General features: G+C 41.5%; 1 protein-coding gene across 1 annotated transcript; it reads right to left on the bottom strand.

Moving 5' to 3' along the window:
• Positions 1-22,223: 22,223 nt before the first annotated feature.
• CTLA4 (cytotoxic T-lymphocyte associated protein 4) lies at positions 22,224-28,707 on the bottom strand. The gene is made up of 4 exons (XM_081095957.1): positions 28,526-28,707; positions 25,264-25,611; positions 24,702-24,811; positions 22,224-23,355 (listed from the first exon to the last, which is right to left on the bottom strand). The coding sequence occupies exons 1-4, from the start codon at positions 28,632-28,634 to the stop codon at positions 23,251-23,253; spliced, it is 672 nt and encodes a 223-aa protein (XP_080952083.1). The 5' UTR covers positions 28,635-28,707; the 3' UTR covers positions 22,224-23,250.
• Between the last annotated feature and the right edge of the window lie 32,648 nt (positions 28,708-61,355).

The raw sequence follows: 61,355 nt of genomic DNA, 5'->3' as shown, positions 1-61,355 counted from the left end.
CTAGGAACATGCCGGACATTTTGTAAATAATAACATTTAATATGCATAAGTGTAAGCAATCTAGTGCTAATGATATCCTACATTTTTAAACAATCCCTAAAATAACTGCTTATCTATCAAGTTCTCTTTTTTTCAGGGTCAAAAGTATAGAGAAAATACAGCTACAGCTTCCTTTTGCTTTACTAATAAATGTGATCCATGAAAGATGACTTTAAAGGAACTATCGCTCCCACATCCCATTGGTCTTGATGATAGCCAGCGAGAAAGGAAGTGTGGGAGAAGCTGAGTCCATAACCCTTAGCAGGAAAGGCATTATGTGCTGCCTCTGCAGTCTTAGGCCGGTTGGTCTCAGTCCAGTGTGTTCAGCGCCTGAGCCAGCACCAATTCTCCAAGGGACAAGTTGAGGTGTCTGATTCTTGGCCAGCAAGGTGCAGATGGTGGGCTGGGAGTAGGGTCCTCTTCCAGAAAGACCAGCTAGTCTCACTGACAATGGATGACCAACTAGATCTTGGGGTATTTGGAGGGATAGGCGAAGGCTGTTCAGGAAAGGGCCCTGAATTAAGTCATTCTCTGTTTGTGTACGTGGGAGACAAGGACTGGCACTTGACACACTCAAGTCCCCATGTTTTGTGCTTCAGAACATGAAGCATTTGAGGTGGAAGAATATAACCATTATACTCTGCTTCCTCCTCTTGGCAGATCACTCCCATCTAAAGGATCTTGCTTACACTAAAAGGATGGAGGCCTTCTGACCACATTCCTCAGAAATGGTGTGAAAGAGGCTGATCACAGCCTCAGCTCAGCTGGAGCCCTAGTCAGAAAAGAGGTGGTTCCTCCTGTAGAGAAACAAGAACTTAGAGTCCATGTCCTCAGTGACCCAGAACAAAGAACAGGGAACTTAGCTGTGCCATCCCTGATGTTGCTGAGTAATCTTCAAGCTCCGGAGTCTCCCTTCCTCACTCGCAGGCATCAGCCTTTCCTAACCAATACATTTCCTTTTTTGCCGGTGTCCTCTAAGCCATGCCTTAGCTCTCAGCATCCCTCTTTTGGACTGGACCTATTTATCAAGCCTAATAAACCAGAGCTGCAATGCCTCATTTGACCAGATCATATCATAATAGATGACGTAAGGAATTCCTTATGTTCAACATTTCTGGTGCTGAAAAATGAAATTATCTTTTTCTTCACTTCTCCAAATCCACATTTTAATTATTTTCCCTATCAAGCAAGATCTTGACCTTTTCATTTATTTCATTCGTTACGAATTTATTTCATTTCTCACATTGTGGAATGCTTTGGATATTCCAAAACACTTTCCCATCTCACATATATTTGATCATTACAATAACCTTTTATGGATGGGGAACCCAAGGCTCATGGCTAGCATGAGGTCCCTCGAGCAAAGCTTCTGACTCTGAATCCAGGGCTTGTTCTTTCCTTTATTTCTTTTCTGGACTAGAAACCGATAATTTCAAAGTAGGTTTCTTCCCTTTCCTTGTCCTTCCTTCCCCTTGCCCCATATCTGTGTGGGACTAGATCTTGGACTTGAGTGTGGATAAACCTGGGTTGGATCTGATTCTCTCGGTGTGAACCCTCAGGCACATCCTGCAACCTTCCTAGTCTCCAGTTCTGTGACCATAAAGTGGGGATGACGATGCCTATTTTGCTGAGCTGGGTTCTCAAAGCGTGGTGTCTGAAATAGCAGCAGCAGCAGCAGCACCTTTAGCTTTTCAAAATCCAAGCCCACATTTTTAAATGAATTACTCTAAGTAGGAGTCTGGGAACATGAGGAGGAAACACAGAAGCATTACCCTTCCAGTTTTATTCCACAGTTGTCCATGACAATAAAGGTTCAATTGTACATAAGAACGTGTTCTGACTGAGCACTTTATCTTGGTTCCCAACCCTGGCTACACATCAGAATCACCTGGGGAGCTTTTAAAAACTAGGACCTGTGTGTCAGTCCTGGTGGTTCTGATTCCAATTGGTCTGAGTTGGAACCCAAGCAACCACAGTTTCTGAAAGATCCCCCAGGTGGCCGTAATGAACAGCTCTGAGAACCACTGCTAACTCCTGAACAGTGCCTCACTGAATCCATTTTTATCAGTCAGAATTCTATGTTCATCTCTGAGGAAAGTGCCTCAGAGAAGATATTTCCTTGATTCATGGGCTGCTCTTGCCTGTCACGTACGTGTTCTTCATAATTGACTTAGATTAGTACTATGACTCATTTCTCAAAAGTCAAAAAAAGCCCAAATTCCATTTTAGGTAGATCTGAACGACTACAACCATTTTCATTATCTTGCTTTTGAAAAGTGCATTGTACTTTACAGCTCATGTTCCTGATGCTCTCATTCAATCCCAACCTAATCCTGAGGTAAACAAGTCAACTATTATGCTCCCATTTTAAAGATGAGGAAATCAGTGCCTAAAGACAGGGAGTGATTTCCCCAGGGTTGCACTGAGGGGAAGTGGCAGAAATGGGTCTGAACCAGGTCTCATATCTCAGTCTGGTCCTTACATCCCCCTCTACTGCCCCCACCTTCTGCCAAATTTGCTCTCTAATCCCACTGACCCAGTCATGCAACCTGATTTTGTTTACCTTTCACCATGCTTCTCAGCCCTAAGGTGCATGTGAATCACCTGGGCATCTCGGTGAAAATGCAGAATCTGAGTCACTGGGTTTGGGGTGCAGCCCGAGACTCTGCATCTCTAACCTGCTCCAAGTGACGCTGAGAATGCTGGTCCATGAACCATACTTTGAATAAGAAAGTCATAACAAAATCACAAAATTTGTCCCTTCACACTGAAGAAAAGAAGTAAATTGAGCTTCACCCATTTTCTGATGGCTCATGAGACAATGCACACTTTACTGAAGCAACTCATCAGATGCTTGAGAGTTCTCCCTCTGGCTAGAACATGTGTTATATTTTTGGCAGCCAAATCATTATCGTGCTCATGTCTGGAATCAGATCAACAGCTGGGGTTGCAGCAGCCACTAGCCATAATTTCTCTCTCTCTCTCTCTCTGCTCTGCTCTAGTTCTCAGGCCAACAAGATAGTCCCAGTGGGGCCACCGGGCCATCTGGCCATGCAGCTGGCCTGGGCTTCTGAGTCTGAGAACACAGTGGTGATTCACCACATGAAATCCAAGTCCTTAGATGACATCTTCAGTTCCTGGAAATAAACTCCAAGGAAGAGTTATATTGACAAAGGGTTTTATCTTGAAACCTGTGAAAATAGTATTGTATTGACATTGATAATGTTCTTTTTCAGCTTGTTCTTATCCTTAAAATTATAGCCCAATTATTAAATACCTTTACAATATACAAGAATGTCCTAGGGAGCACAAAAATAGAAGGAAAAGGACCCAAAGATGTGGGTTTAGTTCCATTTTTGCCATGGACTAGACAACCTGGGTAAACGCTATGAACTTTGCCTACTTCAGATAATTAAATGGTGAAACTATAGGCTCTCCAATAATCTTTTTAGTACTGATATCGTATGATTCAGTGGTTCTATCTTCACAAAGTAAACGGAGATATAATTTTAATAACATTTTATCTTTCTTCCTTCTACTTAACTCATCCCCCCGCAAATGTATCCTACATTCCAATTGCCCCACAGGCCATTTGACCATTGCTCAGATGTCCCCCATTTTCCCCACAGTCGCCCCTCTCCACCCAGCCCCCCCCCCCCCAGTCTTCCCCACTATTGTCCATGTTCATGGACTATGGATATACGGATAGACATTCTTTAGTTAATCTCTTCCTCCCCTCCGTGATCTCTCATTCTGTTACATGCATCCATGCCGTGGACCTATTTTGTTCATCCGTTTATTTTGTTCATTAGTTTTCGCATGTAAGTGAGATTTGGCTTTCTCTAACTGGCTGATTTTGCTTAGCACGATAGTCTCCAGGTCCATTCATGCTATCTCAAAGGGTAAGAGCTCCTTAATTTTTACAACTGTGCAGTATTCCATTGTATGCATGTACCACAACTTTTTATCCACTCATCTACTGATGGGCATTTGGACTGTTTCCAAATCTTAGCTATTGTAAATAATGCTGCTATGAACATAGGGGTGCATATATTCTTTCTGATAAGCGTGTCAAGTTTCTTAGGATATATTCCCAGAAGTGGATTAGTGGGTCAAAGGGCAGTTCCTTTTTTAAATTTTTGAGGAAATTCCATATTATCTTCCATAGTGGCTGCCCCAGTCATTTTTAAGAGCTGCCCATCTTATGTCATCCAACTTTTAAAAGCAGCACTGAGGATGCGCTGAGAAGCTATGTCTGAACACACCAGAGATCCTCTCAGTTCTGTTTGAGTTGGATTCTCCTTTCCTCCTAGTCCCCCAGCCCCTCCCTGTGCAGGCTTTTTGATGAGCATGTACATTCACTTCCATGGGGTTGTTAAAGGATAATATTTTGATATAATAGTTTACTTTCCCTCCCAGCATTATTCCCTTTCACTTCTCTCTACCCACTTTGCAGGTTCCCATAACTTGCTCTTCTTTGCCTCAGGGAAAGAATGTGCCAGAGGAAAAGGCAGAACTACTTCCATTAGTCTTTCTGCCTTTTGTTTAACTAAAATCCTCGAGGTAAGGAAGTCTCTCAAAGAAATCTGAACAGAGAAGGCTGCTCCTCAGCCCCTAAAGAGACTTTCCCAGTGGTAAGGGGGAGAGAACGTAGGTCAGGAAGCAGAGGGTACCTATATACTTCACACCTGGGTGCAGCCACCTGAAAGGCAAAAAGACCTCAGAGAAAAAAAGGAATGACTGTAGGCTGTACAAATGGACTAGAGACGGCCTCACCCAAGATACCCCAAACTTAGTGGGTGGGAGTCACTATTCCTGAAGGGTGAAGAAGACAGCAGCAATGGAACTGGGCAGGTGTGAGAGGACCTACTGACAACCTACCCCAGTTCTCTTAACATTGCGCAAGATCCAGAAGTGTGACACAGTCCTGGGGAGCGATGGGGAAACCCCAGAAAAGGGCTGAGGTTAAAGTTTCTTTCCACTAGCCTAGCAAAATGAAGCATATAGTCAGAAATCAAAATTTGAAATTGAGCTATGAACATGAACTGAAATATACAGATCCCTTTCTTTAATTCATACTTGCCCTACATCCATAGGGTGTTGTATTGCCTTGCCTTGCAAAAGCAAATCCAGTTGGAACCTACTCTTCGAACTCCCGGGAAATCCAATGATTAGTCATTCATAGTCATTCAGTATTCCTTGCGAGCCAGGTGTCCTTGAAGCACAGCAATGCATGGTGTACAGCAGCTTCCATGAGTATTGCTTGCTGGCTGAAAAGACCAGCATGCTTAATGAAGCACTGAAATGACTCCTTTATTTTATTGTGCTAGTTTAAATAGGGAAAGATAGAAAACTATTTGAATCAGTAAAATGTGAGCTAAGAGTGGACCCTTAATAATAACTTTTTCCAGATCCATTTCCTCAGATTACTCCAAAGATCTAGCCTGCAAAAATGCCATCATTTTCACCAGAGAACTAGCCCTGGATGGCAAACAGCTACTATATGTGGTTTCACAAGGACTGTCAGGGCATTCACAGTTTTGAACAGCCCTATGCCCTCATTATTTTTAACATTATAGTTGCTGAAAATATTCCCAGGTCTCTTCCTTTAGATAATTAGGAAGGGGAGGTATTGAGTTGGGAAATAGCTGAATAATAACCAATAAACCCCAGTGAAGGCTCAGATGCCCTCTGAGTGGCAGCCATCCTGGATTCTGTCTGTGGCTGCAGAGGTCTCTCTCCTCCTGGCCAAGATACACTTCAAACAAGAGCTTCTACATCTCTTCTCGTCTGAAAGTGACATGATTTTTCATACTTCAGATTTCTAACAGTCACTACTTCAAAGTAATAACTCACCACCCACAAATCCTGTTTTGTTGCTTCCTTCCTCTTGACAAATATTGCTTTTATTGGGGCTTGGAATTTAAAGTGTAAGCAAAAAAACAGGGAAGGGATATGATTTCCATCCTCAACCACAAATGTCAGGGTTTTGATACTGGGTCTTATTTCCATGTGAATCCCGATGCCTCATAAGAAAGCCTTCCTTACTGAAGTTTCAAACTTAGCTATATTTAGCTCCCTGGACAGATGATGTTACTGGTTGCGGTATACATTAAACCCAAAGTAAAAAGAATGAAAGAAAGAGAGCAATGTTTACTCTCCACTTCTGGCTCCACAGGTACTAAATGGCTGACAAAAACCTCCTGTCTATGTTTCAAAGGGGCAACTCAGAAAGAAGGAGCCACAGACCCAAGGATTTCTAACAAGTCAGAAACCTGAAGATTGGTTATGGGATAAGGATAGGAATGCTCTCAGCATACCTCGCCGAGATGCTCTTCCACAGCTTAGTTAGGTCATTTGAAATTAGTTGTCCTGCTCTGATGCCCAACATAGTCACACAGCCCTTTACTCTATGTGTGATGCCCACCACAACCCCCAATCTGATATTACAAGTTTCTACTTCATTTTATAAAGATCAACTAATAATGCAGTTTTATAGGTTGAAAACAGGTTTTGGTGCAGAGCTATACTAAATATTTGTAATTATTATCCCTGAAAGATTTTTCTTAAACACACTCAGATACAAAGATACCACTTGCCAACATTACAGAAATGCCATTTTCAATAGATATATCATGACTATTTCAGAACCTGTAGGTTAATTACAAGTTCTTCATCAGGGACTTGTCTTAGTGTGGTGAGTCCACCATCATTTTCCAGGAAGTTTCTTGGACAGGGCAGCCTTTGTGATCACCCACCTTGTTTCTTTTTTTTAAAATATATTTTTATTGATTCCAGAGAGGAAGGGAGAGGGAGAGAGAGATAGAAACACCAATGATGAGAGAGAATCATTGATCGGCTGTCACCTGCACACCCCACACTAGGAATCGAGCCCGCAACCCAGGCATATGACCTGACCAGGAATCAAACCATGATCTCCTGATTCATAGGTCGAAGCTCAATCACTGAGCCACGCCAGCCAGGAGTCACTTATTGTTTCTTTATCAAACAGTCAATAAGAAATTCACAGGTGTCACAATTGAATCTAAGCTTAGCCCCATTGACCCAGAAGCCATCCCTCTATTCTCAGTCTGAGAATACGCTCTCTTGTCAACCAACCAGCAACAATGGAAAATGCTGACTCTGCACCTGGACAGAGACAATTCAGGGCTCTTCAACTACATGCGTCATCAGTGAGGAGGTGGCTAACAGATTTTTCAGGTGCGCCTTTACAGGTAGAAGCTGTCCCAAGGACTCTCAAAGCATGGCTGCATCTCAACACAAGTGTTTGTCTCCTCTTCTCTTAAACTAGGACGTGGAGCCAAACAGACTACCAAGAGTTATAACAGCAGTAGATTTCTACGGCAGGGAGGCTATAATTCCCACGTCAAAGTGGTTGTTAAAATAAACAGAAAATGTATAGAGTTGGGACAGATATCACACCTCCAAGGTGATTACAAAAATTGAGCTTGTTCCTACTCAAAAAATGACTGCTAGCACATTGAGTAGACCCCATATGTTCCCAGTCCAACTTTTTGCAAGTTTCCAAGGGTTCGAGACAATAGGCAGCCCGATTCATTTCTGACAAACAAAAAATACATTTGATAGTATTTTTTCAGTGTGGCCTATCTCTCAGCTCATTCTGATCCTGAAATCAGAGCATTTCACCTTATGCCTCCAGATGTGGACCAAATACAATAGTTTAGGCAAGCAGCCACAAATTACCAAATGATCTCTTCTTGCTCACTCCCCTCAACATTCCTCATCCATTAGCCCCATCTCAGTTCTTCTCATCTTTCTACAAGATCGCACGCCTTTGCTTTTTCTCCATCCTTCCCAGTCCCAAAGTTGTCTTAACTTAATGGTGTTGTGGAGGTAGATGATCAGATTGTGTATAAGCTGCTCAACAGAGAGAAGTTACCAACAATATGTTTGTTCAACATGTTTTTTATTAAGCATTATTCAGTACTTATTCTGTTAGCGCTATGCTAGGTATTATAGGAAATACAGCAGAAATATAAGGCACGAGCTTGACCTTAGGAAATTTATAATTATTATTAATCTTCTCTAATCCACAACACCTTCCACTTTCCTATGTTCTAAGAAAATGGTTAGTAAATTCCATGTGTATGGAATGATATTATGGCATAATATGCTGGCAATAAGTAGATGCTAAATAAATTCCCCACTTCCCCAACCCCAGCCCAGCAAAAGCATTAAGGATCTCCAATAATAAGTGGATCTTTGAATGAGAAAGGCCATAAAATCACATGATGGGGCTGTCAAATGCATATGTATACACAAATGAATTAGAGGCCTTTCTTTAAATTATGAATTTGAAGTCATTTTGCTAATTCATGGCAAATGGGCCAAGTTCAGGGTATGTGTCCTTTAAAAAAACTCACATCTGTTTCTTATAATTTATTAAGTGGCAAAATGCCACTTGACTGGTTCTATATATCTATTGTTTAACTTGGCTCTGTTTTCATCAGTCTGAATGGAGTTCCCTCAGATGGACAATGTGTTTATTCATGTAGCTGTAGCTATTCTCTTATTAGAAACAGAATTATAATGTCTGGAAGGAAGGAAAATGCCTAGAAGAAAAAAAAAGCAGATACCATTTTTTCTTAATGGTCTTTTCCCCCTACACAAATATTAAACAACCATACTCCTTAGAACATCTGTATAAAAGGTGTAGTTACAAAAAGAATAGAAGACTATCCCAAGATTGAGTCTAGGTGGACAGGATTCTAGTCCTTATTGCTCTAACATTGCTATACTTTCACCTGATGCCTCTGCCCTTACGGAAGACAGAATAATGCTTCTGCTCATCTTATAATGCTAAAAATGGCTAAACAAACCCTCCAGCTCAAAGAAAATAGATAGTTTTGTTATCATAATTTTTAATACAATATCTTTACATTCAAGGCATCATTCTGTAGTGAAGGGAGTCAAAGATTTTGAATGGCAGTATGGAAAGAAATTAGAGCACTTCCTGATGGAATATTTTAACAGTAATAAAGAGAAGGATTGTTGGGTCTACCTGATAAGGGTTCAAGATGGGAAAACTGAATGACTACTCTTGGGAGAAGGGACTTTAGCTATGATTTCTTGAGCCCCCCTTCAAGCTCTTGTGTTGAATGATTCCATAATAATAACGTGACTGTGTTTCTCTCTTAAAAAATACTGTGGTGACCAGATTTGCTAAGGAGATAACACAAAGGAAAAATTGAGTAATGAGTGAAGCTGCCTGTCAATCATAAAGGAATTCAATAGGTGAAACAGAAAGAGGTATCTTGAGAAATGGTTGGCCACAGGGTACGACACCTCATCAAATTTCTGGTTGTCGAAACCCTCTTGCTTTGCTGAGAAGGGCTCATTTGCTGAGCTTTCACAGATGTAGAAATATGGACTCAGCAGGTTGTAAAGCCAATTGGTGGTTTCAGTCAAGTCACTTACAAGAAGAATTTGATAACCAATTCAGAAATGAATTGTGCTCCTTTCCTTCCTTGATTAGCACACCTCACCAACCCCATTCTGACTGTTCCAAGTGTGCGGTCTTGAGTCTAATTTGTTGTGGAGCTTATATGTTGAGTTCTTTCCAGAAAGCAAAACTCTGAGGTTTGGGGGTTGGAGAGGGGGGAGGAGAGAAGAGCATCTATTAAAAATCACATGACTTTCCTTTCATTCAATAATAAAAACTAACATTCTACAAGAAGGAACTAGGGCCCTAGCCAGTTTGGCTCAGTGGATAGAGCATTGGCCTGCGAACTGACGAATTCTGGGTTCAATTCTGGTCAAGGGCACAAGCCTGGGTTGTGGTTTGATCCTCAGTGGCGGGGGGGGGGGGGGGGGCGGTGCAGATGTCAGCCGATCTATGATTCTTTCTCATCATTGATGTTTCTATCTCTTTCTCCCTCTCTCTTACTCTCTGAAATCAATAAAAAATATTTTAAAAAGAAAGAAAGAACTAGGAATACAGCCTGTGTTGCATACATTTTACTTGACTGTTTTAAAACCTACAGGACAATAATCATATTAACATTTATGTTCTTTATCAAATACGTCATAGAAATAGTACCACAATAATAAAGCTGAGAACAGATTGAACAATTAAAAGCATCCTATAAAAAGGATTCTTAGTTTCTAAATAAGTTAATTAACTTCCCTAAACCTTGACCTTCTTGTCTATACATCATGACCAACCTGGCACTACCAACTTCTTAGGTCAGTTATGATGGTCAAAGGAACTACCAATTCCTTTGATTACTGCCTTTCAGCAATATACATGAAAACGCTTTTAAAATAGAAAGGTGTTCCTCAAATGCAAAGTATTGAAAAAATTCAGGCCCAGAGATTAAATGACTGGAATGAAACTAGCAGCTAATTACTGATGGGTCTAGGACTCCAGTCTTCGTTATCCAGCTGTATTTCCTCACTAGGCTCTATTACCTTTCCAGTTTCTCCTTTGAACCAATTGTATTACCAAGATAGCAATTTTAAGACTTGCTTTAAAAATAAGCACTATACCCAAGCCTTTATCACCTGAAAGGAATTGAAAGAGTTTAACATCAAAATGTGGAACAGATCTATTTGAATGATCCTCTTCTTAATAAAATGACTGAATATCTGCTTTGAAACCAAAGTTTGTGTTACAGAACAGAAAGAGTGTGTCCAACCCGGCACTAGCAGAGCCAACACTAAACACTGAGAATTGCAGTAGAGAAATAGTGACTCTTTTATTATTAATGGCATCATCCAGGAGAAGAGGAGGTTAATGCTCAAAAGCCCTAACAGATTATATAAGGTAAAATCACAAGACACGGTCGGCTAGGGGTTTGGGGTGGTGCTGGGAGCTGATTCTTTGGAAGTGAGGTAAGGGTAACGAATCATGTCTTCAGGTCTTGAGGACAGCTTTTCCATCATCCCTCTGTCAGTTTCCTGGGATGGGGAGTGGGGAATTTGGAGTGGGTGAGGGTCATGGGAGGGGGTCCCACTTTAGGGCTCAGGAGAAAGGCTAGGTCTCTAAGGAGTATCAACAGAGAGACATACAATTTCTAGAGCTAGGATTTAAAACTTATTTCCTCAAAGTCATAAGGACCCTTGGTTTTAATTGGTGAACACATAGACACAGCCCTAGGTTGTCCTTCTGTGAGTGATATATTCTCCTCCCTAAATCATTCACCAGGGAGGCATGTGAATTTCTGCCCGCTCCCCTCTCTACCTAATCCCTTGTCTGGAATAGACCACAGGCCAGGTCTGCGTCCAGCCACTTGAGGGATGTTATTGATGGAATTTTGTAGATGATATTTGTTCTGAAAATATGCAGAATTCAGAATACAGCTTATTCATTTCCTGAGAAGTGGGTTGTGGGTTCATATCTAGTAAGTACATACTCTATAACCCTTTGAGGTTTGCTCCTTATATTGATCTTTAGTTCATTCAGTGGTGTTTTTAGCCCCTATTTTCATGTTTACTAAGGAACTTTTTCTATCAGAGATATTCATTGGAAACTTACTCTGTGCCTGCCTGCTCAGTAGTGCCTAAGTGGTTACAGTAGGAAAAAAAATTGGCAGAGTGAAAAGAATATGTTTTCAAGACCCTAACACCACCAGTGAGAAACCCATTAACAACATACAAATCCCTAACCATTGTAATTTCTGTCCAGGATTACACTCATAATTAGCCAAAAATGCAACTTGACCAACGTATAGTTTATTTCCAGGACACTGGCTTTAATTTGGGCCCTATTAAAGCCACAGCTACACTTCTTCCTTGGCATGACCGAGGGAAATGGCACCTTGGAAACTCGGGGATTTAATTCCATGCAAATAAAAGTCACTCATTCTCCCAGCACAAGTCTCAGAAAATCATTTTCTTCAGGATATCACAAGAATTTCGCTCGCATGAGCAACAGCTGGGATGAGGACCCCTCCCTCTGGTAACACAGGATGGGAGGTGTATCAGTTAGAACCTCAACTCCAAACAATCTATTGCAGGTGCTTCAACTGAAGAAACTTAAATAAAGGAACTGCTTACAGAGGTGTGGACAGAGTTAAGGGACAAGAGTGGAAGCTGGGATCCCCAGCGACCAGCAACAATAGCAGTGCTATCCTTTTTCTGAAGATAATAGAGAAGGGCAAAATATAGTGACAGAGGTCAGTGAGAACAGGAAATGAGAGGAAGACACCCAACCAGAGCTGTAGTCAGGGAAGGACACCACTGCCCTAGATTCTGTGTCAAAACAGGGATAACTGGAAGAAATACCCCAATTACCTTCTCATATTATTTTTCAGACATTTATTCTTTTCTTCTTTGTTACTATTTATAAGTACAATGCAATATTTGTGAAAATTCTTGGTGAAGGGATTAAGAAATACAAATTGGAAGTTACAGAATAGTCACAGGAATGTAAATTACAGCATAGGGAATCACTCATTCCTTATATAGTTAATAATCCTATATAATAAAAGCATAGTATGGAAATTGTCCCCTTGAGCAGGAGGTCGTCCGGAAGTTTGACCAGGGGGCAGGGTTGGCTGGGGAAGGGAGGGAGGCCACAGCTGGTAGCCAGCAGCCACTAAGGACCCTTCCAGTGCATGAGTTTCGTGCACTGGGCCTCTAGTATTATAATAACTATGTATGGTGTAAGGTGAATGCTGGAAATATCAGGGGCACGTAAAATACCCAAATCACCTTCTCATCACTCCCACTTTCTGCTGGTGCCTTCCATTGGTGGATTGCCAGAGGGCAAGAAAGGCAGGTGATGTGGTCCATTCAGGTGAGCTTCTCCAGCACAGAGGGGAGCAGCAGAGACGAGATAATAGATATGGAGAATAATCAGCCGATACAGTGAATTCAATTACCCCGCTTTAATGTGCATCTCCATTTTAGCCTGTGTTTGTCTTACTACAAAAGTCCTATTTACCTAATGAAGAATTGATGAAGAGGAAATGAAAAATAAAAGGTGAAAAAAAGTAAGGCAAGCAGAAAAAAAAGGTAGAACTGTATCCAGGGTCTGTATGAGGGCTCACAAAGAAATCAGGTATAAATGTGTTCTGTAGTAAATACAGTACTTACTATATATACATATATATCACAACATAATACAGTGTTTTCCCCATGCCAGGCCATTTAAAGCACTTTGTATACACTAGCTCGCTTAATCTGCAACCTCATTCTACAGATGAGGAAACAGAGACATAGGATGACTCAATCCCCTTGCTGCAGATGTCATGCTTTAACCACTATTCCACACTGCTTCTGGAAAGCAAAAGAAGTCCCTCGCAGAATCTAGTAGGTCCTGGGGAGATAGTAATAGTAATGCATGAGAACTTAATTATGATGGTTAAACAATAGCAAATTACATCTTTACAAGACAACATAGAAATGAGTCCAGGAGCTCAGCCTGGCCTGGAGCAACCAGCCAAGAGACCCAGTGACCATAAAACAGTGTCTAAACCAGAAATGGCTTCAGGCAACTGCAAACCTGCTAGGGCAGGGCCAAGGGCAGAACCGGCTCTCATGAATGAGGATTACTAGTCCTCTTGCCTTTGAATAGTCACTTTCTGAGCTCTATAGAAGTTTCCTCTGGGACAAGGTTCCAAAGTTCAGACCTGGTACCTCACCCCACAAATCTCAGGTGTCATCTTGGCCAGAATCCTACCCTCCAGCCAGGATATATTGATATGCCCTTGTGCCAAAGGAAGCAATTTTTATGCATCATTTTATAGTCTGTGAAAAAGGCAGGGATCAATGTTTTTAAGGAACTGAACATAGACTTATAAATCTATGAACAGGAAAACATTCAAACAATAGCATATAAGCAAACAAAGACTAACCTTGTACACATTACACAATTGTCTCTATTATCATCACTTTTGCGTACAATTTAGATTCTTGGAGTGAACAATTACAATTACTTTCTTCTCTATCTGTCTCTTAGAAACATGCAATCCTATATAATAAAAGGCTAATATGCAAATTGACCAAACGGTGGAACGACCAATCACTATGATGCGCACTGACCACCAGGGGGCAGACGCTCAACATAGGAGCTGCCCCCTGGCAGTCAGTGTGCTCCCACGGGGGGAGCGCCACTCAGCCAGAAGCCAGGCTCACAGGCTGGTGAGCACAACAGCAGTGGCGGGAGCCTCTCCCGCCTCCACAGCAGCGCTAAGGATGTCTGACTAAGGGACCAGACCTAAGCTGTCAGCTGGACATCTGGAGGGCTCCCAACTGTGAGAGGGAGCAGACCAGGCTGAGGGAGTACCCCTGCCCCCAAGTACATGAATTTTGTGCACCGGGCCTCTAGTATTTAATAAAAATATTAACAGGGGTGTTTTTTTTTTACTATTCAAGGACAAAGCAAGTAGCTTTCTTTACACTTGCACATGCATTTTGATCTTGAAGGGAATAAACACCACATTTGGTTTTATAATGTTACTGTGTGGTTTTCAATTTGGTTTCTGTTATGTTCTACAAACAGAAAAACCAGCCTGTATCTAATTTGATACCTATAAATTTCCACAGATGGTCGCAGAATACTGAGTAGTCTGGTGGATAAAGATTTTGCTGCATGTTTTCCAATCCGTGACTTAAAATTGTATTTTTACCACATTTTTTATTAAAAATTTCCATTGACTATTTTTTTTCCAGCGAGTGTGATTATAAAATAATTCTCTCAGTTTCACTAGGCATAGAGACATCTGATTTGAAAAAGTTTGTGGGTTAGGCAGCCAAGTTAGACAGAAATAGTTCAGCTGCAGCTGAATAAAGGCAATAGTGTTAGGATGGTTGTCAAAAGTCAGATTCATCAAGACTAGTTTGATCTCAGTTTATATAATGCACCACAGAAGATGGAAGTTTCTGAGGGTGGAGCCGGGGACGCCACTTTCAGAACAGTCATGAAATTCCTTATATGTCTGTGAATGCTCACAAATGAAGCCTTGTTCTCCTTCTACCTAAGCCAGTGCCAATGTGCTGAAGGGCACACCATTGAGTGCAGGGTTTAATGGAAAGAGCAGAGGTTTTCAACAAAGACTGACTTGAATGAGAATCCATCTCTACCACTTTTTGTGCTGAGATCTTGGCCAAGTTATTTAACAAACAGAAATGATATCTTCCCATGAAAGGCTGAACAGACAAATTTGAGAAGGACTCTCCCATTGCCCACAGTGAGCTCCACTGAGAGAATAGAAAAGCCAATAAACAAATGTTGATTCTGCAGAAGGGTAAATAGCTAAAAGAGAAGAACCAAGGGCAGTAAAAAGTGCCCACGTCTGAGGGTTTAAGAAGGCTTTTCAGAGGAAAGGACACTTGAGCTGAGTTCTGGAAAAGGTAAAAGTGCTTAAAATCCCTGAGGTTACCCATGACATCTTGAATGCTATCTGTTCTGACTCTCTGTGATTCCCCAGAGAACTGTGTTGAAAAGGATTTTGAGGTTATTCCCAGGATCAGTGGCCTAGTGGTTAATCCCAGTCCCAGTCTACAGCAGTATCTCTAGACAAGGGCTCAAGGAGAATACAGTCCTCCTTGACTTGTTAAGTTAGCCTAGACTATGGCCTCAGTTTCCTTGCTCAGAATGCCAATTCTCCCAACACCTTCCTAGCCTTCCCCAAGCCTGAGGTCCTATTCTCTGCAATTCCAAATGTCTGAAGGAGTCTCAATGTGAACCAACAGACCCTCCAGCATATCAATAGCCGCCTGGCTGTGGGTATTTTCTACCATATCATTTTCTGCTGCAGCACCTGCCTGCCAGGTTACACCTCCATGGATGGTGATGCCTGCCTTAATGGAGCCTGACCTGTCACAAGTCCCAGCCACACAAGTGCTGCCTTCCCAGCAGGACCTGGTCCTTCCAAATGGGGTCCATTTCCCCAACCCTTGCCCCACCCAATCCCCTGATTCTTTCCCTTCCCCACCAGCTGATGTTGATGAGGAACCTGCAATATCGCCAAATAAAATGCACTCTCCCTGTCTCTGAACCCAAGTTTTCATATAGGAAGAAAAGTGTGCAAATCCCCCTCTCCATCATGTTCTCTTGTGGAGCACCAGAGCTGAGTGTTCCAGGAAACCCACAAAGCAAATCTAATTCCTCTTTCATATGCCAGCCCTTCACATCTTGCACACAGATATCATGCCCTCCATGAATCACCTTTTCAGGCACAAAGTACAAACATTATAAACACTCAACTTGGCACACATGCAGCCCATGCTGCTCAGCCTTGCACAGGCTTAAAGCACTCAGCAGTTGCTTTGTGATGCTCCCTGACACGACTTCCGCCAAATCAGCTTTCACCCTTGCACAGTGCCCACTCCCACACCACACACACACACACACACACACACACACACACCTGCCTCCACCACCACCCACCCAGAGTGGAACCATTGCCTTTAATGCCCATTCCTGGCAGGGATGGTCATTTTTTTTATTTTGGCCCTGGATGTTCCCACACCTTGACTTTTAGTAGAAATTATTTGTGCACAGCTACCTCCATCACAGTCTCGGCTGGATAATCCCCTGGTTCTGGCCTGGGCTTCTCTCAATCTTTAGTTTTCTATGTGGCATTGAGCCTTGCTTGATCATTTTTCACAGAATACCAGTCCATTTTTTTTAATTGCCATTGGGGGATCTTCAGGTCTGTCTTCTGCTTTTGTTCCCTACTTTTTTCCTCAAAAGGACTCATTTCTTTTTTTCCAGCACCCCTCAGTCCCAACTCAGACTCTCCCTTCTCTTTACCACCACCTCCCAACCTCACCTTCTTCTCTTGGTTGATTATTATTCTTTTATAAACTAGCCCCATTCCAAGGGTCACAGATATGTATGCAAGGTAACTCCCACTGATTTTCATCGGTCACTGCTTTTATTACCTCCAGCCTGTTTTGAATTGGGAATGACCCCGTTTACAGGGAACATACTATAGGTTAGATGAAAATCAAAGCTTGCCCTGACTGGTTTGGCTCAGTGGATAGAGCGTCGGCCTGCAGACTGAAGGGTCCCAGGTTCGATTCCAGTCAAGGGCATGTACCTTGGTTGTGGGCACATCCCCAGGAGGGAGTGTGCAGGAGGCAGCTGATCGATATTTCTCTCTCATCGATGTCCTAACTCTCTATCCCTTTCCCTTACTCTCTGTAAAAAAATCAATAGGATATATTTATTAAAAAAAAAAAGAAAGAAAATCAAAGCTTGCCATTGGCTTTATCAATGGTTTCCATTTCCCCATGCCTGAGTGGGAAGCCATGTTGCTCACTGATTTTGGCACCAGTGAGTGGGAAACAGCTATGGCTAACTGTGTGGGTTGAAGTCAGTGGTCCACTTTTACATGTCTTCAATTCCTGTTTTCTTCTTTCACTGGTTAACTCTCAGCTGCTGGAGGTAATCTCAAGCATGAGCATCTTCAAAAAATCTTTCAAAGCATTTGTCCAAAGATTATTTGCTTATTCCAACACCCATTTGTAATCCCCATGATGCATGCTTTACTTCTCTAGCACTTTCCATTCTCTTTTCATTTCCCCCTTTTCCTTCTGCAAGTAGCCCTCTGGGTATGGTCATTTGAAAAGAATATGGGCTTTGGAATTCAACATCAGTTCTACTCTTAACTCTTCATGGCTCTGGGAGAATAATAAAACTCCCTGAGCCTCCGTTTCCTCACCTGTACAATGAGGATGATGGCAGCACTTTTCCTGCAAGGTTGCCATGAGAGTTGCTTTAGCTAAGTGCACCCATGCAATGTTAAAGGCTTCCAAGTTGGTTTCCTCTCCCACTTCATTCAAAATGAGGAGCTCATGAACTGAATCCAGCATGGTGGCTTCTTAAGTAGGAAAGGAATACTAGAGAATGCTCATCTTTATTCACAGATCCAAGCTTTCTGTCCTTAAAGTCTACTCATAGTTATAGATAACTTTGATGTACCGGGGGCAAAAGAAATGTTCCCAGGAGACTAGAGACTATATCTGAGTTGCAAGTCAACTACTAAGAGGAAAGCACGCTTCATTTTCAACAAAGTGAGGAAAGTAAGTTACTACTAAGACGACTGCAGGATGAAGCAACATGTTGTCAAAGTGAAGCAAGAAGAAAAAGGAAACATCCTAAGAAAAGGGCTGCTGTACCTGAGAAATTGCTTGCATTGCTGTCTAAAATTTCAAATCACCTCTTGAAATGTATTTTCTAAATTTCTTCCCAGAGAGAGCCTCCTTTTTTTGTTGTTGTTGTTCAAATAGATTAAATCACTTTGTGTGACTAATGTGTTTTGAAAACAGCATTGGTTGCTATGGTAACCTGACTGCCTGTGATAAAAAGAGCATGTGTCCTTTCCCTGGGTTGCGGCATGACTTCCAGCAGAATTTCAATCCCTTCTCAGTGTACTGCAAGCATCACTGACAGACCATTGGCCAGTGTTGGTTTTGTGTTTTCCTCTGCAGCGTTCTTCAGTAGGATGGCTGAGGACAGGCTGAGTCACCTGGAGTCTCTTGCTAGAGCCCTGTAAGGTTAAGGGGGAGATAGAAAAGATAGAGCCAACATCAGGCCAGAAACAATGGCAATGGTCTCATCAAGGCTTCACACAGCAGCTGGGATGGAGGTGAGAGGGAAAGCAGCCTGAAAAGAACATCTCCTGGGCAGACAGTTCAGAGTGTCACCCACTGCAGAGCCCGAATGTGAAAATCAGCAGACCTGGCCTCTCAGCTTGGCTCTAGTCCTGCCTCCCTCTGTGACCTTGGACAAGTTTCCTAATGTCTCTGAGCCTCATTTTCTTCTAAAATAATTTCCAAGCTTCCCTCTCTAGTCCTAATCATCAATGATGGTAGGCTCCTGAATTAGACCAGGGCTTCTGAAAATATGACCCAAAGACTCATTGGAGAATGAAAATCTCCAGGCCCTGCCTCCAATTTTACAAACGAAAAGCTCTGCGTCTGAGGCACCTCAATCTGCATGTCTCCCAAGTGCTCCAGGCAATTACTGTGCACAGTAAATGAAAGAACACCTATAATAGAGTGCACGCGTGAAAGTAACAATTTCCAAGAAAAGGCTGAATGTCAGACTTCTTGCCATATAGATCAGAGCAAGTTGAATTCTTCTAAGAAAAAAATTTAGAAGATTAATAGCTTCCGCCCTTTGCAGGAACCATTAGCCCTATACAAACATTTTGCAAGTTTGTACTTCTTCGGAGGGGTGGGCCAGGATTCAGGGTGCCTCCAAAACTCCAACTGGCTCCCTCTGATGTGCAGGTAGCATGTCTAACGTGGGAGGTGAGTTGAAGGGCTGTGGCATCTCCAGACTTCCTGATGGCAGGTCCTACCATGGACAATCAGGGAGCCCTGGGGAGTCTCCCCAATTGGTCAAGATGTTCAAGGAAAGGTTCTTATACCAAGTGTGCCAAAAGCTACAAAGATGAATGGACAAGGCCCTAGTATGACGAAAGTTAATAAGATAATTGAATAGGAAAAACAGCTGTCCCCTTTCTATCCTTATAAGAACCACAGGTGAGCAGGAAAGGTGGGGGGGGGGAGTAGGAGGATGGTATTTGTGATGGGTGTCCACCATTCTCCCTGGTCGAGGCATCTGAATAAATCTCTTTTATATAAAATAAAACAAAGCCATTAAGACACCCGAGTCATGGCTCTAACCAGGTGCCAAAAAGAAGTGAAGCAATAGAAATAACTTTCCATGGAAAGTCATATTTTCTGCTTTGCTTAGAGACCTCCCAAAAGAATAACTTAAATTTGTAAACTCTCCAACTTCTTACCTGGCTTTGCTGCAATTAACAGCACGGTCACAGCAACATTTTGCAAGTTCAATTCCAAGTAAATTAAGTGTGTGGCAACTGTGGAGATGGAAGAAGGTTCAGACTTGATATAAAAATATAGTCAGTTTTAGTAGTAACCCCACAGTTCAAAAGAGACAGAGAGAGTAAAAATGAGCATTTTTGCCTTTACACACACACACACACACACACATACACACACACAAGATTGGAAGAAACTGGATTCTGGATTGAGATAAAAGTAGAATGTGGGGACAGGGCAGCCAGCTGGAGGTCACATTCCAGAGTCTTAAAGGTTTAAGCCACAAGATAGATTGACCTGCACTTATTTCTGCTGGTCAAAGGGAAAAGATATTAGGCTGAAGCCACCTAAGAAAACACAGCCATGTTCTAAAAAAAGCAGGGGGGGGGTGGGACGGGGGAGACAGTTGTCCTTCCCATAATCCCAGATATCCTAGCTCCCCAAGTCTCCAGGAAATTTATTTGAGCATCTATTGTGTGCCTAAAGCTGTAATGATTCCTATTTTGGAGAAGTTTACCCTGCACATTTGAAATTAGAGGTGAAACCAATATAATTGCAATACAGAAGGGGAGAAATCCACGAGGGCTTGACATACCAGCTAATATGATGGAGGAGGCAGCATCTGAGATGAGTCCGAGTAGATGTAAAAATGAGGGGTAAAGATATTTGGGGGTAAAATATGTGGAAACAAGAAGTAGCAGAAATGAGAGTACCATGTTGGAAGATAAAGGAAGATGAGCAGAGGTATATGCTGGGAACTGTTAGGAGTTGGGGCTGACCCAGGTAACTCTATCCTGCTTTCCTTGTCATTCACATTCCTACCTGGGACCAGCAGTTCCAGTGAGAAACGTTATAGTGCCCAGACTCCCCCTCCATCGTAGACCAAGCCCCATGTAGATGAGCAGAATCTTTGGGTCTTTGCAGGACCCTGATCACAGACATGGAGATAGTGATGAAGGTTGGAATGCCATGAAACAGTTGGTCCTCTGATTTGGGGGGGACAATGAATCTCTGAGTATTGCAGGCAAAGGACTTTTAATCTACCCTTTTAAACAAACTAGGAATTAGAAGGGCCTTTCATCTAGTGACCAGATGCCCTCACCCCATATTTTCGTTCTCCTCTTTCAGTGGAATCTCAGGACATACTCTTTCTTGCCCATTTCTTCTTCCATAGGGAAAATTTTTGAGCTAAAAAGTACTTTACTTTTTTGAGACTGAATGAAGAGGATAGTGCTTAACTCAATGAATAGCTAATAGTAGAATTTCAAGTAGTAGTACAGGAGATACTAAGCTTAAATAAATAGTCCATCATCTAATGGTGTCTGAAAGGTACCTGAGAGGCCCTCTCTGTCATTTAGATTGGCCATCAACTATGAAAAAGAATGATCTCTCTAAAGACATTTGGAGGAATAGAAATGATAGTACCTATTGGGGGCTCCAAAATTGTGTGTTTCTTTATGGCTTCCAACCAAAAGCCAAGAGAGCAAGAGTTAACCTCAACAGAGTAGGAGCTCATTCTAGGTAACTGCTATTACCATATGTTGAAAAACCTATTCATTTTTATTTAACAATCTTTATGGAATGTACGGAATACCCACTATGTGCTGTCTCATTTGTTTGTTAGCACTTGTTGGAGAGAGAGAGAGGAAAGAGATGCCTAAGCAGTGATTCTCAAATTCCTGGCTCCATTGCCCAAGTTTCTGATTCAGTACTTCTGAAGTTAAGCACTTGAATCATCATTTTCAGCAAGTTCATTCAGTTACTGGTGGTCCCTGGCCACACTGAGAAACATTTCACAAGACAAAAACAGGATGTGGAGGTCAAGAATGGAAACCAAGCAGGCTGAGGCCACAATTGGTTAACCAAGAATCACAGAAGGCTCAGTGGGCCAGGCCTGCTAGCTGATAGTATCACAGGTATGTTTTCCCCACATTTGTGAAATAGTTCATTGGGAAGCTTCAAGGAAGAGTTCTGTTTGTCATGGAAGCAGATCAAAGTGTCTGCAAGGGGCATGGTTCACAACCCTGGAGTTGCCATGACAACTGTAATGGGTGGCCCAGTAGAGTTAAGAAAGCTGTGGGTAAGAAAGAAGAGGTGAAAACCCTGTGCTAAAGAGAGTGCAGTGTGATTTATCAAGAACTGCTATACCCGTGGTAGCCCACTTAATATCTCAAATAGTTGTGAAGAAATCAAAAGCACAGTGGCTGAATTCTTCCAAGAATGGCTTACAGGTAATTGGCTGGTAGATAGCTAACTCATGAAGCATTTGCCCTGTGGGATTTTTTTTCATTTTGTTCCCAGTATTTCTAATATTGGAGACCCCACCTACTGCTGAATGAATCAATCAAAAGCAAATTCAAACACAATACTCAAATTACAAGGAAAATAAGAACTCTGAAAAATGACCACCACAGATTTTATTTAATTAAAAATATTATACATGTTGTTGCATTTTCATGGAAAATATTGAGTTAAAAAACACCAACAGTGTTAGTTTTCAGAACCCTTAATGCACCCCGTTCTGCTACCTGCTTCTTTGTTCTGTCCATGGCATTAACCGTGTGTATAACTGGAGCTCCCTTGAAGCTCACACCCATAGGACTCCCAGAATGGGCCATTTTCTCAACAGTGGTATTCTATCAAGTTAACTCTGGTTTCCTTGAAAACCATTAAAAGGAGCTGGCATAAAAGCCCAAAGCACATGTCAACACCAATTCAGCCCAACATGTCCGCAAGAATCTGCTATGACCGTATCCAGTTTCCAGGCTAGTTAGAAGGTGATCTTATATTCTATCTGGTGTATTAGTGTCCTGAGCCCCTTCACCAAGCTTCCCCTGAACTCACGGTGGGAAGACACTGCCATATAGTGTTTATATTCAAACTATCAGCAAGTACACAAAAGCACGTGTGGCCCCCATGCACATTACTATCATATAAAAAATACATATTGGTACAATACAACCCTTGGAATCACCGGCTCAAATATAGCCATGTGAGCATTCTTAAACTATTCATTTAATTATACACTTGCTAGGAAAAATACCACAGCATAAAAACTTAACTTGAAAACATCATTTCAGCTAGAAACGTCTCACATGGAAATCCTTTGCTTTCCCAGGACTGTACCATCCCTTAACTTACTTCCTTGATTCCACATCATAATGCTGCATCCGCATATTGCTCCCAAGTGATGCTTTTACTAAAATTGGATCTGATGTGACAGAAACATCCTGGCTCTGTTTTTCTGCTCCTTTGCTTTAAATTGTAGTATACCTAATTTGGGTTCTGCATCCAGCTTTACATTAAAGAGAGATGAATCCCCCCAAAGTACACAAATCAATGAAAATAACTGGATAGCAAAAAGGTGGAATTGCCTCAGCTCCTAGAAATCAGAAAATGGTCTTCCTTCTTCGTAATGGTCTCTCAGTTGATGGGAATAAAATACGGCTGAAATTGCTTTTCACATTCTGGCTCGGTGGGGGGCATTTTCACATAGACCCCTGTAGTAAGAGGACTTCTTTTCTTTAGCTGCCAAACACAACAAGAAACAGTAGTTATTCTTGAGGAATACAGAAGTCACTTCTAACCATAGTAGGACTCAGTAACTATCGGGTCCCTCCCCTGTTGGAAAATGAATGTTCACAGCATACAGAATTATAAGCCGCAGGAGATTTTCTTGATTGAGCCATTAAAATTCAGTTTAGATAAATAACTCTGTGCTATGAATGCAAAATAGCAATTACTTTTCCCTGACTGAAAGATAGAAGAAAAAGATTTTGAGAAAGCTTCAGAAAAAAAACACCCCAAATGTGTATGGTAAGTGACTGGATGTTGTCTGTGGGGGAACGAGTTTGATAAGATAATGAGCTTTAGTGATTCTGTTTGAGAGCTGTATTTCTCATTTCTCGTCCTCATCTACTTTTTATTACTTTCTTTCTGTCCGCATCAGTTCCCAGTTTTTATCAGCTAGTAAATTAAGCTCCAGGTCCAGCAGACTGTTCTGGGAGGTGATTTGTAGCAAGTGAGGTAGGAAGAAACTACCGCAACAGAAGAGATTGAGAGAGGATTTTAGGAGAGAGAGAAAGGGGAGGGGGAGGAAGGGGAAGCAGGGAGAGAAGAAGGCAGGGAGAGAAAGAGAATGGTGGAGGGAGGGAGAGAGGGAGTAGGGAGGAAAGAGAGGGAGAAGTTTGTGACAAAGCCAGCCTTAGGCAGAGGTGGCTGAAAATGACTGTCAGAAAGAAATCCTGATAGGGGGCCAGATTCCATACCTTCTTCTCTTCTACCAACAAACTGTAGTAAATAAAAAAATTGGGTTCACTTTTGCTGGGCTGGAAGGGAGGTCAAGACTTCCCAAAGTTTCCCAGTTAAGCTGACTGGGAAACAGAGCGCCCTAGAGAGGTGTCATGTGGACAGCTACAGTGTGGACCAAGAAGGCATACAGTTGGGTTCACAGAGAGATGGCTTCCTGGTGAGGAAGAGGGACGTTAAGGGAGAGAGTGAAATTCATCCAGATGGATGGCCTTCTCTAGCAGCGTTTGGCTCAACTTAATCTTGTGTTTCAGGGTTATTCACCAAAGCACATTGTCATGAAGATAAAGAGCAAAACAACTGCCCCATGTTGTTCAAAAGGTTACTCAAACTGAAACCTTCTTCAGAAGCACACAAACATTCGATGTCAAATGCACTCATCTAAAATATTAGTCATCCTGAAACCTCAAAGGCCAATGCCTCGGGTTCTAGCGTCCTCTTTACCACTGTCCTTCGCCTTCCTCACCTATTGCTTCATCTCAAGAAAACGAAAAGCGTCATCTGGTCAGTTGCTATCACTAAAGGTATCCCCATCCAAATTGGTGCGTTGTCAGCATCACACTCACCATTTTGCTCAAAGAAACAGCTGTGATGAGGAAACTGTAAAAAAATAACCCCGAACTAACTGCTGCAAGGATCCAGAGGAGGAAATCGGAATCCGGGCATGGTTCTGGATCTGCAACAGAAAACAAAGCAGAGCCTCCCTGAGCCACTCTTTAAACATTAGGGCCTTACTTCCATTGATAAAAAACGGAAGAAATTTGAGCTTCTAGACCTTAATAATATTGCTACCCATAGATTAAATCCAACTACTCGGGGCTACTGCCCCAGGAGTGGCATATCAAAGGCATAAGAGAAAACTGAATGATAAGTTATCATTTCAGAGTGAGTGTCCCAACATGTCAATGGAAAGAAGACCTTCTCCAGCCCATTTTATTTTATAAACAGAATGCTGTTCGGGTTGCCACCCATACTATCAAAAAGGCTACCAGGTAGTATGCCAGAGAAGTCTTAAAGAGAATTTTCACAATCCTATACATGAGCCAGCTGACATTAAGGAGCGAATCTATTTTCATGCAAAGAAGACAAGTGCAAAAGGTGTTAGGGCAGTGATATGGCTTTGCTCACCAATGACATAAATCTGGGTGCCATTGCCCATGCCCACATAGTAGGGAGGTGGGTACATGAGCTCCACCTTGCAGATGTAGAGGCCCGTGTCCATGGCCGTCAGCCCTTGGATGGTGAGGTTCACTTTGTTTCCACTGGAAGAGCCAACGCAGGTGGAATCATCTAGGAAGGTCAACTCCTTCTCCACCATGTACGTTGTGGCGCAGACTTCAGTCATCTCGCTGCCCACCTTCCGCAGCACTGTCACCCGGACCTCGTCAGCTTTGCCGGAAGATCCATACTCACACACAAAGCTGGCTACACCCCGGCTGCTGGCCAGCACCACTGCAGGCTGGGTCACGTGCATCCCTAACACGGAAAACCCAAAGGAACTCTGTGAACCCATGTTCACCCACCACCAGGCCCAGGTAAAAGCCAGAGAAGATTTATCTTTGATAGGCACCCTCCCGTTAGCTTTCAGTTATTCTCTTCTCCTTAAACCAGCCCATCACCACCCGCTATCCCTTCCCTTTTCCAACTTTCCCCCACCCCCACCCCCGCCACCTTTCCCTCTATCTCTCAGCTATCTTCCAGCTACTCTCCACAAAAGTGTTTCTAATTGGCCCTGGCTGGTTTGGCTCAGTGCATAGAGGACTGAGGACTGACAGGGTACCTATGTTGGCCCGGGGACTGAAGGGTCCCATTCCGGTCAAGGGCACATGCCTGGGTTGCAAGCTCGATCCCCAGTGTGGGGCATGTAAGAGGAAGCCGGTCAATGATTCTCTCTCGTCATTGATGTTTTTATCTCTCTCTCCCTTTCCCTTCCTCTCTGAAATCAATAAAAATATGTATTTTTAAAGGGTGTTTCTTATTGGGAAATAGTTTTTTAAGGCAGTTGGTTGTGCCAGAAAGAACATGGATGTGACAAACAGAAGACCTGGCTCTTCCATGAAATATATGATTTGTTATGCCTCCCTATGGACTTTACTTTCCCTCACATGTAGGAAAAGGGGAATGGTTAGATAGTATCAGAGTGCCTTCCAACTCTGGTATTCTAAGATTATAATGCAAGTAGAGGAAATATAGTTCAGAGTACTAGAGAAAATTTTGGAGGCTGAAGTAGAGAATATTGCCTTATATTTTCAAAAAACTTTTGCCTACATTTTCCTGGCCCTATACCTCTATTACCCATGAGTAGCTGCACGTTGGCTCACTGTATCGGCCACCCCCTTCCCTGACATTATTATCATAGAATGAGGGATGCTGCTAGATGAAGAAAGCCACAGAGCAAGAGGGCACCAGGTCGTTTCCTCTCCAGGCTGAGGCATCCCTGCTGTTAACTTCTGTGGGCTTTCCCTGCCACTGCCACCACATCTTCCGCCTCCCTCTCTCCTCACTTGAGCATCCTCACAGGGTGCTCTGCTCTTTTTCTCTCTGGTTTCTACAGTATAAGAGAGGCCAGCCCTCCAGACAATCATACAAGTGACATCCAAAACTTGGATTGAACCATCATGTCACTCATTCTGTTCAAACTTTTTTAAAAGATTTTTTATTGGTTTTTTTTTTTGAAAGAGAGAGAGGAAGGGAGAGGGAGAGAGAGCAAAACATCGATCAGCTGCCTCCTGCACACCTCTTACTGGGGATCTCTCAACCCGGGCATGTGCCCTGACTGGGAATTGAAGCAGCAACCCGTCAGTGCATGCATGGAACGATTCCCAACTAACTGAGCCGCACTGGCCAGAGTTCTGTCCAAACATTTTGATGCTTGCATAACACTGCAAAAACAAATAATGTAAATAACCTTCATGATCTAATCCCAACCTATCATTCCAGTCTGAGATTCCAGGACACCTCTTCCCGTGTATACATTAACTCTGTATTGAAGGTGCTAGTCTTTTCCCCAGGAACTTGTACCGGACAACATCCGTCCTCAGAAGAGACAGCAATATAGCAGCAGCCATTGCCATCGTTAATCCAGCAGCCTTGATTAGACAATAGTCTCCTTCCTCAGCCCTCATCTTCATCTGCCAGAGATGCCCTCTGAACACCCTCTGCAGGGCTGTAACTTGATGACAGAAATTAAGTTCTGCCCTGCATTAAACTTTTTTTTTTGTGCACCAATAACACCTCCTCCAGCTTATGCCTGAGAGCAGCCATTACATCCTGCCCGAATGGACACTCAATAATCATTATTGAGTTGACTGTAAGCCTAAAGAAGACCACCCCAGGCAAGCTCCCAATGATCACTACTAAGTCTGGTCACGTTCAATTTCCCAGTGGCCACCATGGGAAGATTTCAGTTACAGTTTGAGGTAAATGCCCTAAAAGGGAAATTTGAATATTTCTGAGGGTATTTAATCTTTAATGTGAAATAATAAAGGGCATCTGAGTATTTCTAATTCAGTAAAAATTAAATCGTTAGACATCTTTGACTACACTGTATACAAACTCATGGTTTCTTCGCAAGAAGGTCTAGCGAGAGATAAGATGGAAATTCAGTGGGAATGCTCATCATTCTACACCAGGTAACAAACCTGGTTTCAGCCTCTAATGAGCTTTATTTCATCTGAAAACTGGAGAATCTGCTTCGGAATTCCACAGGTAGCTCAGGTAGTTCTTAAGTGTTTTATGCAGGACTGATGGCTTGCTTCCTTTCTCTGTTTTACAATTTCAAGCTGCTTTCATTCTTAAATTAGCTAAATGGTTTACAGAGTTGATTCAGAGGACCTTAAAATCCTGAATAAAAGTAAGGCTTAAATTTTAAACAAGCTGGCTAATTGCTTTATACAATTGAATTTGAGGAGCTTAAGACCTTGAGTCGGGCAGGGAAGAAACTTTCCATGATTTTCTCCAATTAGTGGTGTGTGTGTGTGTGTGTGTGTGTGTGTGTGTGTGTGTGTGTGTGTGTTTAAGAGAAATCCTGAGCTTGTCCTGATTCCAGGCTCAGATGTGTTCAGGACTGCGGCTATCTTTTCTCTCTTAAATCGCTTCATTAACTTTACAGTATTTGCCTGCAGTCTTACCGAAGTGCCTGAAAACATAACTCAGAGGTCCTTCTTCACCCTCTCCTCGGTGGCTGGCTCTGCGAGCCACCAGCTGCACCTGTGCGTCCGCGCTGCTGCCCGCTGTGCCCTCCCCAGCTCGGAGGACACAGGGCTACCCCAGCCTGGAGGCTCCGTGGTACCTGTGGCTTCTGGCTGTGCTAGAAATCACGGCCCGTGACTGCTGGAAGAATTGAAACCCGGGTGGGAGAAACACCTCCTCCACCTCCGCGTTCACTCACCTTTGGAGAAGACAGGGATGAAAAGCAGAGAGAAGAGCGCGGTGCAGGGCCAGGTCCTGCGAGGCAGGCCGCCGGGAGCCCCGCGCCTCTGGAACCCGAAGCCGGCCATGGCGCTGCGGGAGCCGAGCTCGGGCTTCAGGAAGCTGAGCGAAACCTTTCAAGATCCCGAAGCTTTGAAATGTGTTTGAACCCACACAGAATCACGGACTTTATATAGCGGGCTCGTATCGAGGTAGAAGTCTTCCCCATTCAGTACAGGGAGAGGGCATCTGAATAAAAGAAGGCTTTTTGTTTTGGTTTTACGAGAAAGGAAGCCGTGGGTTTAGCTGTTACGTCGAAACATAACCTCAAACACTCAAAGTAAAACTGAACAAAACAAGCCAATCGCTGGATGGAAAAACGCACTCACTTTGAAACTGAAGCTTTTTCTTCGCTTTGGGGATATCTCAGTGGAGCCTTGGAAAATTTCCTGGAGTGCAGGAGTTCCCCTGGATCCCAGTGGTACCCAATGGTCTAGGCATCTGTTAGCATCCAGCACATTTCAGTGACACCCCGAAACTGCCATGCTGCCCGCCCTTAAGCTAAGGGCAGAGTTAGCCTGGAGACATCATCAAGAAAAGCTCTGCATCCTACCTGGGAGGCACCATCCCTGGCTTCACAGCTAGGAGTTGCCATTTCTCCAAGCTCCATTTAGCATTTCTTTGAGAGAAAATACCAAAATCACCAAAGATAAAAAAAATAAACTGCTCTGCCTCTGGTTTTACAGATTAGGAAAGAACTCAGGTGCCCTGGAAAGCCTTCACTCAACAAAGAGGAACCAGAGTTGGAGAAGGTCCAGAAAAAGTCCAAGTTCTCCAATTTATTAGACAGGACACATGCTTATCTTCTAAGAGAATAAATACTGAGCCCTGAGGACCCTTCCTTAAAACTGGGGCGTTGTCGCAGATGTCAATGATGAAAGAAAGAGTTATTGAACATCCATGCTATTCCAGAAAGTGTGTACACCGAGGACTGAATCATGACACGATAAAAACAGTCAGTGCTTTAAGAGACTCATAGAAGGCTGGCAGGCAAACAGACAGTGACAATGTGGAAGGTGGTGTTGCCTGCCCCAGCCCTTCACGTTCCCCACTGTGCACGCACCTCCGCACAGCAGAGGGGGCTCTAGAGTACGCAGGCATCGAATGCCTCCTTTTTCACCCTGTCTCCCAGCATTCCCTCACATGTCTCCTTCCTCTGCTTGTCTCCAACACGCCTCATCACTGCTTTTTTTTCTCCCTTAATCTTGTTTATCCTCCTTCCCATCCTCTAGGAGTTAGCTAAGGTGTCAGCTCCTCCCCTGACCTGCCTTTCTGCTGTCCTCCCCTAGCATCTTAAGCCCTCAAATCCCAGCTGAAATGCCAGCAGGCAATAGCAACCTAATGGGCATGTGCTAAGGGCTGGATCCCAGACTGGACACTGGAGATACAAAAGTGAAAAATGTATGCTCCTGCCCTTGAGAGAAACTCGCCGCAGCGACAGGGGCAGACAGCTAACCCCAGGGTCGGGAGAGAGTGGATCAATGCTGGATTTGAGGTATTGCACAAGCTGTAGAGGAGCCATTGGTTTGGCCTGTGGAAGCCAGAAAAGGCTTCTTGGAGAAAGTAAAGCCTGAGCTTATTACTGAGGACAAAGGCAAGAGGTGGGTGTTCAGACAAAAAGAACAGCATGTGCCAAGGCTGGAAAGAGCATAAAGTATTCAGTAAGGCCAGAGGACAAGGCCAATGCAGGGATCAGCCACAGAAGGAAGGTGATGTTTTTAGGAGTGAGAGCCAATGCACCTTAAGGAGCAAATTGGCATGACTGAATTCACATTTTTGAGAAATTCCCCCTCACACAGGAAGAGGAATGGGGAGGATGGGTTCAGGGAGGTATAAGATATAACCAGGAAAACCGGGGAGGAGACTATTGCAATACCCCAGGAATTGGCAAACTTTTCCTGTGAAAAGCCAGACAGTAAATAAATACATTAGGCTTTGCAGGCCCTACGATTGCTGTTCCCATTACTTAACTCTGCTTGTGTAGGGTGAAGGCAGCCACAGAAAATATGCAAATGAATGAATACAGTTGTGTTCCAATAAAACATTATTTGCAATGTGAATTATATCTCAACTTACAAAACAAACACATAATTTACTAAAACAGGTAGAGGCTGGGTTTGGCCCATGGGCCATGGTTTACCAACTCCTGGTCTAAACTAAGGCAATGATAGCGGTTGTGAAAGGTCCCTAAGAAGGCCGAGGCTGGTTTGGCTCAGTGGATAGAGCATCGGCCTGCAGACTGAAAGGTCCCAGGTTCGATTCCGGTCAAGAGCATGTACCTGGGTTGCGGGCACATCCCCAGTAAGAGATGTGCAGGAGGCAGCTGATCGATGTTTCTCTCTCATTGATGTTTCTAACGCTATCTCTCTCCCTTCCTCTCTGTAAAAAAATCAATAAAATATATATATATTTTTAAAAAAAAAAAAAGGTCCCTAAGAAGATGAATCCACAAACAGTGAGTGGAATGGAGAAGTTTAGGATGACATGAGATTTATGGCTTAGGAGGTAATGTGGTGCTGCCAAGAATTGTTATATTGTTTGTCAAGTTTAATCTCATTCAAGTCCCAAAACAATACTACAAGGTAGGGATTATTGTTTTTCTCAATTTATAAACCAAGGCACTAAGCGTTAAAGAGACTTAGCCAATCCCCCACTGAAGCAAAGACTTTAAAGTCAAAGAGAAGTAAATTTGAATCCCAGCACAAAGACTTGCTAGCTGTTGATCTGGGGCTGAGAGCCCAATGTCCTCCAGAAAGTGGTGCCTACTTCTCAAGGTCATTGCAAGGATTCAATGAGATAATACCTGTAACATGCATAAAAGACCTACTTTGGCAGCTGTCCACTCAATAAATAGGAGTCCTTTTTATTTCAGTCACTGAGGAAACAGGGGTGCAATTTACTGGAATAGAAAACATAAGAAGAATATATTGAATATGATGAGTACAATTTGAGCATGTGAGTTTAAGGTATCCATAGATGATCAGATGGAGAGATATAAAAGCAATTGCCAATATGGATCTGGAACACAGGATAAAGATCCAATCCAGAGGCACTAACTAGTGTAGGCAACAGTGAAGCAACTGATGAAAACTTCAGAAGGCCAAGGCACTCTATAAACGTTTGTTAAATGAAGAGACAAATGGATGAAAACATTTAACATAATAAGAGATAAGGGTTGTAATAGGAACTTTCAAAGAAGTCTTACAATGTCCCCAATTATACTTTTATGAAGCTACTAGAGGCCCAGTGCATGAAATTGTGCACAGGTAGGGTCCCTGGGCCTAGCCTGCAATCAGGGCCATCTTCCACCTGCTTGCCAGTCCCCAGTCCCACCCCACCGCCACCCACCCTGGTTCCCCATTGACCATCCAGCAATCAGAGCCTGTGGGCTAGGGGGAGGAAACGAGAGATGGTCAATGCACCTCATAGCAATTGGTCGATTGGTCATTCTGGTTGTGCTGACCTTTTATTATATAGGATATCTGCCACAGCAAGAAAATCCAATGGTTGTGAAAACCACCGGGTGAAAGAATGTTGGTGAAAAAATATATATTCACATATCTTATCCCATAGACTACTTGATAATTACAAAGGGGGTAAAAATAAAGGATAGATCTAGCAGCTACTGGGCATGCAGGAGGCAGCCAATCGATGATTCTCTCCTGTCATCAATGTTTTTGTCTCTCTCTCTCCCTTTTCTCCCTCTCTTTTCTTCACTGAAATCAATAAAAATATATTTTTAAAAAATATAGCAGCTACTGCCTTAACCTAGCAATCAAAGCAAAGATCACCCATGATGGGACATTCTGACAGGATGTGCCTCCAGACACAAAGCACCGAAGAGGACACCGCACCTCTGCAGTGTGATTGCCAGCACTGTTTAAACCAGATCTAATCATGAAAAACAATTGGACACATCCACATTGGGATCTTTCTGCAGAAAAAGTGACCACCAGAATTGGACTTTGATTCCTCAAAAATGTTAATTTTATAAAAGATTAAAACGGGGGGGGGGGGGAAACCTTTAAAAACTATTTTAGTTTAAAGGAGGTTAAGAACACACAAAATAAAATCTGATGTGTGATTCTTGATTGAAAAAAAAAATGAAACAACTAAAAAGTACATTATTTCCTCAAAAAACTAAAAATGGAACTCCTATTTGACCCCATGATCCCACTTCTAGGAATATATCCCAAGAAACCAGAAACACCAATCAGAAAGGATATATGCACCCCCATGTTCATAGCAGCACAATTCACCATAGCTAAGATCTGGAAACAGCCTAAGTGCCCATCAGTAGATGAATGGATTAGAAAACTGTGGTACATCTACACGATGGAATACTATGCTGCTGTAAAAAAGAAGGAACGCTTACCATTTGCAATAGCATGGATGGAACTGGAGAGCATTATGCTAAGTGAAACAAGCCAGTCAATGAAGGAAAAATACCACATGATCTCACTCATTTATAGATAATAAAGACCATTATAAACTTATGAACAAAAATAGATACAGAAGCAGAGCAGCCTCGAACAGACTGTCAAACTACAGCGGGAAGGCCGGGGAGGGTTGGGGGGTGGGAGGGAAGGAATAAGAGATCAACCGAAGGACTTGTATGCATGCATATAAGCATAACCAATGGACATAAGACACTGGGGGGTAGGGGAGGCCAGGGGATTGTCAAAGGGAGAAAAAAAAAGGAGACATATGTAATACTCTTTGTAATACTTTAAGCAATAAAACAATTTTTAAAAAATCAAAAAAGTACATTATATTGAGACACTTGGGGAAATTTGAATTATACTATATTTGATAATAGCATTGTATTAATGTTAAATTTGCTGAGTGTGATCATTGTATTGGGGTGATGCAAGGAAACATTCTTGGTTTTAGGTGATATTTATTTAAGTATTAGAAATAAAGTCTCAAGATGCTGGCAAATAACTCTCAAATGGTTCAACAAAAATATGTGTGTATGTTTGTGTTAGTAGAGAGAGGGAAACAGTAACATAATGTTAACAACTGGTGGATCTAGGTGAAGAGTATATCTGTGTGTTCATGGTACTATTATTATAAATTCTTTGTAAGATTGAGGTTTTTCGAATAGAAAGTGGAAAGTAAAAATTATAAAGTCACTATTAGTATGGTAGGCATCGATAAACACACTGAAATTTACAGAGAGGAAGTGGCTTGCTCAGAGTTATTCTTCATTCTCTCACATCCGTGGGAGACAGACCCTCGCGGAAAATTGGGTTCCCTGGCAGGTTGGCCTTTGGGAGTGATCAGCTGATGGGAGGCACCAACAGATCAGAGGGCATGAGAATGGAGGTCAGGGTATTTCTTCCCTGCTCTCTCCCAGATTCAGGGGGCTGTCTCTGGCAGTAACAGTAGCTCTGCTCAATGATAGCTCTTGTTGGGTGGCCTCGAACCTCTTTCTATGATGTTAGTTCTCACTATTTCTTCCCCTGATTCTTTGATTTCTCAGAACGGTATTATTTCCCACTGTTGATAGAACCTGAGTGTATTAACATCCTCTGCCCCTTATCCTCTTTAAACCTCTCAAAATATAGTCCTTTCACTGAGTATCTTATTTGAACCAGGTGTCCTATAGGGGTTTATTTTGTTGTTGTTGTTGTTGTTGTTGTTGTTTAATATATTTTATTGATTTTTTACAGAGAGGAAGGAAGAGGGATAGAGAGTTAGAAACATCGATGAGAGAGAAACATCGACCAGCTGCCTCCTGCACACTCCCTACTGGGGATGTGCCCGCAACCAAGGTACATGCCCTTGACTGAAATCGAACCCAGGACTCTTCAGTCCACAGGTCGACGCTCTATCCACTGAGCCAAACCAGTCAGGGCCTGTAGGTTTTTGATTGATCCAGTCCTACAGCTGGTAAGTGGCAAAAAACAAATTTAAATCCTGGTCTCATTCCCATGCAGTACTTATTTTTTTTCCCTATGGCCATAAGTGCAATAACATGTTGTAGCATATGGATGTATTGTAGGCAGCCATGTGGAATTCTGTCTCCCCTATTTCAAATTCTATTTCCATGGCACTCACACCCTTACCTCTCACATAGCATTTACGTAGGACCTCCTTTGTATGTTACAGGTGATGGAGAATTTCTGCATTTCTATTTAGGTCTCAATTCTTTTTATTTCTCTTGCATCTCATTTCCAGCTCTAGGGAAAGTGTTAGTAAGTAAGGATTCAATGAGAAGACAGAGAGGCAGTAATGAGCCCAGCACAGTGAATAATAGCATTACTGGAGTCAGACAGGTATGAGTTCAAGTCCTGGCTCTACAGCTTACTAAATGTGTGGTCTGGGATGAGGTTTTTGCACTTCTATTATCCTCAGTTTCCTCATCTGTAAAATATACTAATTATGGTAACTATCTTATAGGTTTACTGTAATGATTCAATGAGACTATACCAATAAAATATTGGAAACTGTGTCTAGTATGTTCTCAGTAAGATGTTAACTTATATATTGAATACTGAGAAAACAATGGATTTCAAACTTCAACTATTATATACTAGTAAACCCTTCTTTTCTTATACTCTCTAGTGCCGTGGTTGGCAAACCGTGGCTCGCGAGCCACATGTGGCTCTTTGGCCCCTTGAGGGTGGCTCTTCCACAAAATACCACTTGCTGGCGCGCACATACAGTGCGATTGAAACTTCATGGCCCATGCACAGAAGTCAGTATTTTGTGGAAGAGCCACACTCAAGGGGCCAAAGAGCCACATGTGGCTCCTGAGCAGTGGTTTGCCGAGCACCAGTTTGCCGACCACTGCTCTAGTGAATGGATGATAAGTTACACTAAAAATCAGATACTATTTGAATACTCACACATTCACTGAATTTATGCCTCGTCAGTGTCCCCAGATAGCTCAATATGTTTTGTAACTCCAATAACTTAATATTTGCCTCCTTATTGAGTCTAAAAAATCACAATTCTAGACATAATCTAAGAATTATGTATTGGGAGCTCTCAATTATTCAGTGGTCAAATATTCAAATGTCTGAGGGTACCACATTCTTGGATAGTTTCATTTCAAAATAGGAAGGGAAAAGTCAATTTTTACTTTTACTACTCCAATTTAAAAGATGGTAAAGTACGTGAAAATAATTGGCTAAAATTAGGGCAAGGGGATTCACTGTGATTTCATTTTCTTACTATCTTCCTATATCCTACTAGGTTGAGTAAACCCCAAATTGGTTTGTAGTATTCTTAGTGGTTTCTGGATTTGAAAGATCTCTCAAGATTTGCATAATTCACAGCGATGCCTACAGTGTAGTGTCTTCAGAATTCCAGATGTGATTTGGTTTCAGCAGGGTAACTGGGTTGTTTTACTCAGTTATAAAACTCTGAATTTGTAAAGTTAATTCTGAGCTTAATAGAACTGTTCAGTTTTTAAAGCTTTTTTTTTCTAAATGCCCTCATATTATCCTTTCCCCAACTAGTACACCCAAAAAAACCAACCTTTTGTTGAAAGATTTGCACCTGGCATTGACTATGGTACCTACTGCAAAACATCCTTTGCTTGATGGTTTCAGATGTAACGGGAAGAATGAAAAGTCCAATATTTGCATAGCGTGCAGTTTCAGGACATCCCATTACGTTGAGCCTATAATCATGCCTAATTAAGGTTATATACTCTGTGTTTTTGTGCTAATTAGCTCATCACAGTACAACTCCTTTCAAACTGACTTCAAAGGAAAAAGAAAATCATCTAGCAAAGTAAATGATTGCTGTAAGAAGGTTCTATCAATCATCTCATTTTAAAGAGAGTTAAAAAGAAAGGAAATGATATGCAAAGTGACTGGAAAGAAATTTTAGCTTCATTACCATTAAAGGGTGAAACTATGGGCTGGTCAAGAATTCACTTAAATGTGGTAGGTGAGTTTTTGGTGCCTAGGAAACTGTAATGAATATAAGTAAGTCAGGTAAAAATGAATGCTTTTGAACTATGGACTTGCTGCCAATCCCTTAGTGGGGAAATGGCTCCTCCTGGCTTTTCAGTCTACATTGTCCCCTTGCTGGAGTATAAAGTGGAAAATGTTGTCAAGAAAGCCAAGTTTTATTTGCTGATCTGGAAATGAAATGCAGAGGTCCTTTCAGTTGAGGGTTAATCCTTATCTCTCAGAGCTTTACTAATGTAGAGATGAAAACAAAGAGTATTTTTGAATGAAGAAATGACAAAGTCAACTATGGTCACAAAGCAATTTGTAGAATGATCTACATTGCCAAGCTCCTTACTTTATATGATAACTCTTTTGGATATCTCATCTCTATTTATGGATAATAGTTTTTTATGATATTTCTGGTTTTAGCCATTATCATCTCAGATTATTTCTCAATCTTTCTAGTTTCTCATATCTAAAAGTAAAAATTAAAGTAGGATTGTGTTTTATGCTTAATCCTTCACCCCTGTTGTAACACAGCCAGCCACAAGTAAATTCAGGTAAGTGAGTTTATCAAAGGCCAAGAAAAGATGTTTTCAAAAGAGGTAACAGCTTTATGTTACAATTAACCTGATGCTGAGGTTAATTGACTTTTCCAGAGTCACATATTTAGATTTTAGTCCTTCACATTTAGATTTTATACCATCATCAAAGAAAAATGGACAGAAAAGGAAGGGTAAATAGCCCATTACTTGACCTATGATGTACCCCAGCTCACCTGAATGGTACAACCAGGGTGTACCTGGTTCCCTTTAGGACAAGTTGAGATGGCCCAGTACAATCTCCATTTTACAAAAGAGGACACTTCACAAGTCATTAATGTTATCTCGCCTTAATGTAAAGAAGCAGAAACCTTGGAGAGTAACTGGAGATTTTCTTTACTGTTGAATAACCCACTCACCCAACCCCAAAAAGTTGTTAACTGTCTATCTATAAGGAATGACATTGAACATGTCAAATATTAGATGGAACCCATTTCTCCATTGATATTCGTGGCTGATATAATCTCAGCCTCAAGCACTTATTTCAGTTTCTTGGTTAGAGACAATCACTGTTTTCGTATTTTGAGCTGTTATTTCAAGGCCTTCTGCTTCTGCAGCATTTGAGTGATTTCAGGCCATGACCCTTTCACACCTCCAGTTCACAAGAAACTGTTATGTTCACACCCTGAGTATAGAAAAGCAGCATCCCTACTCCTTTGCAGTGTTAGTGGTAGCAGTGGTGGTGGTGGAGAAAAGTGTGTTAGATGATGAGCATGTTGCAAACATTAAATCCTGGAGCGAGAAGAAACTTAATGAGCGCTGCTCTCCCACTTTCTGGATGGGGAAACAAAGACTACGATCTGTGAAATGATCTACTCAAAACCACCTGCACATGTTGATGGCAGAGCAGAACCAAGATCAGAGCCCCAAAATCCTTAACTCAGCTTTAATTTTCTTCTCACTATTTGCTTTTACCATCATTCATTATCTTCCCAAGACCTGTTAAACTAACATGGCTTCTGGCTCTAATTGCCTGCTCATTTGTAACTTAAAACCCAGAACTACCAAGGGGTTTGGTAGGTCTTGGGTACCCACAAACACAAATCTGTAAATCAGATTTTATTTAAGTAAAAAAAATTATGGTCTCATTGCAGCACTAATCACAACAGCCAAGAGATGGAAACAACCCAAGTGTTTATCAACTGATGAATGGATTTAAAAATGTGTTCTATCCATAAAATGGAATGTTATTCAGCCATTAAAAGTAAGACGTATTAATGCATGATATAATATGGATGAATATTGAAAACATTATGTTGTGTGAAAGAAGCAAGACACAAAAGGTCATATGATTCCATTTATGTTTAATATCCAGAATAGGCAAGGCCACACAGACAGAGAGCAGACCTTTAATTACCCAAACTGGGAAGAGGAGTGAATGGAGAATGACTGATGGGTATGGGATTCCTTATGGAGAAAATGTGTTTGAAGTAGATAGAGGTGATGGTTGCACAACTTAGTGACTGTACTAAATACCAATGAATTATACAGTTTTAAATGTTTAATGTGGTAAATTTTATGTTACATGTGCTTTAGCACACATACACACACACACACACACACACACACACACACAAACATATGGCCATGCTGATGGATTCAGTAGGCATCCACCATACTAAAAAATATACCATTGGTCTTCCAGTATGCATTGACTATACTTTTTGCTCTTCTCTAAATGTAATCTAGACAGAATCTATAGTCAAATTCACTTCTTTCCAAATATAAAAAGAATGAACTAGTAAACATATTCTTAATGGCTGAGGCAAGAGAGAAAGATTCTGGTTATCTCTCACCATCTACAATTCTGAACACACATCACACTGAGCCAGAATCTGAGATATGGATCATTTGGCTCTACCCTCCCCTAGGAACAGATTTCTAACTGGTTACTCAGATGTAGAGTAACTAAATGAGATGGAGGGAGGCCATGTTAGGAAACTTAGGCTCAGCGATCTGTATTATTCAAGCACGCTTTAGGAGAATATGATTTAGAAGGAGCAGGTTACATTTAGCAGCTTTCCTTAGCAGGCCTCCTTTCATGGATTATGCTTTAAGAAGAAAATCTCTAGGCCAGTGCTTCACTCATGAGTAGGAAACTAAATAATGGTACTTACAGGTTCACATCAGGGCCTGCTAAAGGCAGGAAGAGTAATGCACTGTAGCTAAAACGCAGGGTCTTTAGTTTTTGTGTGGCATGTGTGGAAAGCCCAGGCTCTGCACTCACCTAAGAGAACCATGCTACTACAATGACATTGCCTTTAAAATGCTGAGGAGTCCACTGCTTATGTTCTTATTATTTCTCAACATTATGTCAATCATACTGATCACATGAAGTCCTTGCCTCATGCAAATTTTGCAGTTCCAGCCATTTCTGTTACATTGGTTAAGAAATGCTGACAGGTAGAATATATCAGAAACATTTGTTTCCTGTCCTCCAAGAATATAAGCAAGTCAAGAAGCATCACTGAACTATAGCCCTGCATTTTACCCTTTGGATAAAATAGACAGATGTGTGTTTAAAAACAAATGAAATGTTTAGCTCATGACATTTTTTAAAAAGCTAAAGGAAGTTCTAATTTTTAGCCAAAACTGGTTTGGCTCAGTGGATAGAGCATCGGCCTGCAGACTGAAAGGTCCCAGGTTCAATTCCGGTCAGGGGCATGTGCCTGGGTTGCGGGCATATCCCCAGTGGGAGATGTGCAGGAGGCAGCTTATCAATGTTTCTCTCTCATCGATGTTTCTAGCTCTCTCTCTCCCTTCCTCTCTGTAAAAAATCAATAAAATATATTTTTTTTAAAAAATTCTGTTAAAAAAAAAGTTCTAATTTTTAAAAATTAAATCTTTGCTACTAAATCTTTATCCCAACTTATAAGATAAATTTAGTAATCAAGTTTATAATAATATTGAGTAAATGCATTTCCTTTCTCATCATTTAGAACCACTGTTTTCTTTTAAGAAAATAAATCACTTCCAAATCCTCTGGCTCTCTCTAGAGATCCAAGCCTTCTTTTAATTAGCATCATAAAATGTTGATATAAGTGAATGTCATTTGTATAATCTAAATATATTCATTGACTTCAATATCTCCTATAGCAAAGAAAAACTGGGGGGGAAATCCCTCAAGATTTCTTTTTTAATCCTCACTGGGGATATTTTTTCATTGATTTTTAGAGAGAGTAAAAGAGAGGGAAAGACAGAGAGAAATATCGACGTGAGAGAAACACATCAATTGATTACCTCCTGCACGAGCTCTGACCAGGCCCTGGGCCGGGGAGCAGCCTGCAATGAGTTACCTGCCCTTGACTGGAATTGGACCCGGGACTCTTTGATCCATAGGCTGACTGACGCTCTATCCACTGACCCCAACAGTGGACAAGATTAGGACAAGATTTTTATTTTAAAAGAATGGGAATAAAGAGGAAAATTAGAAGAGAGAATAATAAGAGAAAAGAAAAATGAAGAAAAGAAAAAAAAGACAAAACAGAAACCTTAAATGAAGGATAATTTGCATATATTCAAAGACGTACCAATTCTGACCCATCTGACAGAATTAATCAGCGATAAGAGAATCTTGATTTTGATTGTGGGTGGTACTGTCATAAAATTCCAAATACCTCTCAATATCACAAAACCCCCAAAAAAGATGTTCTACTAGATATTTTTATACAACGACTGTACAGATAATGTCACTCTAGTCCTAAATTTAGTAGATAAAATTGATTGTAATTGATAAAACTCATAGAACATTTTTAGAAAGTCTTTAACTGAAATTACTGCAGTGTAAATGGTTTTTTTAAGTCACTAACTTAAAAGTCAGGAAACTCTTACTTAGATTTAACCATATTTCTATTGACACTGGGTTAGATAGTAATAGTAACTTTTTATAGATTTCTAGAAGTCTGGTGTGTTGCCAAAATGCAATGCTTCAAACCCTTGTTTCTGCAGAGGCCTCAATTTGAAGCTTTAAAGATTGAAAAGCAGGCCCTAGCTGGTTTGGCTCAGTGGATAGAGTGTTGCCTGCTGACTAAAGAGTCCTGGTTCCATTCTGGTCAAGGACACATGCCCAGTCCTGGGCTCAATCCGCAGTAGCGGGGGCAAGCAAGATGCAGCAGATCCATGATTCTCTCCCATCACTGATGTTTCTATCTCTCTCTCCCTCTCCCTTCCTCTCTGAAATCAATAAAAAATATTTTTTAAAAAATATAAAATAAATAAAGATTGAAAAACAAATGACAAATTATAATGGGACAGAGCAATACAGTCAAAACACTCAGTCCTCTGAGACCCAGACACAGGGACTTAGAGGAAAGCTGGGCCTTCCCTGAGTGTGAAGGGAATCCAGTGGCCATTTCTCAAAGTGACAGCCCAATGGTCAGGACTTTTTTGGAACCACGTCTTGGATAGTGAGCAATGCTAAACCTCATTCAATGAGGGACTGCAACTTTTTAAATGTTTATAACTTCATTTAGGACTGAGGTACAACAGAACCTGTAGGTGAGAACACAGGTGAAAGAAACTGATCAAAATAGTGATAAGAGGCATAATTAAGGGCTGATTGGATGGCTAATGTCACTTTCTGAAGAGAGCAGCGCTCATAAATTCTGATACATTTATTCATCTATCCCTTTACTCTATGGCAAAACTAATAAGAAAAATGTAATACTTCCTCCCCCTCTGGGCTTACTGTCCTTAGGAAGTTGCTATTGTATTCCATAGATTGATGGGATTTTCCAGTCACTGTTTTTTTGAATTAAATATCCAAGTTTAGTTGGGTTGAAACCAGACCATGGTTTTCAAAGAGCAGACAAATTGAGACCAGACTATTCTAAACTCCCCCACGTTCTGGTTTCATTACGTTTTTGAAACCCAGATCAACTTTATTAAGAGTTGGTAAAACTGCTTCTTAGCAAACCTGACCCAGTTAAAACTTAAGGTTGGAGCGAATTCAACTTTAATTTGGGGTTCAATGCTAAGAGTAGAAGTGAAACTAAATATGGGCAAATATGTAAGAACTGAAGAGGAGGAAAAAATTATTAAATGATAAATTTATTAACCCAAATCGCTGAGCAATGAGTGGACAAGAACTGGTAAGAAAAATGTTTCCAGATCTAAAAGCCCAGAAATTACTCTAAGATTATAATTTTAAAATAACTTTTCTGATTAGGTTCAAACTTTCCAAGAACATTCACCCTTTATCCAAAAATAAACCATGAGAACTTTCAAGCTAAAATTATTGTAAACTGCTTGCATGAGAATTATGTTTTCATGATGGAACTATCGAGTAATCATTGTCATTTACTAACTACAATATTGAAGCAAGAAACAAAAAAGTGACTGGGGCCAAAAAAGAGAGAGAAGGAAAAGAGAAGGAGAAGAGGGCAGGGGTATGGTGAGAGAAGAAATGAAGGATTCAAAGAACAAAGGAGGAAGGGAAAAGGGAAGGAAGGAAGGAAGGAAGGAAGGAAGGAAGGAAGGAAGGAAGGAAGGAAGGAAGGAAGGAAGGGAGGGAGGGAGGGAGGGAGGGAGGGAGGGAGGGAGGAAGGAAGGAAGGAAGGAAGGAAGGAAGGAAGGAAGGAAGGAAGGAAAGGAGGGAAGGAAGGAAGGAAGGAAGGAAGGAAGGAAGGAAGGAAGGAAGGAAGGGAAGGAGGGAAGGAAGGAAGGAAGGGAAGGAGGGAAGGAAGGAAGGAAGGAAGGAAGGAAGGAAGGAAGGAAGGAAGGAAGGAAGGAAGGAAGGAAGGAAAGGAGGGAAGTCTTCCTCTCAAAGAGGCCTATAGCCCCTGTAGTAGAAGGTCAGACCTACTGAGGAGCAATCTAGAGATCTAATTGTTAGAGTTACAGAGCTGCAGAGACATGAATGCTCAGTCAAGGCAGGTCTGTCATGCAAAGGTTAGGGATTTGATGGGAAATATGGAGTCCTGAAACATGGAATGAGGACACATGGGATGACCAAAGGTGAAGGCTGGCTAATGTAACTGGCCAAATCATTTTGTCCACTTGGTTTTTCAGTGCTTCTTCCATGGCGAGTGCTTTCTGGTGAGCATTAATATACGAAGGAAAATCTTTGCACTTAGTGCCACTATATGAGGCTCAAGAATCTACCCCAGACCTCCTTTTCTCCAGTCTTCCAATCATTTTCTTTCCAAATCCTTGATTAGATGTCCAAGACACTGGCCACTTTTCAAGATCTGTAATATCACTTTAGACCACTTACTCTTCCATACAAAGTGGATGACTGGGACAGGCTCACAGATCTGCCCACTGGGAAGATGTTTCCTCCCACTGTCTTTCAGAGCCACCTTTTAATAAGCCTATAATGCAGCTACTTTCAACATTGAGCTTGATTCTAAGTGCCAAGCAGAGACACCTGTAAACAAAACTCTGGCTTTTTTCCTCCTTTTTTGGTTCATCATATTGGAACAGCCATTTGGTTATAGGTGCAAACTTAGGGAGGGGCACTACTACAGCTGTAATAGATGACATGGGATCTGGGCCATCTGCTCATGCACCTTACTCCTGCCCTCTAGTTCTTCTTGGCTGAATTCTGGATGTACCATTTTTTTTCTTATGATAGACTGCTTTTGGCTTTATGGCTTGGTGGATCTAACAGAACACATCTCATAATGGGCAGTTCCAGACCTATAGACACTTAGAGTCTGATAGCTATGTATTAAGAGGTAAGTTACAAAAGACATGCCCTCCTTCTAGAATCCCTGAGGCCTGCATGCTGGAACTAGTAATAAATTCCATACTACATCTTTTTCTACCACTGATACCTTACACCATAGGGTCTGTCGAATCATTCACCCAAGTGGCAGGACTGATTGCACCTAGATCTGCTGCAGTTCCCTTTGTGTTTTGAACTGTACTCAAAGCTGGAGTTTTCCATGTCACCTGGTACAAGGGTAGTAGCAATATCCCTAGATAGGGGGTGTGTTGTCTCTAGAACTGAAAGACGCCCTCCAGATCTCCATCTCTCTCTGATAAGAGATGCAAGATGCGGCAATTTGTCTTTTACTTTACCCCTGAGCACTGAACCCCTAGATCTTCACTAACGTGACTGTCCCTGAATCTCCCCACTCACTGGTTTACCAAAGTCCTGCATACTACTCACCTATTGCTCAACCTGTCCAATCATCCTGATGTCAATGAAATACAGATGGTCCCTGACTTAACATTGTTTGACTTTACAATGGTGTGAAAACAATATGCATTTAGTAGAAACCATACATCAAATTATGAATGTTGATCTTTCCCTGGGTTAGCAATATGCAGTGAGATACTCTCTCATGATGCGAGGCAGCAGCAGCGAGATGATTTTGCCCAACTTTAGGCTAATGTAAGTGTTCTGAGTATGTTTAAAGTAGACTAAGCTAAGCTATGATGTTTGGTGGTTAGGTGTATTAAATTCACTTTCGGCTCATGATGTTTTCCACTTACAATGAGTTTTTCTTTATGTAACCCTATCACAAGTTGAGGAGCATTTGTAGATCATTGTGATATTATGGGAGATGCCCAGGCAGTCTGAGCTCTTCAGACTATGGTATAACAGAGGACAAGAGAAACATAGGCCTGAGGCAAAATTGTAAATGAATATTGTTGTCTACCCCAGGTAGAATGCAAGCTGTTTCTGATCCTCTTTTTGACTTTGAATTGAAAAGAGTGTATTTGCCAAGACAATGGCTGCAGGCCATGAGCCTGGAACCTTTATTAATCGGTTCTAGGAATGATTCCATATTTGTTACAGCAGCTGCTTTGGGGGTGTTACTACTATGGTAGTCTACAGAACTATCAGGACCCATCCAGTTTCTGAAGGGGCTAAACTAATGAACTAAATGGAGATATGGTAGGAGCCACCATCCCTGCACCCTTTAGGTCTTCAATGATGGCACTAATCACCATCATTCCTTTACCCCAAGATACAATATTTTGGTCTATTACCTTGAATGAAGTGGAGAAGGCTGGGAGAGCCATCAGATATGCTAATCTAACTCTGAGTGGAGGAGAGAGGGCAGGAGGATTAAATGAAAGCATCTCCCATGGCCCCCAAAGGGGGCCTCCCTCAATATCCCTGCCACAGTTATTCATTGGCTTGAAGCAGCCATGAAGTATGAATTCAGCACAAATGCATGATGGACTTCAGAATGAAACATCTGGGGACCGTTATGGTTGAAGTTCTGGACACCTGGAAGTTTGTAATGATTTTGCTCATCTTCCATGGAGTTGGTTACTTGGCATTCCAGGGCATTCAGATGTGGAGCTTTTCCCATCCCATCGAGCTATTTCTAGTTTGCTACTTCGGCTGGAACCCTAAGTATCAGATAAAAAACACTTCTAATGTTATCTCTTGGTTTGGTTTACTTACTCCGCATAGCTAGTTTTAATTCAAACACCACACACTCAAATGTAGACTGTCTTGCAGCTTCCCCAAACAAGGAATCATTTTCCTCATCTCTTCTTCATGTGTGGGTGTGACAGTTATTTATGCTCCTAAATGTATGCAAGAAACCAAGTCCCAGATTCTATTTCAAAATTAAATATTAATCTTATTCTTTTAGATTAAGTTCCAGCAGTGGGACTGTGAGTAAGGAATTTTATGGCTTTTGACATCCTATAAAATAAAAGCCCAGCAACCAAAGAGCAAAACTACCAAAACGACCGGTCGACCAGTCACTATGATGCACACTGACCACCGGGGGGAAGACACTCAATGTAGAAGCTGCCCCCTGGTAGTCAGTGCGCTCCCACAGTGGGAGCGCTGCTCAGCTTACTGGGATGAGTGGCGCCCCCACAGCGGGCCTATCCCCACAGGTCACGCCCCCACCAGTGCGCAAATCCTGTGCACCAGGCCTCTAGTACATATATAAAATTCTAGACAAATGTACCAATTTACATTCTCATCATTACTACATAGATTCTGTAGCTTTTCTGGCATGCCTATCTTTTAAAAAACTACTTATGCTATTTTCATAAATGTGAAAGTTTTCTCATTATTTTAACCTCTTTTTATTAATTAGTTTAATTAGTTTAATTAATTAATTAATTAATTTTGTCATAAATTGAGCCTTAAGTGTTTAAAGAGCAACAACAACCTGAGGTGCTGCTGCCTGGGGAATGTTTAATAATACTCCACAGGAGGGTGGAGGACTGCCGTCTCTGAAGGTTCTGCCTGGCTCTTGAATCTTCTCTCTTCTCGCACTCTGCTCTTTCATCAGACCAATCTATTGAACCTACCAGGCTTCTTGGAACTTGAAACTAACTCTTCTTCCTGGGCTCCCCTACCTTTTCTTTAGCCTGGTGAATACTTACTTTTCCCAGAAAGTCTTTCCTTTTTTCCTCCTCCCTCGCCTCCACCCCAGTAGATTAACCACTCCTCCTTCTGCCCCTGCTGTACCTTACAGACACTTCTGTCAGCATCCACAACACTCCACGGCCTTTGCTAATTTGCAGGTCTTCTCCTCATGTTCTATGCCATAAAGACAGGGACTGTGTCACTTTTATCTCCAGCCATTGGCATTTTGAACACTAAGTGTGCACATAATAAATCAATAACTTGCCTCAGGATTATCTCCAGGAGAAGAGAAAAAAACAATGTGGCTTTACATTCATGTTTAGTTATTTCCTCAGACTTTTTATTTGCATTTCTTTTCTTTGGTCAACCAGCACACTCAAATGTCCATCCATCCTACCAGACTGCCTTTCATTATGTTGGCTTCTCAAAGACAACAATGAATTCTTAGCAAATGTGTAAACAGTCTGAGTTCACATGTTTTGGATGCTTTTGGCAGGTATCAAAAAATCACAATGAATATTCCAACAGTCAGGCACCTAGACTTTTTAAAAATCTAGATGTGGAATGTTAAATTGGAAAACCTGGATGCCAAATCAGAACTTTCCATTTAAACTGGACGCAGCCCTACTTTTACTAGGAATTTGGAAGGAATGTTGGTAAAGATCACAACTGCTCTTATGAACTTGCAACTTCCAAATTACTTTAGAGTTGACAGCATTTGTTGAGCCTCCAGTATGCATAAGACAGAGGTCCTAAATAGTTTCCAGATGTCTATGGAAAAGACTCTCAATGGCTTTGGGCTGAGACATGGGTTAAACAATAATCTTTTTTAAAGATTTTTTATTGAATTTTAGAGAAAGAGGAAGGGAGGGAGAGAGAGAGAGAGAGAGAGAGAGAGAGAAAGAGAGAGAGAGAGAGAGAGAGAGAGAGAGAGAGAGAGAGAGAAACTTTGATGTGAGAGTGAAACATCGATTGACTGCCTCCTGCAAATACACAACCTTGGCATGTGCCATGACCAGGAATCAAACCAGCTACCCTTTGTTGCATGGATGATGCCCAACCAATTGAGCCACACCAGCCAGGGATAAAATACTATTCTTAAGATTCCTGAATCACAACCTCTTTCCAGGTGAAAACAACCCTGAAGTGAAGTTATCACTCCCATGAACACATGCACACCCTGGTCACACACAGCAAACATCTCGGCAATGTTTTCTCTATCATTCCCAGAATAGTAGTAGCTTAATAGTGAACATGAGGTGTGGGAGGGAGCTCCAAGGAAAAGCCCCTCACCCCTCTATCCACTACATTCTCCCACAGTGCTAAGCCTTCACACTGGTCTGGAAGAAACACAAGGCTTACCATATGCTTGACTGCAGGCCATACTTAACATTAGAAATGCAAGAGGAACTGGGTCTGCTGGAAGGAAATCAAGCAAAGGCATTTATGAGTTGAAAATATGTTGAAGGCATATTACAACGTGATAACCTAGGGTGGCTTTGCTATGCCAGAAAAGAAGGAAAAGAAGGAAAGAAAATGTGTTTATCATTTTTAGTTTTTCATTTTCTGGAGTAACAGAATACTTATCCAAAAGGTTTCCTCAGGTCTCAGGCTCTGATAAAGTTGAATTTAAAAGGGGGGCACCTGCTCAGTCTTCCTATAGCTTATAAAATTGAGGATTATTGAAACTATGTCTATAAAACAAGAGAGTCTTTAAACCAGGTCTGGGCTGCCGACTCAATTCCTGCTTCTCCCCTTTCAGTCTATAGCCCCTTTCTTAGCCAATACATCCAAGTTCAAGTACTTACCTATTAAAGTCACTTGACTACCTTTAGTTCCCCCAGCCTTGTTTGGTCCTGGAAGACAGACTAGTCAGAATTGGACATAAAATCACAGGGAGTACTCACCACTATAGACCTAGCTAAAATATGCTGAGACCTATTGCTGCTGACTCCTGCCTTCTTTACTAGGAATTATTACTCATTTGTGTATCTTGTAGTCTGAACTAGAAAAATGCACCATAGTGGAGAGGAGGCAACAGGAAAATTGGTTGTGAATAATACTTGTGCAACCACATATTTATATGCCCATATCCTGTATAATAAAAGTGTAGTATGAAAATTGTCCCCTCAACCGGGAGTTGGTCCAGGAGTTCGACTAGGGTTGGGGCCAGCTGGGGGAAAGGAAAGTACCCGGCTGGCAGCTGCTAGGGACACTACCAGTGCACGAATTTCGTGCACTGGGCCTCTAGTATAGTATATGAGCAATAAATTAAATGAACTTAATTTCTCTTCACACATAGTGGGAATATTACTGATGACTTGGATATAGAAAAGAAAGGGTAGATGATGGTCCAAAGAAACCAGTATAAAAGAAGATAAGAGCAAAAAGAACTCTGTTAAAAATTTAGGGCCCTGGCCAGTTTTGCTCAGTGGGTAGTGTCAGCCTGCAGACTGAAGGGTCTCAAGTTCGATTCTGGGTCTCTGGCTGGATCACCAGTAGGGGGCGTGCAGGAAGCAACCAATCAATGATTCTCTCTCATCGTTGATGTTTCTATCTCTCTCTCCCTCTCCCTTCCTCTCTGAAATCAATAAATATATATATATATTTTTTTTTTAAATTTAGCCACTGACAAGGAACATGATTCATAACACCAAAGGTATATGTGAGGAATCAATTATATTCAATTTGTATTGTTTGTATTATAAAAACAATGCATATTAACTACATAAAAGTTAAAAGTTCATATAGGCAATAGAAATTCCTGTATCCATAAACAGTGTGCTAGCATAATAAATGATATAGCTATATAACTAGACTGCGGACAAAAGACCCTATCAGTCTTGTTCACCAGTGTTAACTCAATGAATACCCTTTGGATGAATGAATTTGAGAGATTTTTCTATGCATATATACATACAAAATGAAATTATCCCATACACTATTTTGCATTCGACAATGTATCCTAGATACATTTCATGTCAATATATATTCATCTACAGGATTTGATTGCTGTGTTTTATCATGGTGATTTGTACCATAATTTACATACTGGATTCCTTTTCCGTCTGAATTCACTGGTATGAGGCCTATTTTTTTTTTCTTATTCCTCTAATCAGGACCATTGCTCCTTCCTCTGTTCCTTCTTTTTCTCGAGCTCTAATAAAAGTATTCTCAAACTTTTATGGGCATTATGGTTTCCTGAAAAACTGGTTAAACATTCAGACTCCTGCAGCCCACCCCTACAAATCTCAGTTCATTTGACTGAAGTACATCATGGGAACCTGTATGTTTCAAAAGGATTCCAGATTATTTGTGAGACTACGCTGTGATAATCACCATTTTGCCAAACTACAAATATTGAGAGCATATTTTCACTCCTCATTATTTGCAAGCCCCCACCCCACCCAACCCAACCCCATCCCCACCCCTCATCCCACCACACACACACACACACACACACACACACACACACACACGCACACATATCTTTCGGAAGCCTTGGCCATGTTTTCAGAAGATATACTAAGGTCTACTACTCCCATGACCCAGAGTTCTAAATTAAAGAACTCAGTGCATATAGGTTCTTAGCCATAAGGATGGGTCAATATATAGTCAGTTAGAAATACTCAGCCCTTGTCACTTGTGTGTCTTCTGAAAACAGCCAAGCATTTGCTACTAACCCGTGACACAAGGACCCCTCCCAGGAAGCTCCAATAAAATTTTAGCCTAACTCCAATTTCATAGATTCCTTTGTGTGTATGTTCAGTTACACTGTACCTCCAATTAGCCCACAAACGTCCAAAAAGGTCAGAAAATTTACTAGGAAGCTCCTTTGTTGTTTGTCTCATTGAGTTGTCCTTCCTTCCACCACTGCCTCTCACCTCAGTCTTTGGTATGGTGCTGGGAAGGCGCTGGCAGAGAGAGGGAGATGGAAAAGTGCCATGTATGGAGTCCTTGAGTATGCTTCTCTTCCACAGCCAGGCTTGGAATCCCATGGCTTATTGGAAGTCAAATAACAAAAAAACTGTCCAAGCAATCCCTGGTCACACCCTAAAATCTTAATTCAACTCTGTCAAGGATGAGTGGGAAGCATAATAGCAGTAAATGAGGTCTGATTTCTATGACAAGGATCACAGTGGGTCTGGAATGTGATGGGAGGAGCAGGAGTGACCACAGTAGCCCTCTGATTGGCGCCTTTGCCTCTGCTAGTCCCCTTCACCTCTTCTGCAGAGACTAGTACAAATCTGGTCATGTGAGGCTCCTTCCCTCCACACATGCACACACACCTACTATGTGCTCCACTGATAACCACTCCTTTCAGATTCTAGGATTCACCACTCATCTCACCTCTGGGTCTTTGCCATGCACTATTGTCTTTGCCTGGAACATTCTGGCCACTCTTGCCACCTCTCCTCCTGAAAACTTTTTCTTATCTTTATGTCTAGTTTAGACATTGCTTCCTCTAGGAGCCTTCTTTCATCCTTACTCCTCCATCATGGGTTAAATATTAGCCACTAAAGATATGATGCCTAAATCCCTGGAATTTCCTTATTTGAAAAAAGAGACTTTGCAAATGTAATTAAGTTAAAGATTTTGTGATGACAAGAAGGTTGCCCTGGCTTATTCAGGTGGGCCCTCAATGTCATCAGGAGAGTCCTTATAAGAGAGAAGCAAAGAGAGATAAAGACACACAGAGAGGAGCAGGACATGTGAAGAGGGAGGCAGAGATTGGAGTGAGGAGGCCACAAACCGAGGAATACTGGGACGGCCACCAGAAGCTGGAGAGGCAAGGAATGGATTTTCCCCTTGTACCCTGATAGGGAGTGCCTCCCTGCCAGAGTTCTAGCCTCCTGAACTGTGAAAGAATAAATTTTTATTGTTTTAAGCCATCAAGTTTATGGTCATTTGTTAAAATAGCCTCCAGAAACAAACACACTCTTCAATCCAGAGTTCTCCCTTCCTTCTTCTCCCATGGCACACCCAGCGTAGCACTCAACTGTTAGCACTCAACTACTATGTCCTATTTACTTGCCTTTAGTACCTTCTGAATCCTCATTCAATGTGATGACCTCTCAGTTTGGAAAGATTAACAACTTATTATATTCAGAAATCATCACCACCAAGATATTAAAGTTTTCCTTAATTGTTCATCAATTTAAATATTTGCTTTCCCCAACCAGACACACAAACATTTATTACATTTTTTATTTTAATGTCATTTTCTAAGTTAATATATGGCAAGCTTTACTTTTTAAATTCATGTACAGTTTTATGAATTTTTACACAGGTATAGACTCATATAACCATCTCTACCATCAAAATATAGAACAATTGCATCATCTCAAAACACTCCCTCATACTGTCCTCTGGTAGTCACACCCTCTGCTCTGCCCTAACCATGGGCAACCACTCGCTCCATCACTATAGCTTTGTCTTTTGGAGAATGTCTAATAAATACCATCTTACATTATGTAACCTCTTAAGACCGGCTTCTTTTACTTAGCCAACAATTTGAGATTCATCCAAGTTGTTTGAGTATCAGTTGTTTTTTACTTTTTATTGCTAAGTAGCATTTCATTGCATGGATTTACCACAGATAATCCATTCACCCATTGAAGGACATTTGGGTTGTTTCTATTTTTGATGATTATGTATAGAACTGCTATGAACATTTATATACAGATTTTCATGTAAACATAAGTTTTCACTTTTCTAGAATAAATAGCCAGGAGTAGTTTGCTGGGTCAGATGAAAAGTTTGTGTCTAATCTCATTAAAAATTGTCAAACTGACTGTACCATTTTGCTTCTCTCCCAGTGAAGTATGAGAGTTCTGGTTGCTTTGCATGTTAACCAGCACTTGGCATTGTTAGTATTTTTTATTTTAGCCAGTCTAATAGGTGCATCATGACATCTCCTTTCTATTTAAGTTTTTATAACATTTACTAATGGGCTAGTTCTATTAAAGTTGAGGAGGAGGGTTACCTAGCAGAACACATGGCCCTATAATCACATTTTTTCTGGTACCCAAAGTGTATAATGTAGTAGTTGCCTTGTAAAATATTCCAAGCTTAAGCTCCGAACTATATTATCATTTTCTCAAATTATATTTGAAGTTCATGGTTTAGTAGTAGAGTAACTGGAGCTCCACTGCACCTAAGCAGAAGTCAAACAGACACAACAGAAAATGCAGTTAGTCCCAGCACAGGGGAGAGGCAAGTGGTGCAGAGTGTGGAAGAGGTAAGCAACCCTTCTATGCCATTACCTCAGGGCTGGGTTCTTCTTCATAGGCCCCTTGATCACTACACTCCAGCCACGCTTAGCCAAATTCATTCCCACATGAGGGCTTCAGCACAATGTGTCCCCTCTGCCTGAAATGCTCTTTTCTGATACTTCGGCAAGATTGGTTTCTTGTTATCATTCAGATTTCTACTTAAATATCATCTCATTCATGACATCATTGACCACCCATCCCAATGCAGGCCCTGGAGTCACTCCCTATTTTCATCATAGGACTATCATTGCCTGACATTATCTTATTTATTTATGATCTAACTTTCCCTATTAACTCAATAGTTCCAGTGCCTAGCAGAGCGATTTTCAACCTTTTTCACCTCATGGCATGCATAAAGTAATTACTAAAATTCTGCAAGCACACCAAAATATACATTCTATTTTTTGCTTATCTAACAAAAAAATACAGGTATAATTTTGATTCGTTTACACCAGATAGCTATTGTTGTGCCTTTTGCAGCATACCAGTGTGCGGAGTCACACCGGTGGAAAATCGCTGGCCTAGAACAAGGCTCTAGACTCAGTAAACACTCAGTAAATGTGTGTTGAATTAGTGGATAATTGAATGGATCAGCATGCTTGTAAGAAACGTACTTCTTGCAGAGACTGCTGGGCGGATGTGCTACTCATGGTGCTTTAAACCTGCACGCTGACCGTAACTTCGTCTTCACATCTTTGAGCGCTGATGGGAAGGGTAAAAACATCCTTGAAATGGAACCACGGATTTCAGTATTGCAAGCACTTTTCTGTCTTTCAAGGTGGAGACTCAAACGAATCTTGATACAGATCAACCTGTTGTTCTGGGAAAACCACTGGAGAAGGCCTTTCATGTATAGAACAGACCCTAATCATAAATACAGAGGTCTGAGATGATGTCACACCAGGAAAGCAAACTCTCTTCTGAGAATATAAAAGGTTGTCTGTATGGTGCTCAGACCATGCTTTCTTTGAAGATACGTTTCTTTTCTAAGAATGAGCTCAGATGGTTCTGAGCCTGCACACTCGCCCTGGTTCCCATGGGGCCGTGTTTTGTACGAAGCAAGGCACGCAGAAGGTCTGTTACTGGAACCTGGAAAATGCAGGATGTACAGATTTTATTTCACTTCATGTAAAAGCAAACTGGCCAGGGCTAAAAGGCGCATGACCAGGACTCTACCACTACAACCCAACTTGTGGCGCTATTAAAGCCTGAGCAACCCAGGCTTTGAGAAAGGTTCAATTAGATCAGCGGTTCTCAACCTGTGGGTCGCGACCCTTTGGGGGTGGAATGACCCTTTCACAGGGGTCTCCTAAGACCATCGGAAAACACATATATAATTACATATTGTTTACAGTAGCAAAATTACAGTTATGAAGTAGCAATGAAAATAATTTTATGGTGGGGGGGGGGGGGGGGAGTCACCACAACATGAGGAACTGTATTAAAGGGTCGCAGCATTAGGAAGGTTGAGAACCACTGAATTAGATGGATGGATGGATGGATGGATGGATGGATGGATGGATGGACGGACGAATGGGTGATGCATAGGAGGGAGAAAGGGAGGGAGGGAAAGGAGAGAAAAGAGAAGAAGGAAGGGAGGGAGGGAGGGAGGGGAAAAAGAGAAAGAGCAGCCTTTTACTCTGGAAGGGAAAATGTAAGACCACACACACACACACACACACTCTCTCTCTCTCTCTCTCTCTCTCTCTCTCTCTCTCTCTCTCTCTCTCTCTCTCTCTCTGTATGTGCATTGTCTATACTATAGAATACGGGCCTATTATGTTCTGTTTTCATTGCCTATAATCAACCCAGTGGATGAGGTGATCTCCTCTAGAAATAAGCCAACCTAGGAAATAAAAAGAGCACAGGGAAACTGAACATTGGAATGAGTTGCAGAGGAAAAGTCTCCCACTGTTTGGAACACAGTGCCTTAAACCTAGACCCTAAAAACTTGACATTTTCAGTGCTCCTTATCAACTGTTTTTTCTTTATAATGAAATGACAGGCATTGCAGAAATATCATCCTGAATTATGATAATAAATCCTCATCCTCACAAAATAATTTGGTTTAGCCATTCAGCCAAGTGATAAATATTCGTTGAGTGCCTACTACCTGACAGATACCTTGTAGGCACTAAGAAAATAGTAGTGAGCAAAACAGACATTTATCCCTACACTTCTGTTGCTCATAATATAGTGAGGAAACAGATATTAGTCAAATACAACAACGCAATTTCAAATCATGAATAGAAGCAAGGAAGCCTGGAAATGTTTAGACTATAGAGACATTATCTAGTCTAGGAAGCAAAAGGCACTCCTCTAAAGAAATAATTATTCTTAAGCTGAGATAGCAACATTGAAAAGGACTAAACTAGGCAAAGAGAAGGGGAAGAACATTCCAGGCACAGGGAGTAGTAAGTGCAAAAGCCCAGAAAAAGAAGAGAATGGGGCACATTCAAGGATTGGAAGGGAGGCCAATAGGCTGCAAGAGAGATAGTGGTCCAGGTTGTGTGTGAAGGAGGCAAATCATGCAAGGTCTGTGGGCCACAGCGGGGATCTTTGCCTTTATTCTGAGATCCTAGGAAGTTGTAGGGCTTTGGAAACATTACTGTGGTGCCGGGTGGAGCTCCCATTGGAGAAGGCCAGAGGTGAGTCAAGAGAGGCGTTCAGGGGCTGTGCCAGTCATTAACTTACAGTCCCTTGGCTCAGCTCAGCTCAACTCAACTCAACTCAACTCAACTATACTATGTGTTGTGATGCGGAGGCTAAGAGTCTGAAAACTACATTTCTACTTTTGACAACCAGATCTATCATAGGCTCTGCCAATAGAAGGTGCTAGAAAGAGGCTGCAAGGCTGAAGCAGGAAGAAGGGACTTGCCCTTTCCTGTCTGCTCCATGCTTGTGTGAACATCACTCCAGACTCACTTCCATTAGCATCAGCTAAATCTGCTTGGCAATTTTTTCCCAAGACTTGCGGAACCAGCTTCATTGCCCCAATTCCCCAGAGTTGGCAATTCTTTATGTATAAACCTCTCTGCTCAAATAGTTGGTGTGGTTTCTGTTCTGTGACAGATGACTGGCTATAGCAGCAGACAGGGGAAGAGGTGGCAGGAAAATGGGAAAACGTAGCTTTTTATCTGAATTTTCTAAAATAACTTCACTGCTTCATAATTGATTTTTTTCTTTAAGATTATGAGGAGAACCCAGCTGGCATGGCTTAGTGGTTGAGCATCGACCTATGAACCAGGAGGTCATGGTTCCATTCCCGTCAGGGCATATGCCTGGGTTGTAGGCTTGATCCCCAGTGTGGGGCATGTAGGAGGCAGACAATCAATGATTCTCTCTCATTATTGATGTTTCTATCTCTCTCTCCCTCTACCTTCTTCTCTGAAGTCAATAAAAAGTAAATAAAAAAGATTATGAGGAGAGGGAATGTCTTCCTTGCAAGTAGTTGGTAGAAACTGTATTTAAAAGGTACCTAATAAATATTATTGGATAAATTTTAATGGGCTTTATGAGAGTTTAAAGGGTCCTTGGGACATTGTTGTAATTTCTGATTAATTCTAACATCTTGAAATATAAGATACATCTATGTATGTTTAGAAATAGAGATATCTAGAAATCAGAGTCTTAAATTTTCTATGGTCCAGTTTACTGTCTTAAAATAACATGTGAATATTGTCTAATAATTTTAATGCAGGATTTTTGTGAAAAATCCTTTAATCCTACTACTGATTTATATGAGGCACAAGTTACTTTGCCCAGCTTGATAACAGATTCATTTTCAAAGACTGTTTTTTCTCAGAAGAAATGGAACACACAGCTGTTGTTTGATTTAGGGTACAACTTTAAATGCATTGAGAGAATGCAAGCCACAATAATTCATTCTGGGTTATGAAAAAGCAAACTTATATCCCGAATGCTATTAATAAAATATTTAAACTGCACAATACATTTGTGAACATTGTGCTCTTCAAATAATGAAACTTTTATTCAATGTTTAATTCGATTTAATTTAAAATTGCAATGATGTTTTTCAATGTACTCATCAAGACTATCAGTTCACAGAATCATGATTGCATGTCAAGTTAGCCAATGTTTTTCCTTGAAATACATGAATTTTTCATTAGAAAATTAGTCTATTAGATTCCGGCTCATTTCTGTGAAATTCCACATTATAGCACTTCAAGCCACGTCATTTTCTCTTATCAGGTGCCAAATTCTATCAATTTTACTTTTCAGTTCTTTCCTATCCACACTCCTCTGTCAGTTTCCTCTTGCAGTGCCCTGGTTCACCTTCCTCACCTCTTACTTGCAGTAGCCTCCCAAATAAGGTTGCCAGATTTGACAAATAAAAACACAGGACATGCAAATAAGTATGGATTTTAGATAAACTACAAATACTTTTTTAAAAATATGTTTTTTATTTATCTTTATTGCTGAAAATATTATGGATGTCCCCATTTTCTCCCATTGACCCTCTCCACTCCACACCTGCCCCCCAGGCCTTCACCACACAAAAGAACTTTTATGCATATATGCATAACCCATGGACACAGACAATAAATATGTTCTTATTTATTTCAGAGAAAGAGAAAGGGAGAGGGAGAGATAGAAACATTGATGAGAAACATTGACGGGTTGCCTCCTGCATACCCTCTATTGTGAAGCGAGCCTGCAACCTGGGCATGTTCCCTGACCAAGAATAGAACCGATGACCTCTCTGTGCATGGGACAATGCTCAACCAACTGAGCCACACTGGCCAGGGCCAAATACTTGTTTCGTATAAGTATGTCCCAAATATAATATAACATGAGACATACTTATTGTTAAGAAATATTTGTTGCCCTAATCGGTTTGGCTCAGTGGATAGACCATCGGCCTGCAGACTGAAAGGTCCCAGGTTTGATTCCGGTCAAGGGCATGTAGCTGGGTTGCGGGCACATCCCCTGTAGGGGGTGTGCAGAGGCAGCTGATCGATGTTTCTCTCTCATCGATGTTTCTAACTCTCTGTCCCTCTCCCTTCCTCTCTGTAAAAAATCAATAAAATATATATTTTAAAAAAATAAAATAAAATAAAGAAATATTTGTTGCTTATCTGAAATTTAAATATAATCAGGAGTTCTCTATTTTACCTGATGACCTAACTCATCTTTTTTTCTCAGATTTTTCCCAGTCTTCCACTTACATATTTCCACGTATATCTAAAAAATATTCTCCTGATCCTATCACACCATCATTACCACCTTCTCCCTCCTTTTAACTTTTCAGACAAAAGGAAATTATTGATGATTTTAAAATGCAAGCGCTTTACCCTAGCATTCAAGGCTATCCTCTTAAGATGACCTTTTGGCATTTTAACTTGGTTGTTCTTGATTAAATTTATACTATTCACTGATCTCATTACACTATGTTTTTCTGTTTCCATATTTTGTCAATCTTGGCTAAATTCTAGAATATCATTTCACCCTTAAATGTTCATATCAGAAACAGAGAGTAATAATACCTATACAAAAAGTACTTGACAATTTTATTTTTTATTGTAATTGTACAATCATAATTATCAACTTTGTCTTGAGACATTAAGCAACAACATGAAAGTGAATGAGATTTTTTTAAATTGGAGCAAAATATTGACCTGATTCTTACTATACATATACTATATTGAACCCAAAAGCTCTAACCTGGAAAAGGATATATTTTCTATAATAAATACAGAAACTAACTCACAATGTGTCAAATCCTTGACCCCTGAGAAATCAATTAGAGCTGTCTAAAACAGAAAAACTTAGAAGCAAATTGCCTGGCACCTGTACATTGGTGAAATGAGAGCCCCTCACCCATACCCAGGCTGCTCCAAAAATAAACTACAGCTGTTTTCTGCTTTCTCTTCTTCTTACATCTTAAGTTGTTCTTTCTATTTAGGTTGTAGATCCATTTTGAAATTCTGAATTTGTCCTTTATTCCAAAAATTGGGTATGTAGCTTGAAGTCATATTAAACACACATTTTAATTTTCTAAATGTGATTTAAAATTGAATTAAGTAATCTCAAAAATCCCAAATAAAGTTTATTATAACTTTACACACACACACACACACACACACACACATCCATCAGGACCCCAGGGGACATCTGTAATACTTTCAACAATAAAGATTAAGCCTGACCAGCATGGCTCATTGGTTGAATGTCGACCTATAAACCAGGAGGTCACATGCTCAGGTTGTGGGCTTAATCTTCAGTGTGGGGCATGCAGAAGGCAGCCGATCAATGATTCTCTCTCATCATTGATGTTTCTATCTCTCTCTCCCTCTCCCTTCCTCTCTGAAATCAATAAAAATATATATTTTTAAAAAATATTAAAAAATATTTTTAAAAATTCCAATTGGGTACAATATTAAGTAGCCAGATATTAACTTTATTTTTTATGGCACTTTTTAAATACCAATAACAATAATACTTGCATTATGCTTTTTTTCCCTTCATATCACCTTATATGGAAACTTAACCAGAGAAAAAATATTGGCTTCTGAGAAATGATATAAAGCAACTTACAGTATATGAATTCAGTGACTCAAGATAATGAGGTAGAGACAACCTACTCCTTGCCCTCTAGTTTTACCAGTTTACACATTTCCAATTACTCTACATAGATTTTTTTAAACATTATACAATCTTCAAAAAATATTCTTCCCACTTTGAGAACAGTTAAATTCTATTAAGAATACCAGGTGCTAGTCATAATGGAATCCCCAGCATCGCTAAAGGGCCCTGGGAGAGTGAAGCGTGGACGTGGTTAGGGGTGCGACCTCATACAACGGGGAAATGACTGGCTCTCACCAGGGTCATTCGGTCCCCATGCTAATAAACGGATGAGCCAGCACCTTCCCCTCTTAGCATTGCTGAGTGGGCCTCCAGGAAATGACATGTCTCCACCAACACCAAACCCCAAACCAATGAGAGGAGCAGCACTTCTGGCCTTAATCATCCCCACTCCGCTCTATGAAAACAAGACTGCTAAGAAGCCAGAAATACTTCCTCTACTGATTTAGGCAAGGGCTGTGAGACACCTTGAGGGGTTATTGGGTTCTTGCTTCTCTACCTAGAACTATATCTTATTTACAAAGTATTTCGGAGGCTTGCACCCTTGGTTGAGGAAAGGAAAAGAGTACTCAGAAAAGAACTATAAACTCCACCGTATTCATCACTGTGTCTCCTGCCCTGAACATAGTCCTGGCACATAATCAGAGTTCACCCAGGGGATACTGAAGCTGCTTCCCATCTGCCCAAAAGATCTGCCTGTTAGCTTCTCTTCCCAAATCCCCATCCAGCGACGCCATGTTGGTAGCTTGAAATTAGCTGTGGTGAGAGGAAAATTGTCAAATGCTACAAGTTCACCTTCTCTCCTCCCCCAGAAAGCCAGTTGCCAACCTTTTTATCAGCCCACCACTAGGCTCAGTTAATGCTTGTTGTTGAGATTTATGGAGTTCCTGTTGTATTCCAGGTGTTTTTACACATGCCATCTCGCCTTAAAAGGTGGAAATAAGGGGCAGATGTGAGTGGAAAGTAGTTTTGGTGTCTGCCATCACTTTGAGTGCCAGTGTTCACTGTGGTTGCCTTCAGTTGACTCTACAGGTAAAGAGACAAGGCTCCATGCGCCTAAGTAACCTACCTCAGGCCATCCAGCAAATATGGAGCACATCCAGGACTTGAACCAAGATTGGCTGAAACGAAAGCCCCTGTGCTCTCTGGCAACACCTCTGCTGGTCAGGACAAAACACCAGCAGGACATTGAGTTTCACTCTGTAGAGATATTACACAAAGAATAAGAAAGTTAAGCTCCTACCAGCTTATGCTAGAAGCAGTACTGCCTTGCCTTAGAACCAGGCAAGCGGGGCCTCTACCCTGGCCATCTACCCTGCACTTTGGAATGCCTTCCTTGAGTTCTCCTCCATTGTCTGGGAACACCCAGAATCATCAGCAGGAGCCCAGACAGGACCTATTGGCCCCAGTTCCTATTTCTACCTCTGGGGATATTATCCAACTTTCTAACCCTCTATCCCCACCCCCTACCCACATGAGGAATGGACCATGTGGTCCAAGGAGCTCTGGGATCATGCCCATGTATCAGTCCCAGGCCCCATGGGCAGGCCTCATTCCAAGAGGGTGGCCTGGCAGGTGGATTTTCCCTTCTGGCCAGAAGGATATCTCTTTCATGTGATCACACAGTATTGGACTGCCAGAATGGCACTGACATGCTGATTTGGGGTGAAGTTCACTCATATCAAATACAGGATGAGTTCAGGATAAATCCAGGGCTTAGGACGAACAGCAATCTTTGTGGCTAGCAGAATAATGTTTCCCAAGGATGTTCACATTCCAATCCCTGGAACCCCTAAATCTGTCATGTTACATGGCAGAAGGGACTTTGCAGATATAATTAAGGTACAGACCTTACCTAGGGAGAGTGTCCTAGATCATCCAAGTGGGCCCAATCTAATCTCATGAGTCCTTAAAAGCAGAGCACTTCCTCCCACTGGAAGCAGAAGAGACACGAGGCAGGAGGGAAAATCAGAGAGATTCAAAGTAAGACCTGGTGTGCTGGCTTTGAAGATGAGCCAGCTTAACACTGACCCAGGAGAGCGTGGTGTCACCACATCAATTGGAG

Source organism: Myotis nattereri (genome assembly GCF_964212035.1).
Source record: "Myotis nattereri genome assembly, chromosome: 7".
Lineage (NCBI taxonomy): Eukaryota > Metazoa > Chordata > Mammalia > Chiroptera > Vespertilionidae > Myotis > Myotis nattereri.
Note: the sequence above shows the minus strand (reverse complement) of the source record. Positions and strands in the feature narration are given on the sequence as shown.

Excerpts from the sequence above, each read along its gene's own strand:
- CTLA4 (XM_081095957.1), bottom strand. The coding sequence starts at position 28,634 with ATGGCCGGCTTCGGGTTCCAGAGGCGCGGGGCTCCCGGCGGCCTGCCT. Across the intron at positions 25,612-28,525 it reads CATCCCTGTCTTCTCCAAAG|GGATGCACGTGACCCAGCCT; the intron begins GTGAGTGAACGC and ends TTTCCGTGTTAG. Across the intron at positions 23,356-24,701 it reads CTGTTTCTTTGAGCAAAATG|CTAAAGAAAAGAAGTCCTCT; the intron begins GTGAGTGTGATG and ends TGTGTTTGGCAG.